The 60,948-nt window shown below is 42.8% G+C and overlaps 5 protein-coding genes and 1 long non-coding RNA gene across 6 annotated transcripts; 2 read left to right on the forward strand and 4 right to left on the reverse strand.

The window, feature by feature from the left end:
- Window positions 1-6,881: 6,881 nt before the first annotated feature.
- On the forward strand, window positions 6,882-8,166 carry LOC306924899. Its single transcript, XR_013790223.1, has 5 exons — window positions 6,882-6,958; window positions 7,053-7,128; window positions 7,223-7,318; window positions 7,406-7,473; window positions 7,635-8,166. It is a non-coding gene; the product is annotated as an uncharacterized lncRNA (long non-coding RNA).
- Window positions 8,167-12,947: 4,781 nt separating this feature from the next.
- On the reverse strand, window positions 12,948-17,768 carry LOC306925089 (protein Wnt-8a-like; the record flags this gene model as incomplete). Its single annotated transcript, XM_079503770.1, has 9 exons — window positions 12,948-13,304; window positions 13,851-13,993; window positions 14,105-14,236; window positions 14,528-14,691; window positions 15,762-16,369; window positions 16,498-16,640; window positions 16,761-16,886; window positions 17,100-17,303; window positions 17,756-17,768. 9 exons carry the CDS (start codon window positions 17,766-17,768, stop codon window positions 12,948-12,950), a joined length of 1,890 nt encoding a protein of 629 aa, XP_079359896.1.
- A 12,533-nt stretch (window positions 17,769-30,301) lies between these two features.
- Window positions 30,302-32,272, reverse strand: LOC306925090 (long-chain-fatty-acid--CoA ligase ACSBG2-like; the record flags this gene model as incomplete). The annotated part of the gene is made up of 1 exon (XM_079503771.1): window positions 30,302-32,272. One exon carries the CDS (start codon window positions 32,270-32,272, stop codon window positions 30,302-30,304), a length of 1,971 nt encoding a protein of 656 aa, XP_079359897.1.
- A 5,941-nt stretch (window positions 32,273-38,213) lies between these two features.
- Window positions 38,214-40,205, reverse strand: LOC306925091 (long-chain-fatty-acid--CoA ligase ACSBG2-like; the record flags this gene model as incomplete). Its single annotated transcript, XM_079503772.1, has 1 exon — window positions 38,214-40,205. One exon carries the CDS (start codon window positions 40,203-40,205, stop codon window positions 38,214-38,216), a length of 1,992 nt encoding a protein of 663 aa, XP_079359898.1.
- A 3,015-nt stretch (window positions 40,206-43,220) lies between these two features.
- On the reverse strand, window positions 43,221-50,626 carry cnih4 (cornichon family member 4). Its single transcript, XM_079504362.1, has 5 exons — window positions 50,495-50,626; window positions 49,821-49,889; window positions 47,455-47,567; window positions 46,434-46,574; window positions 43,221-46,280 (listed from the first exon to the last, which is right to left on the reverse strand). Exons 1-5 carry the CDS (start codon window positions 50,615-50,617, stop codon window positions 46,253-46,255), a joined length of 474 nt encoding a protein of 157 aa, XP_079360488.1. The 5' UTR covers window positions 50,618-50,626; the 3' UTR covers window positions 43,221-46,252.
- Window positions 50,627-58,161: 7,535 nt separating this feature from the next.
- LOC306925092 (sodium-dependent lysophosphatidylcholine symporter 1-B-like) lies at window positions 58,162-59,787 on the forward strand (the record flags this gene model as incomplete). Its single annotated transcript, XM_079503773.1, has 1 exon — window positions 58,162-59,787. One exon carries the CDS (start codon window positions 58,162-58,164, stop codon window positions 59,785-59,787), a length of 1,626 nt encoding a protein of 541 aa, XP_079359899.1.
- Between the last annotated feature and the right edge of the window lie 1,161 nt (window positions 59,788-60,948).

Genomic DNA, 60,948 nt, shown 5'->3' on the forward strand with positions numbered 1-60,948 from the left:
GTCTGTTCCACTGGCACACCTCCCTCCAACCTGGAGTGCCTGGATCTGGGCTTCTCTGACCATCGTGCCATTGTGTTCACAATACCTGCCTCTATACCCAAACAGCACCCTGGACGTACAATAACCTTCCGGAACATCAAGAGAGTGAGTACACCAGCCCTATCTGCCCAGATAGCCACTCATATGGCTACGGCTCCTCCCAACACCATGGTGGATGGCCTGGTAACTCACTTCAACGCTGCCATATCCATCAGCCTTGACTTCCTGGCCCCCCTAATTACCCGGACCGTTTCCTTCAACCGTCCGGCCCCCTGGTACACTCCTGAACTCCGCACCTTGAAGGCCACTGGTCGGCAGCTGGAGAGGCTCTACAAACGAACTGGCCTCACTGTCCATCGTCTGGCCTACAAAGACCATGTAGATGCCTACAAGGATGCCCTCTCTCGGACTAAGACCCAATATTATTCCACTCTTATTGGCTCTCAGCAGAACAACCCTAGAATGTTGTTCTCCACCATCAACCGCCTACTACGTCCCCTCAGTGTCCCGGACTCTTCAGTAAACATGTAAACAATGGAATACAACCACCCTAAGGACTACTATCTGTACCAAGTAGACAGCTAGACTTACTGCACATGTAAACAGAGCTGCTGCCTTTAAACACAACTTACATTTCGAGTTTTTTTTTGTATAATGACTGAGTGATGAGTTAGGTAGAATTCAGGCTCAACTCCGCCCACTAGAGGCGACATTTTCTAGCCTGAGAGTAGGCTAGTAGGATGCTAGGCTACTCGGCTGCCAGTCTGTAGTTCCTAAGATTACTTGTCGGTGACGCTGGTGTGTACAATGTCACCACCTTCCATCTCTCTAGTATCTTTGACTTTTGAATTTTTAGGAAACAAACTTGAAAGAGGATAATTCAAGCGTGCAATGTTGGTGAGTTTAACATTGTTTAATACAAGCAGATCGGAAATTCGATGTGGATCAATGGAGGGTATTGCAACTCTAGATTCATCCCATTTATAATTACTAGTCCTTACCCGTTCTGAATATATGGTAACGGATGGGTTAATAATTATTATTATGTGTTGTCACACACACACACACACACACACACACACACACACACACACACACACACACACACACACACACACACACACACACACACACACACACACACACACACACACACACACACACACACACACACACACACACACACACACACTCCCAGTATTAATCTGTGTCCGTCCCAAAATGCACCCCGCGTTGGCCGCGATGCTTCCCCAAAGAAGAAGTTCTGTCGACTGACGCAAGAGTAGCTAGTAGTATCGTTTTCCCTGTGTGGGTCGTTACGCGGAAAAGTGTGTCCCAGTATTAATCTGTGTCCGTCCCAAAATGCATTTCAGTGGGGACACTGGTGACACGTGATTTGCGGGGAGTTTTTTTTTTTTTAACGCAAATTTAATTTAATGAAGATGATTGTTAGAATGTTTGAGGTTGGAGGACAGGGCTGCGCGGTGCTAGGTTCCCTGAGTCTGTTTGTGCGTTGTGGAGTTGTGAGGAGGCGCTCTAGGCGAGCAGCTGTCTTGCTCTATGCTAGGGAAGTTGACACAGACACACACACACAGCGGTGCTTGAATTTAATAATGATACAAAAAATAAATCTAGTGTTGCAAATTGTGACTAATCGTATGCACCAAAAAGGAAACACTGTCAGCAATTTCATGTATGACATCATTTACTTACTTTTGGTGGAGATTCAGTTCACACAAATGCTGAACAACTACACTTTAGAAACAAGACCAAACTAGAAAAAGTGCTCCTCGGAGCACGTACAGGTCTCCACCAGGTCAGGAACGTTTGTTGTGGCAGTGTATATTGTTTGGTATTGAGTGATCATAGACTTGCAGTAGCTGGAACTTGTTGTAGAGTGTAGACGATTTATTGTGACAGGATCACAACGAAAAAGAAAATGTGTTTCACAAAAGTTGGCCTCCTGCATGGTGGCGCTCTAAAAGGCAGATATGAAAAATGCAGGAAACAGGAATCAGCCAATTATAGCACCACCATAAGGGTGATTTGAACATTTCTGTTGTATTTCTTCCTCTGCATGCCTATAGTGGGAATGTGCATGCAAAATTGTATGGAAATCACGCGCTGTGTTCATGATTTGAGAAATGTTGTTCAAAACGGAGCACTCCTGCAAAATTTGGAAGCGAATCTCAGGATGGAGTATGAAAAATCTGAAGACCTGTTTCCCGGCTATAGACTGACCTATTTGTGTGATGTTTGGACAAAATCTGTAGGTGTATTGTAAAATGAAAAAAAAGGGCTTTAGCAAAAATCGGCATCCTAGTGGCACTATAACAGGCCCATGTGAAAGATTTGGAACAGAGGTTCGGAATTGTCATCCAGGGAGTGTGTTTGCACAGTGAAGTAAATGTACCACAAAGGAGAGAGACTGCTTTTCCTCTCCCTATAGCCCATAATCAGACCTTAAATACTTAGACTAAAAAACACTCAGGACGGAGAATGAAGTCAACAGCAGAGACAGGCAGATGAAAGTTGTTTCGGAGTCCAGGTTTATTGCATAGAGTTCAGAATACAGCATCAGCCATGGGGGCAGGCCCCATGGATCCTCCACCAGCCTCTCGGCGTGGAGACTAACACACTGTTACAAACATTTGCAGTAGACTTTATACAACTGAAAGACAGAGACATCAAAGGGAAAATGCAAAGGTGGTCTCAACCCCCCTGTACCAAATGGTCAAACATGTCTAAATAAGGTAGTGGTCACCAGGAAGGAAGCACAGTGCTGCTATCAGCGAGCTGATCTATTAGCATACAGCCCCCGACCATTTGTTTGGTCAAGCCCTATTCTGAAATTCCTAGCCTCTGTGTCCTGACATGTTTGCCCTATACTAAACAGTTGTTTAAGCTATATTAGTGTGAATTGTGGTTTCCATATACATCAACAGTTTAGGTACTTTCAGACGGGCATCGATAACGCAGACGTTGTCGCCTGGATCCAGGACAGGTCTGCTCCAAGTCTGCTCTTGAGGGGCGTTAACAGTTTGACGCCACATCACGCGGAACCCGCCTTTTAATCAAATATCCTACGCTGCCTGGATTGTTTTATTACCTTTGGAGCATACGCTGAAGTATTTCGGCGTTTGTTCCGTGAAAATCGGGTAAGAAATGGTCCGTCGTCTTGTTATGATGAAACGAGCCAGCGGCCATGACAATGCGAAACGAAACCAGAGTGCAGAGCAAGTTGTAGTCCAAACAAGCCCCCCGTCCACTTGCATTGGGCTCAATTTCCCAGAAGCCCTAGCAGCCCAGCATAAGTATCGATTTCCGGTTTCGTCGTCATAACATGACGCTCTCTCCCCCTGCTCCACGGCAGAGGCGGACTTTTTTTTATTCTTTTTAATGCGATGCGATTTAGGTTCATAAAACAAATAGCGGGTCTGTCGTATTACGCAGCGGCGCAACACTGGATCAAACAATTCCCGGCAGTAGAACAATTTCACGGGACCACGCCCGCGTAAATACGCTTTGTTGTCGGCCCTCGACTTCTCTGAGCGTACAGAAAGACACGCATGTCTCATTGAAAATGCATTGGGCACGTTAATCGCTGCCCGTTTAAAAAGGACCTTTTGGCTGAGATCAAGCCAACGGTGCCAGAGATTAGTGTTCCTGGAATAAAACAACTGTAGTTTCACAACACAACTTTATTGTCGGCACTCCGCCAGACCCAAACTCCACAATGACTCAGTTACATAACATCAGGTAACATCCGGTTTGTATCCACCGGTCTTACCTTAAAGTCACAGTGCATCACATAACACACACACTCACTGGATGTAGTAAGCAGGGAACAACATTAACTTAACAAACTCACTGTCTCTTAAAAAAAAAAATGCATTGCAATAATTCCAAAACAAAATACAGCAAACAAAACAAATACAGCAACGTACAGCTTGAGACAAAGTTTTTTTTCTCTTTCAAAGACAAAGTCCTTCCAAAGTCACAACCCTAAGTATTCTCAGTAAGTTGCCACCGTCCTTCACTAAGGGCCTTCAGTAACTGAAGAGGTGAAGCCCCTTTTTTTGTAAGGCAGTCCGCAAGTTGTTCTTTTGTTTTGTTCCAAAGGATCCGCTCAACCTTTTTGGTGTGGATGAGCTCTTTGATGCTGCTGATTTCCAGACAAAGTCTTTTTTCAGTGACTGACTTTGTGGACTTGAGTGCATCAGCCAGTGAATGATTATCCGTGACACAGGTTATTGGCGCAGCATGAACAATATCACCAGCAGTCAGTTCAGAGAAGAGTGTAGACAGAAAGATAGCATTATCAATCCCGTCTGACATTGCCAGTGTTTCACCTGCAAGAGTGCTACGTACAATTCTCTTAACTCTCCTAGACTGCCATGAAAGGGGTGAAAACTTCCCATTCTCCCCCATCAGCACAATAAAGTGTCCTCCTTGTGTGCCTCCATCAGAAAGATTCCCAAAAGAGGCATCACTGAATGTAACCATTTTCAAAGCACTGTCTCTGCCCAAGTACTGGAAGTTGAGAATTACCTTCTTGGATTTAAGTTTAGACACTACCCTGTTTGCCTCATGAATAGTTTGAACAATTGCACTTTTTATGCTTGATGCCAAGTTGCTCGCATCGAACATGACATCTGGTCTGCTCTGTCTTGCAACCCAGAGGATTTGACCTATTTTTGACCTGAGTTCATCTCTCTCTTTCTCAGAGAGAGGAGAGTCCTGTTCCACAGCCCGTGCAGGATCGATATGTATGGGCTGCAAATGTTGTATGTAGTTCTCCTGGTGTATTTGTACTTTTCTGTTCACAGTGACAAAGTCTATTCCCACATAACAGAAGTTTTCATGTTCCTCTCGTCCGATTTGGAATGCAGATCTGAGCTGCGGTATCACTGTTTTGGAGAAGCTTTGTGTGCCTCCCCATATGAAGTCATCCACATGGCAGGCTAGAACTCCAGACACAGTACAGTCCTTATCTAGCCAGTAGAAAATGGCTGGATCAACTTTGGAAATGTTTCCTCCTGTTGCCAGCACTATTTCCTTCACTCTGTTGTACCAATAGAGAGAAGCATCCGCCAGTCCATAGACACACTTTTTTAGCTTCCATAATGTGCCTTCACTCTCAGCCTCAGGAGGAGGCCTGATGTAAACATCACGCGACAGTGTCATTCCCTGCAAAAATGCAGACTTTATGTCCATTGAATGAGGTGTCCACTGTCTTTGACAAATCACTGCCACAAGCAGTCGGAGGGACTCTGTAGCACATGTGGGGGAGTCCTTTTGCAAATGCGACACTTGTAACTCCTCAAAACCTCTAGCCACGAGGCGTGCTTTTGGTACTGGTCCAGTGAGTGTCTCTTTAAGAGTACACACCCACCTAGTAGAAACACATTTTTGCCCCTCATTTTTAACTTCCTCAAACACATTGTTATCTTTCCAGCTCTTTAACTCAACATGTTTTGCAAAGTCAAATGACACATCCTTTGTTACAAACACATCCTCACATACATTTGTGACATTTGTTAAAGGTAAATCAGTTAATCCATCATCACATACATTTGGCACATCATTTGTTACCACCTCAAAATGATCAATTTTCGACATGTCAGCTGCATCTGTGGTGCCTGCAACATTAGTGGGTTCAATATAAAGAAAATTATACCAGTCTTTGTATTTGCCCATAACTTTTCCTGCACGCCCCAAAACCTTAGCTGTGTATAAAACACCTCTGTCTTTGTATTTTACAATTTGTCCTGTTTTCAGACTCACACCTGTCCTCAGACTGACACCTGCTCTCTGCTCTGTACCATGTGTATCTGTAGTGTCAGCCATGTGTTCTGTCTCATTTTGTATTCCATCTGCCATTTGTGTTGGCTCTGATTGTGGTTCTGTTTGTCTCAGTCCTTGCATGACCTCTAGGTCACTGTCAGCCATGTCCTGTCCTTGCTCCACGGTTGTGTCATTTTCTGAATGAGCTTTCTTCAATCTGAGCCGATGCACTCGAACACATGTTCCTCCATGTCTGACAAAAATCACTGCCCCGTCCTGTCCGATGACAACTCCTGGGCCTTTCCACTCTGGACAATCCACTCTCTTGTAATATACACGATCTCCACTGTCATATTTTTCATCAGTGTTGCGTGTTTGTTTCCGCAGGGCTCTCCGTATTCTTTCTGAACACTCCGCTTCTGTAAAAGCCCTTCTTGCTGCATGCAAAGCAGTGATGTGTCTTGCCACCCATTCACTTTTTGTTGTGCCCTCTAAAGCTGGGGGTTTATCAGTTAGTACAGAGGGCAGATTAGGATTCTGTCCAAACACCAGCTGATGAGGACTGTATCCATGGACATTTTGCATGGTGTTCTTTGCCATTAAAGCCCAGTCCATCGCAGTGCTCCAGTCACAACTGTTGCTGGCCTTTACTTTCTTTATAACCTCAGTAAGTGTCTGATTGTGACGCTCACAAAGTCCATTGCTCCATGGGCTGTAGGCAGCTGTTGTCCTTATTTCTATATTAAAAATTTCTGCCATATCTCTCACCTCATCATTATTGAATTCGCCACCATTATCCGAAAATAATTTCTGGGGGGGGCCATGAACATTTATCCAGTCGTGGACAAAGTGTTTCACAAACTCTGAAGACCTCTTTGTGGTCAGAATGCTGCCTGCACTGAAGCGTGTGAAATGATCAATAATGTGGAGATACCACACACCTGGTTCAAGTTCATGCAAGTGTAATCAGTGTGACTGACACTGCCTGTGTTTCGTTAGCACCACCCCCTCAGCTCAGCATATTACGTAGCTAGTCAGGCATAGGGTGAAGCTGTGTATTGCCCAGGTTGCCCACTTCCGGCGTCTGTTCAAACGGTCTGTCGTCAAGTTTGTGCTCACTTACAGCGTCGAGGTAAGCCGTAGTTTTAATTAATATAGTGCTGTCTAGTTTCTAGGTTGACTTATGTAAACAACCTCTTACTTACGTTTATCTCTTCTCTTGTTAGACGTTGGTGGAGCTCTGACTTAGAGCGGACAGCCGTCATTGTATGCATGTTGGTATACAGGCTGCTAGAAACAAAGGTAGGCTTGCCTCGTACGGCGATAGCACAAACAACCCGTTGAATCTAAGAAATGGTGCGCCAGTTATTTATGTCAATGCTTATCTCGTTGGTAGACGCTGTGAACGAGAGCCCTGCTAGAGTGTGTGTGTGCGTGGTACACACACGAGCTGGAACGAGAGGCTGTTAGTGTGAGTGACATGAGTCTAGAGGTAGGCTTAGCTTCTGTATTGCGACAGCATTACGTCTTTTTATAATGTGTAAAATGTGAGTTCTCATAATGTGTTTATATTACACAGATCATGGTGTGCTGAACGAGCAAACACACTGTTAAACAACCTGGGATGCCCTGACACCTGTTAACAGGGTATGTGCTAACCTGCATACTAAAACAATACTTTGAATGCACTTTATAGTACTAGTGTAATGCTAATGAGGGCTACGCCCAAATTGTATTCTAAGTACTATGGCAAGCACTTTAGACCCAGGATAAATTGTGAGGCTAATTCAATGTTTGCTCTATTACAGGATCGTGTACTGTCGAACCGCTGTTCTTTTTTACCTTTTATTTTGGTTTTAAATTCTATGCTGCTACATTTTTATTGTTTTATACTGTACCTGAAATAGCCCATGTGGCTTTAAACGAGTCCTTAATTGTCGAACGAGTCCTTAATTGTCGTCGTTACCAAACTTGCTTTAATAGGCATCAAAGACAGACATATACTTGGTTAATGGTTATGCTGCAGACTGGCGCTTGATTACTGCCCCTTTTGCTGTGTTTATGGCTTTTAGCCTTTTGATATTGTTTTGCAGTGATCTTTGCTGTGTTTAAAGCGTTTAATGCCTTTTACCTTTGGCTCTGAGTGGCTTCGATTTGCTCATTTGCAGTGTTACCTGTGTGTATGGAACTAATCAAATAAGACATCTCAGTACAGCTATTTACCCAAGTTATGATCTGACTAATTAAGCCTTTTGCAATCTATATTGGTGACATTTGGAAATGTGTTTTGATTAAATGCCAATACTGTGTACTTTTCTAAATAAAGTTCTATGTACATGAGCAACCGACCATCATTATTCACCATTGTTCACTCAACTGAACACTTACCTTTCGGGTCTCCCACCCTGTAATTGGGAGTGGCGTAGTAACTGTGATACTAGGAGTACTGTGTGACTCCATTTGGTTACACAAGTCTACAGCTACAGTCTCGTTGTACTGAGATGCCAGTGGTAGGCCAACAGCAGGCTTTGGCGTAGGTTTGCTGTACCTTTGGCATATTTCACATTCACTTACAATCTTTTGCAGGATGATAACACATTCAGCATCATTGTTGCCTGAGCTTTTTAGAAGCTTCTGTAATCTGTCAGCAGAGGCGTGGCCAAATTGTTTATGCAGTTTCAATAACAGTTTCTGTTTAGTAGTCGTGCTCATATTTTCTGAAATGATCAGTATTTCATCTTCATACTGACTTCCATCCTCATATTGACTTTGTTTTTCTTCAGGAATAAAAGCCTCTGTAGCTGCCAAGACCTGTTCTTCCCTTTTAATGTTCTCACTTTTGTTATCCATTATGTTCACACAATAATGACCAGAGCTTGTGAAGTCAAGTTTGACAGGATTGTTGAACATCACCGCCCTGTCATGTTCCATGTCCAGTACTGTCCCTGCTCTTTTCATTGAAGCTTTGCTTAAAAGCAGTGGAACATCAGCCGGAACTACTTCAGTTTCAATTTGACACTTGGTTTGTCCAATTCTTGCCGGAATTTTCAAACTTCTAGTGGAATAAACCACTTTTCCATCTCCAAACTTAAATGGCCTACGACTGAGCTTTTCATTTATTTTCATATCTCTCAACTCGTTCTGGCTCAGTTTAGACATATAGCCATCTAGCCAGCCCTGCCCACACACTGTGCGTGTGCAAGCAGTGTCTATTATTGCTGAACCAAAACATTCTGTCATGAAGATTTCTGCTGCTGTGGGTGATATTTGCTCTCCATTGTCGGGCTCTTCAGTGAACAGAGTAATATTGCACTCCTCTACTGCACCTGAATTACGTTCAGCTTCCTCTGTTAGTTTGACGTACTCACTTTTATGTGGACAGTCTTTGGCCCAATGAAAGGTTGATTGACAGACGGCACACTTTGATCTACGGCCGTACCTGTCCAAGGGATTTGTGCCAGGCATTATTGTCGTCTTCTGTTGATCCCTTTGAGGCCAAAACTTGCCCTTCTGTCGTCTCTGCTCCGCCGTCGTAACAAACGCAGTATCTTGATTGATTTCCATGCTGTGAGCTGCTGACGTTTTCCCTCCGAATATCCTCTTCAATGCTGACTTCATGGACGCAAACGTTAGATATGTACATGCTGTGAGAGCCAACTGACGGTCTTTCATGTCCAAGCATGCAGTATCCAATAGTTTGAAAGCCAACACTGCGTCGGGAAGTTCCATTTTGTACTTTCGCATACGAGAATAACGTTGCTCAAAATCAATGATATAGTCCGCCATGGACACGCTGCCGTCTCTCTTTACCCGATCAAAGCTCGAGTAAGCTTCATATACTTGATCCTTCTCTTCTTTAAGAAACAAATTGTCAAGCTTTGCAATCAACGTGGCCATACCGTCATCTTTATTCAAGTCATCAACGGGTATTTCCATCGCCGTTTCTCTTGCACATCCAGATAGCGCCAAAACCACCGCAAGGGCTTGTTTCATTTTTGCAAGTTCCGTGACTCTGCTCCATATTTCGATTTCATTCTTCCACGTTTCATATGGCTTCCCTTCGTCGAAGCCTGGTGGGACTCTATAGTTTCCAGCCATCTCTGCTACCAATGTTACTGGAATAAAACAACTGTAGTTTCACAACACAACTTTATTGTCGGCACTCCGCCAGACCCAAACTCCACAATGACTCAGTTACATAACATCAGGTAACATCCGGTTTGTATCCACCGGTCTTACCTTAAAGTCACAGTGCATCACATAACACACACACACTCACTGGATGTAGTAAGCAGGGAACAACATTAACTTAACAATTAGCTCCTCACAGACGTCAGACGGACACATGGACAGACGGACAGAGTACCAAACATACTCTCCCCATGCCTTCCGGCCAGTGTTGATTTCGTCGACGTTGATTTCGTCGAGGAAAACTAAATGAAAAATAAGCTAGGACTAAAACTAAGACTTAATATATTGACAATTTCGTCAACAAATAAAAACTAAAATGTTAGGAAGGGACTAGTGGACAAGAGATCCAGTACAGTCATTTTACACTTGCATTCTGAAAGTAGCAGATATACAAGCGCACGTGTCGTGTTGTTGTACTACCATTATGTTAAACTTGGGCCACAGCCATATGCACTCATGTTTACATAATGTTATCCAGTAACATTCGTTTTTGCATGTCATGGTATGGAGTTGCTTATTTCATTGTTTAAAAAACGTTAGAGTTAAAGATTTAGCTGGGGACCTGGAGCCTGTGAAATCTTTCACAGACTTACAGTGCCACCAACAGGTGGATTTTTGAAAATGACTCAAATCATGAAGGCAGAGTGCAATTTACGTGGAATCTTTCACAGACAGATGGCACTAAAGTTCTTGTTGCTTCGCACTTACATAAAATGTTATTATTTTGTACTTCATGGAAGTACATGAACTACATACAATACAATACAACTTTGATTTATCAAGTGTCAAGTTCTTGTTGCTTCCCACTTACATAAAATTGCCTGCCAGACACCTTTGATGATGGGCCATTCTGTAGAACAGAATCCCATGAATTAAATCAATGAATCAATGATGGCCTGGAATGTAGCCTACAGAATGCAAATGCTCCAACCTCAATACAGGTCCATATAGTCCTATAGATTACAGGAATTTAAAACCTTAGACTACATGACTACATAGCTACATAGTTATGGTTAATGTAGTCATGTGTATGACTAATTGTAAATTAAGTAACCCAGATGTTTATTTCGAAATATCAATATAAATCAATACAAATATAAATCAATGCAGCATAAATATCAGGTTATTTCAATGTATTTCAAGGATTTACTATAGCCCATAGCATTTACAAACAACAAGTTATTACAAGTTCAATCAACTATTAACTATTGAGAGCGTAAGAATCTGGAAGAATCTGGTCTCAGTCCTAAATGGGTTAAAACACTTTTTATTTTCTATTTCAATGTATTTTTTAGATTTACTATATCCCATAGCTGGCCCCTTTTAGACTTATAGCATAATGTACAGATAATAGCCTACAATACATTTAAATGTATTTCAATGTATTTGTAATAGCCTACTCACAGTATTAAGGTGAAACAACAAGTTGTTTACGACCCAGCACACTCAAACAAAAGAGGCTGATGACCCCCCTTGGGCCCCTCCACTCTCACTATAACTAGACACATACCCCCCCCCCCTCTCTGTTTAAAAGTACAGGACAAATCTCAAAGTACATGTACAAATATAGTACAGGTAAAAATCTCTCTCTCTGTTTAAAAGTAGGCTACTATTGTGAATCAGTGGACCATGACAGTTTAAACAACTCTTCTTTACTTTCAAAACTCAGAGTCAATAATAAGGCAAAGCAACATCATCACACATGTTGTATGTCAAGACTGAAGTAGTCAATCCCAGATAATCCCCCCAATCATCACAAACAACACAGGAATATGCAAGAGCGCAGCACAATCAAACAGCTGTCAGTGAGACATAACAGCTACATGTAAAAATCTCTCTCTCTCTTTGTTGGGACGACTTCTCCAGACTTTTGGGGGCGAATTCTCCGGACTTTTCGGGGCGAATTCTCCGCGCGTTGGGGCGACCGCTCTTCCCGTTGAGGCGACCGATCTTCGCCGCTTTGGGCGAGTTGGAAAATGGGCGAGCCGTCTCGTATTCGAGAGGAGGTGGCCTACATGAGTGATGGGTGTCATCCTATAGGCCTACTCCCACTTGTTGATGAGCAACACATAATATTATGGAGAATTATAGCCATATGTTCAACATGGCGCTGACAGTCATGTTTCAGGGCTAATGTAAAACAAAATGAAATAATATATACATAAAAAAGGAAAAGGAACATATTTGCTAAGCAAGTCCTGTAAGCCAGTGATTCTCAATGTCCTGCAGCAAAATTAAATATGAATAGTCAATTTAGTATATAGGCCTAATCAGATATTCGACTGGACTGATATTATTATGACTGTGTCGTTTTGCGTTTTATCTTGAAATACAGCTCAGCAAGCGGCATATATGTGTGTCGCCGCCTCAACACGAAACACTGGTTTGACAGACAGTCATCTTGGTTTCTGCTGCATGTGCTTTGATTTTATTGTAATGCGTGTTTGCGTTGATCTCATGGGCCTGAGCTGGGGGTGTGAACGATGATGGCCCGGATTAACATGCCAAATGCCTCATTTGCGGACGAAACACACACCCAGTTTATATCCTTCAAAGCCTCGCTCGTCGTGGAACGGACCAACGCATGTCATCTTCAAAGTGCCGCAGATCCACTGCGTGGTGTGAATTGCACCATGTTACCCTGCATGTAATCCCTCATTTAAGTGTATTCACCACCTCATTCGTTATTGTGATGCAACTATAGCTAAGACACAGCATATACAATAAGTTGTGAATTTAGGAAATAATCATTTTGTGTATCCACTCATTCTTGTGATGGACTCTAAACCACAGCATAAAATAAATTGTGATTTTTGGAAATAATCGTATATCCAGACAAAGGACGTTATATTGCATTTTATTTAAAAAAAAAAAAGAAATGAAGAAAAAGTGTACAAGAGTACATAAATAGATTAGGTCATACCTTTTTCTTAAACGTCGCCGTCCTCTCCAGTACTCTGGAGACACTCGCGGCCCTCGGTTCCGTGGAGGCCCAGGCTGGCGTTCCGGCTGCAGTAGTCGGGAGAGTCCTCCAGGTAGAGCAGCTCCGCGCGGGCGACGCCGCCGAAGGCGTCCGCGATGGCGCCGCGGCTCATGCTGTCGGCGCTGTTGCCGGAGCGCGTCTGCTTCTTCTTGTCCATCTTCAGCCGGCGCGCCTGCTCGTGCTTGAGCTTCAGGTAGTCGCCGATGTCCCTGAAGTCGGACACCTGCATCCAGCAGGTCTTGACGCTGCAGCTCTCGGACATGCCGTGGCAGCGGCATACGCGCTTCATTGTGGCCTTCACAGCCTAGGTTGGGAAATCAAGCACAATGTTAAGTTAGTCACTGGTGGAAGAACAAAGAAGTACTCGGGTGTTTTACTCAAGTAGGCATATAGGCTATAGGCTAAATGTAGAAAAAACACAAATATTCTGTACTGGCTTGTTCCATATTTTGCTGGACTAAATCAACATGGGCGCATACATAAATGTGAAGTTGAATTGCCTATATTAATGCAATATATGCCTATTGCATTAATATTCCTGACTTATGTTGCAGCTGATAAAGGTGCTGGGCTGATATTGCATATAAGGGTATACTAAAGCATAACCAACAATACACACATGGCTAATAATTGATCACTTCAAGTTTTGTATGGGCATAATAAATCAATACAAAGTATAAAGTATAGCCTAATATTTTATTTACCTCTGAAATAGTGAGGTAGACTATACTGTAGAAGCATAAAATATATATATATAAAAAGGTTAATGTTGGCTATATTAATATAGCATAGGTGGCCATGCACTGTAATTGGACGTGCTGCGTAAAAACGTTCGGTGTAGGCTACTCACCAGCCGTCCGGCCTCGTTATTGTGCAGGTTGATCGCTGCTCGGGAGTCCTGGCCGGTTTCCAAAGCATCCACGTATTGCTTGGATATCGTCTCCCCGAATTCAGCGTTGTCACTGCAGCCGCCCCACAGCCAACCAGTCACCCCTGCAGGCAAAGAATCATCTCACTTAACCTCGGAAACGTATACATACCTAAAGAGGCTATAACATAATAAACACGTTCAATAAATATAGGCATATATATATGTGCGCTCACCGATTGTGCCGTTCTTGGAGACATCACAGGCACAGCCGCAATTGTCCAGGTCCCCCATGCTGCAGTTCCTGGTCAGTGTGTACATGACACCTGCTGCGCTGATGGCGTGCACGAAAGATGTCTCTCTCGTGGCTGAGGGAAAAGAAGCAAGAATCGTTGTATTTTGCTGTTTCTATACCGTTTTGATTGTTCAAGCACTTTCTTTAAAAGAAGTGCAATGAAAATATAGTTGTAGCCTATTCTTATAGCAATTATCTAGCAATTTTACGCGTGCGTAAAAGGAAATAACAAAATAAAACTAAAGGTTGATTTATGTCTGTATATAGTCATACGTTTATTATAACACTGTCAACTGAAATAATAACTCCCATATTGGTATAAATTACACCAAATAATGTGTCTTGTTATTTTTTGGAAACGTACCACTTCCCAGTGCTTTCAGTTGGATCGCGCTCTCCGGACAGTTCCACCGTTCCCAAGCGAACTGGTGTTTGCACTCTTCCATGCCGGCCTGCGCGCCCACCTGGACGCTGCTCGTATAAGTCAAATAGGCCTTGGGTCCCGTCATAAGAAAGTTGTTTGCAGCCCTGAAATGGTGAAAAGACACACACAACAGGCAATTTAAAATTGAGAGAAACAAATAAGGACACATGTATATAGGCCACATAACTGCGAATCCACAGACGAGCTATACAATAAATAAAGACTTACCAAGCGTTTGCCAGACAGCCGACAGTGCTACGAGCAAAAATATAGAAATAGCCATTTTTGAGTCTGCGTTGTTGGCCGCACAGAGGAGCTCTGCTTTATGGTATAGGCCTATGTGGTGTGGTGTGGTTGTATCACAAACCTGCTCCTTTATTTGAACGAGGAACCACGCTTTGTTTCCGTGATCCCATAGCTGATTGGGCGATGGATTTAGGAAACGCCTATTGCGCACTTTTAAGGGCGTTTAAAGACAGTTTATTTTCCACCCGCTGGCTCACATGTGACACCACCACCACACCACGGCCCACGATGAATCACTTCACCCCGGGATTCCCGCAGAGCCTGTGGAACCACAACCACAACCAATATACAAAATGACAGCGTCACATGCAATTTCAAAGAGCTGACGAATCCACATGGCACGTTTACAAATGAGACAGGGCGAGCTGCTACTATTCAAATATTTATTAAGGTTTGTTTTATCATGCAAAAATACATCCGACACAAAACGTCGCACACAACATCGAACGAGACGACAACAAACAAGTGACACACAATACAAGGGAGGGTCAATCCGTGGGAAATGAATATACAGGTTGTCATGCAGTTTGGAGATAGAGGACCCTATTTTGCGTGTCTTAAGTACCAGGTCTTATGACTTAACTTAAGACCTGGAGGCGTGGTCAAAGCTGTTTGGCCACTCAGAATAGCCAAATGGCATTGATCACGCCTCCAGGTCTTAAGTTAAGTAATAAGACCTGGTACTTAAGACACGCATAATAGGGCCCATATAGTCTATCTCTCCAAGTTATATATAAAGTGCATTAAAAGTATTTTGATGAAAGTCTGTCAGTTGCTGCGAGTCCAGGATGAGGCAGACTCGTAATGTATTGATTGCGGAGACATTCACATAATAGTCTTTACAGAGAGCGAGCATGCAGTCACTCACTGCTTGCGCTCGGTGCGCGCACGGTGCCTCCGTTTGGTTTTATTGTGCGACCTTCGTCCGCTCGGCTTCATTTTACGCGCAGCTCCTCTTTCCCGGCGCGCGCAATAATATTTGGCGACGACCTGCGTGCACCTCTCGCACTTGACAGTACAGCACCAGTGGAATTTACACTTGCAGCTGCTGACCACCTCGACGCGCTTCTCCTCCACCTTGAGGCCGCAGTCGTGGCACAGCCGGCGGCAGCTCTGTCGCTCCCACTGGGAGCCGTTGTTCTTGCCTCCTCCTGCTCCCCCGCGGAGACACTCGCGGCCCTCTGTACCGTGGTAGCCCAGGCTCTGGTTCTTGGCGCAGTAGTCGGGGGAGTCCTCCAGGTATATGAGCTCCGTCTTGGGGACGCTGCTGAACGCTTTGGCGCCGCGGTTGTCAGCGCTGTTCCCGGCCCTCATTCGCTTCTTGTCCATGTCCAGCGTCCTCGCCTGGTCGTACTTCACCTTGAGGAAGTTCCCCACGTCCCTGAAGTCCCCCAGCTGCATCCAGCAGGTCTGGAGGCTGCAGCTCCCGGATACTCCGTGGCACTTGCAGGCTTTCCTCATGGTAGATTTGATGGCCTGTCGGGAGACAAACGGGAGATATGTGTCAGGCAACTTCTACACTCTCTAGTGCACTGTACATATTACTTGACATAATGTAGTAAACACATGTTTGATTATTCAAAAGATAATGAAGCACCACATACCAATCTGCCAGCTTCGTTGTTGTGCCGGTTGATGGCTGCACGTGAATCATGTCCATTTTCCAGCGGGTCCACAAACTGTTTGGAGATCTTCTCGCCGAACGCAGCATTGTCACTGCATCCGCCCCATATCCACCCTTTGCCACCTGCAGAATCAAAAGGTCTGAGTTATAATATACATAGGCCTGCTTCTCATGTCATGTTAAGATACAGAATTGTCGCCCCCATACAGTTTTTCTTTCCTTTTGATCTATACGCCAACGTACCATTTTGTCCAATTTTGGAGTCATCGCAGCCACAGTTGTGGAAGTCTCCCATGCTGCAGTTCTTGGTCAGCGTGTACATCACTCCCGCAGCGCTCATAGCGTGGACAAAAGACGTCTCTCTTGTGGCTAAATTGAATTGCAAAGAAAATATGTTATTCATGTGTAATAATATTATTTTGCTATCAAATGTTGTACCATCATTAGGCCTTTGTAATAAGTCCAATCTATGTGCGTAACCATGCGTAATTGCATATAGGCGCCGCGTTATACATACAGCATTGGCACAACTAAAAGTATAGGCTATAATGAATGAAACAAGCGAAATGTGCGTTTCCTCACCACTGTGTGTTGATAACTGGAGCGCACTTTCCGGACAGTTCCACCTGTCCCATGCGAACTGATGTTTACACTCCTGCATGCCGTTCTGCGCGCCCACCTGCACACTGCTGGCATACGTTAGGAAGGCCTTGGGTCCGGTCATGAGGAAGTTATTTACCGACCTGTAGAAAGGAAGAGACATGGTAAGTAAAGTATAGGCTATAGCTTATCACCAGACATCACATTATTTCTTTTTTTAAGATCACGCGTGAGAACAAGTGTCTTACCAAGATGCTGCAACGTGAACTTGACAGAACATGGACATGATCATGATGAAGTGAAGATTTAGTTCCATGGTATAGCTGGCTGTCCTATAGTCCAAATATCCCCTCAAAAAAGCGATGCCTCTTTGTTAATAATATCCAAGGTGTGTGTCTGTGTGTGTGTGTTCCGTGAGATGGAGAGGCTACTGAATGTCTGACTGTGAAGACGGAGGATATTTATACGGTTTTGTTCTCTTTGAGTGACAGGTTGTCTCGTCGCTAACATTTCACTGTGAAAATGCCCCAACGAGGACATTAATGGTCGTCTCCTATTGACGAATAGGAGACGTTGTTGCATAGCTGCACTTCAAAGAGTTGACGCAGACTGTTAAACAGAGCGACTCATTCATTCACCTGCCGTTCCCATGGCCTGCTTATAGACTTTTCCCACAAATTGGGGCATTTCCAAGTTATAGGTTTATGTAATAATAATATTGGCTATTATTGTTGTTGTTACAATGATTATTATTATAATTATAACTATTATTATTCCTATTTTCCCCCTTCAGACTATAATGGCTGAAACACATGGATAGTCAGTGCACACCCACAGGGCCCACAAAACAATGCAAATAATATATATATGTTTTTTTTCCTTTCTATATTTTGTGCCTCTCCTTTACAGATTTAAAAAAAGACCAAATAAAGCACCAGTAAAAAATAAAAATCCTAGAGTAACACGTGTCGCAACGCAATACTTTATAAGAGCGTCAGAAAAAGGAAAAAAAAAATATATATGTGTGTTTTATGGTAAATAAAAATGTCAGGCATGAATGTAAATGTGAAGCTTTGGGGCTGCATGGAAGTGGTTGGAAATTTGTTCTTCAGCAAATGACATCAGTGTTATGAGATAAGGAGATAAGCTACGAGGTGACTGCGAAGCCATAAAGTGGAGATAAGTCATGTAAATACCACCTCACACAGCGGCGACATTGACATGGCCGTGATAATAGGTTAATAGATGTTTCCGAAGGGAACAACTTGGTGCGAAAACTGTCTGGAATTTACAAGAAAATGCAAGAATGCTGCCGAGCAAACACGAAACGCATGTGGTGATGGCGCGGTTCATCTCGGGCTCGGCTATACTGCCTGCTTGAACATCATTCAGTATACATTTGTTTTGTCAATTGTTTAATTGTTAAACGTGCAGGACGCTCCCGCATATACAATCAAATCAAGTTAACCAACAACACCAGGTCCACATTGTGTTATTATTTTATGATAATGTGATTACGATGTTCGACGTCTTGTCACTGTCATAATAATCAACGGCCATTAAACTGCTGGTTTCTATCATTGAATATGTCAATGGATTAAGTGGCTTAAGCCCTCGCCTAATTATTGATTAACACTATGGGATCATCAAATCCCCTGTAATCCACTCAAAATCCTTTAAAACCACTTGTCACCTGTCAATGGGCCATCGGGATGTGGTCCTATATGACAATAGAGGCGACTAATCCCCAATAATTCAACTTGAAGGCTGAAACCCCAAATCGCTTGACATTGGGGGACTTTTGATTGTGGGGGGGGGGGGGTTGATTCTATGATATTTCATAACATAGGCCTGGCAATTTATTTCATTTTTTTAATGTTTTGCATTGGTTTAAAACCTCCATGTCCCATTTGGGGTAGATCTGACAGTTAACAAGAACAGTTAGGACTGGAGTGTATAGCCTATACCAGACACATTGACGAGATTGGTTTATTAGTTATAAACGTGTTTTCACATTTCGTGAAAATGGGCCATTCACGCATTGCTATAGGATCATCAAATCACCCTGTAGCTAATCCACTCAAAATCCCTTAAAACCACTTAGCCTATTGTCACCCGTCAATGAGCCATATGGACCTTATTGCTAATCTATCGTCGAAACTGCCGATTATTATGGATATGATGATGATGATGATCATGTGATCGATCAAGCTCACCTCGAGACTATAGGGGGGGCGGGGGCGTAGGCTATAACCAATTCTATCTTGTTATCACTGATGGCGTATACAAAGATATAGACGATATTAGGCATATAATTATACAGCACTTTATTATGATTCCTTGGTATATTTTCGTATGTTATTAGGCATACCATACGAGTAGGCCTATAGCCTATAGTACACACGATGACCGATGTGTATTCGGTTCAAATATTCGTCTATTTCCCGAGGTCAGTAGTATTGGTCAAGAGACATTCAGAGCAACAATAGCCTTTAGCTTAAAAAACAACACCAAGTCAATTCCGCTATAATTAAAATGTCCTAACGGGCATTTCAGCCACATTAAAGCGCTACACGGTGTATTGATGGGTGATTTACAGCAGTGTAGGGTGAGACAAATCGAGCAATAAAGTCTGTGGAGGTGACGAGGTTGACAGGTCCGAGCCCGGGTGGCAGGATCAGCGTCGCCAGGAAGGGTGGGAGGGACGTATAGAACTGTCAGGCTGGCTGGGCCACTGAAAGTATTAGTAGGCCTAGCCTATTAGCAAGTGTCGAAGTTGGCTATAATCAAAAAGTGTATATTATTATTATTTTTTTTTTTATTTAGTTTTTCACTGGACCATTAACATGTGATGTCCCAGGAATGGGTGGGCCAAAGGAGAAGTGCATGCCCAGCTCCATTTCTTTAAGGAATATTTAAAAAATAATACCCTGCGTTTTTCACAGATTTTTCCCCCCTATGATGGAATATGAATAGGCCTTAACATATGAATGCATTATTGCAGGGGTGTCCAAACTGTTTTCAAAGGGGGCCATATTAGAAAATATTAAAACACGGAAGGGCCAACTACATAATTTAGCTTCGGATTTAACCCATTTTGACCTGAGATCAGATTCTAAAAATGTCTTCTACATCCTGACAGTTTTCTGAAAAAGCTATGTTTCTATGTCAGTCGTAGCTTGTAGATCTGCTATTTTTCAATAGCTAAAGCATAACATAATGCCAACACCAAAAGGGGTTCCCGCCCAGAATGGGTTTTAAACGATTCTATTTAACACCTATTTAATCCATTCATGAAATGTGCCCATAGCGCCCGGACCACTTTTACCGACGGACCGGATGTTGTTGTGAATGTGCTAACATTAACCACGCCACTATAGAGTCGATTGACAACAACGGGAGGTATATAAGAATAAATCTATCGCGACTAGCGACTGGACCGCGGAGGGCCGTCTAACAAAGGATATTTTTTTATAATTAGGCGGGATTATTTAGATCGCGAGTTATTAACATTAAGATTTTCGTTGTCGTCGGCTAAATAGGCAGGGAGCATTTTCGATGACGTGTCACTGTTGTGCAACACCGAGGATTGCACAACAAGCGCATCTAGGCTGTGGAGCGATGCGATCCGTTTTCATATCACTAATTTGACGGAGATTAATCAATATCCGTCTCGGGCACATGACCGTGACCGTGACCTTGAACTTGACGGTGATTTACGTCATGGGCCTTTAAACTGTTAACTATTATCAGCAATATTTAATATCAATGGTCTTTTGTCAGGTGTGTGCTGTGAACAAAAGTGTATCTCAGCCTTTTTTCAGCCTTATGTCACATACTTATGTTACCAAATGTAACCAAGCTAGGAAGATAAAAAAAACGAAATACAAGGAACAAGGAACACTTACAAATTATACTCTGCGAAATGCCCAGGTAAAAAACTTTAATGTAAAAATGTCCCATATTGTTGGGTGGGCCCGTTCACAATGCAATTCAGGTATGAAGTTGCGGACGATATAAAATTCACCCCAGGGCTGCATTTGGCCCGCGGGCCGCACTTTGGACACAGCTGCATATAGCCTGCATTATTGTGTTCATCACCATATGTTAGGTAAAGGTGGGGCTGCTGATTTGAATTGTTTCTTGTTTGTTTATTTGGATCCCCATTAGCTACTACCTTATAGTAGCACTTACTCTTCCTGCATTATTTGTTATGTTAATGTATGTTTAGCATAAAAAATATAAAACTGCCAAGTAACTGCAGTATACATCTGAAAATGTTCTGTGCCGCCATGCAGGGACCTCCGAGAAGAGAAGGAAAATGTGTCATTTTTTGCGATGCAAAAGAAAATAGATATAGACTAGAAAAAGTGCCCTTCTGGGCACAGGTCTCCACCAGGAGGATGTTGTGTGTGTGTGTGTGTGTGTGACGCGACTTGGCCTGTTGTAGCGCCACCATGAGGCTGATTTGAACACTGTCAAGTGGCATTTCTTCCTCAGCCTAGTGGGAATAGGCATGCACAGTTTCACCGCAATCGGACGCTGCGTTGAGGAGTTGTGGCGATTTGTACAAAACGGGCTATGAGAAATCAAACAAACCACATGATCACATGACTATGGAGAGCATGTGTACCAATTTGCGTGAAATTTGGATAAAATCTGAAGGAGTAATATTAGAAAATGTGTTTTACATATATGTCGGCCTCCTGGTGGCGCTATAAAGAGCAGATGTGAAAAATTCCAGGCAAAAGGTTTTTCCTTGGCCTCTAGGGAGTGTGCATACAAGGTTTTACACAGATCGGTGCAGTTATATGTAAAAACACAAATCGGCCAGTTATAGCGCCACCATGAGGCTGAGTTGAAAATATTCAAGTGGCATTTCTTCCTCTGCCTAGTGGTATTGTGCGTGCAAAATTTCACGGAAATCACACGATGTGTTCATGATTTGCAGCATTTTGTTTGAAACAGAGCACTCCTGCGAACTTTGGAAGCCAATCTTAGCCAATCAGGATGGAGTCTGAAAAATCTGAAAGACATGTTTCGTTGAATGGCTCTAGAGAGACTTTGCGTGATGTTTGGACAAAATCTGTAGGTGTACTGTCAAAACATTTGTTTTGCACAAAGCGGCCTCCTGGTGGCGCTATAACAGGCCAATGTGAAAACTTTGGGGCAGAGGTTTATGGCTGCGATCAAGCCAACGGTGCCAGAGATTAGCTGTTCACAGACGGACGGACGGACACACAGGCGGACGGACGGAGTGCAAAACATACTCTCTCCCCATGCCTTCGGCCTGGTGGAGACAAAAAGTGCCCTTCTGGGCACAGGTGTCCACCAGGAGGATAGGAGTGTGTGTGATGTTTGGCAAAATGTTTAGGAGTAATATAAACATGTTTGTTTGGGGTTTTATGTGTGTGTGTGTGTGTGTGTGTGTGTGTGTGTGTGTGTGTGTGTGTGTGTGTGTGTGGCGCATTTCTTTCTCAGCCTAGTGGGAATAGGCATGCACAGTTTCGCTGCGTTGAGGAGTTGTGGCGATTTGTACAAAACGGGTACAAAACGGGCTATGAGAAATCAAACAAACCACATGATCACATGACTATGGAGAGCATGTGTACCAATTTGCGTGAAATTTGGATAAAATCTGAAGGAGTAATATTAGAAAATGTGTTTTACATATGTCGGCCTCCTGGTGGCGCTATAAAGAGCAGATGTGAAAAATTCCAGGCAATGGTTTTTCCTTGGCCTCTAGGGAGTGTGCATACAAGGTTTTACACAGATCGGTGCAGTTATAGGTAAAAACACAAATCGGCCAGTTATAGCGCCACCATGAGGCTGAGTTGAAAATATTCAAGTGGCATTTCTTCCACTGCCTAGTGGTATTGTGCATGCAAAATTTCACGGAAATCACACGATGTGTTCATGATTTGCAGCATTTTGTTTGAAACAGAGCACTCCTGCGAACTTTGGAAGCCAATCTTAGCCAATCATGGAGTCTGAAAAATCTGAAAGACATGTTTTGTTGAATGGCAGCGGTGGCCGAACGGATTGCGGAGCGGTCTTGATACCGGAAGGTCGCCAGTTCGAATCAGCGGTCCGACAAGTTAAAATTACCACCGCTGAAGTGCCCTTGAACAAGGCATTGAACCACTACGATGAAATGTTCTATGAGCAGGGCCTGGCTGGAAACAAGTTCTTGAGCTTAGCCCAGATACCCTGGGTAAATATAGTAATCATTTCATTTCATTTCAATGGCTCTAGAGAGACTGTGTACCAATTTGCGTGATGTTTGGACAAAATCTGTAGGTGTACTGTCAAAACATTTGTTTTGCACAAAGCGGCCTCCTGGTGGCGCTATAACAGGCCAATGTGAAAACTTTGGGGCAGAGGTTCAGCTCTGGCATTCAGGGAGTGTGTGCGCGGAGTATGGCTGCGATCAAGCCAACGGTGCCAGAGATTAGCTGTTCACAGACGGACGGACGGACTTGATTGATTGATTGAAAATTTTATTAACAGTTTGCAGAATTACAGTACATTTCAAGCACAAACTCAATACAAAGGCTGTTAACTGTGAGTGGACGACCCAATTAAGCATTACACTTGTTTACAACAGGGTCCACCATGTTCAAATCATCCAAACATTTAGAGACGTACAAATAGACACTTCTATATAGACAAAGAACAGTACAGGAATTCATCATAATGGAGGTAAAAAGGGAAAAGAAACATATACAGTGAGGGAAAAAAAGGGGGGGGGCGGTGGGGGGGGATTCAGATTTTACGAGGGCCAGTTTCGAATTGCAGCCATCCGTAGGTGCCCTTTGAGAGCGGTTTTGAAGGAGTCAAGGGATTCGCATGTCTTAATGACTGTTGGTAGGGCGTTCCACATTTTGGTGGCATAGGAGCGAAAATAATTTAGTCCCTTGTTTGTGCCGAATCTGGGTTGAACATGATTCGTTGCACTCCCTCTGGTGTTGTGGGTGTGGACTTCGTTAACATTAAGGAAGTATCTACACAGGTACATGGGTATCTTGGTGGAGTATCAGACAGACAGACAGACAGACGGACACACGGACGGACGGACAGAATGCAAAACATACTCTCTCCCCATGCCTTCGGCCTGGTGGAGACAATAAACAACCACACTTTAAAAACAAGACCAAATAAAAAACACTTTATAAACAAGACCAAATAAACAACTACACTTTATAAACAAGACCAAATAAACAACTACACTTTATAAATAAGACCAAATAAACAACTACACTTTATAAACAAGACCAAATAAACAACTACACTTTATAAACAAAACCAAATAAACAACTACACTTAACAACTGACGGGAAATAAGTGACGAAGGACTTACCTGCTAGAGAACAGCATAATTCGACCAACAGGCCATCCATTAGTAGGAACTCTTCATCTCCAACTCTTCTTCTTCAACTTAATTCGTGTCGCCCAACTAACAAAGGCCAAAGCTATATTTTGACATGTTCTGCTAAAGAAAATACCTTTAATGTAACGTTTGTTTGTTTCTCCTCCTCACATCCCTGCGGTGTCCTGTGTTGTTGTTTTCTGCATATTCCGGTGTAGCTACTTTCCCGCGCTAGCCTGGTGGCCCCGCCTCCTTGAAATCACATTACATCAGAGTGTCTCTGACGTAAGGTGTGTGTGCGTGCGCGTGCGCATGTGTGATAACTGCTAAGCATTATGGGCGTAGCAGTCCTACAATACTGCTGCTCAGTGTTGCCATGTCTTTGATTGATTGATTGAAATATTTATTAACAGTTTGCAGAATTACAGTACATTTCAAGCACAAACTCAATACAAAGGCTGTTAACTGTGAGTGGACGACCCAATTAAGCATTACACTTGTTTACAAGAGGGTCCACCATGTTCAATTCATCAAAACATTTAGAGACGTACAAATAGACACTTCTATAGAGCGTCGCAGTCCCGCCCCTTACCATGGACCTAGAAATGATTCTCCGTTCATTTTCCTCATAGACATTTCAGAAAGTATTTATTTAAAGACGTTTACGCCGCGGACAAAGCCAACTCGAGTCGTGACAAATCATGACAACAAACACAATTTTCGGGGCAGAAAAAATAATTAGAAAGAAGAAAAAAACGGCAGGTTACAACACTTTTTTTGTTGTTTTTCTTCTTTGTAATTATTTGTTTGGTCCAAAATATTGTTTGTGTTGTCATGAGTTGTCACGACTCGAGTTGGCTTTGTCCGTGGCGTAACCGTCTTTAAATAAATACTTTTGCAAATGTCTATGGGAAAAATGCATTGGGATTCATTTCCTGGTCCATGGTAGGGGGCGGGACTGCGACGCTCTATATAGACAAAGGGGGATTCAGATTTTACGGGGGCCAGTTTCGAATTGCAGCCATCCGTAGGTGCCCTTTGAGAGCGGTTTTGAAGGAGTCAAGGGATTCGCATGTCTTAATGACTGTTGGTAGGGCGTTCCACATTTTGGTGGCATAGGGAGCGAAAATAATTTAGTCCCTTGTTTGTGCCGAATCTGGGTTGTACATGGTTCGTTGCACTCCCTCTGGTGTTGTGGGTGTGGATTTGTTAACATTAAGGAAGTATCTAGACAGGTACATGGGTATCTTGGTGGTGTATCGAATCTTGTGGACCAGACCCATTGCAAGATGCTGTACTCTGTCGTCGACCCTAAGCCATTCCAGTCGGCTTATTATAAGCGACTTTGGGCTTGTTTTTCCAGTAAAGTTGCTTGTATTGGTGGTTGCGGTTTTGGGGGGTTTTGTTTCTAAAGTGTAGTTTATTTAAATCAATGTTTAAACATGTTCATGTCCGTGGACCCCATCTGAAAATATGTTCTGCCAGGCAGGGACCCCCATAGCAAAATTGTGTTAAATGATTTGTATTTATTCTTTTAATATATATATGTTTACATAGACCTGTTCGCTTGTTTCTCTCACACAATCTGGTAACACTGACTGACACTAAAATAGATAAACACTATATATATATATATATATATATATATATATATATATATACAGACAGACAGCATAGAAAACATTCAGCAAAATAAAAAAACACAAAATGATGTTGAAAAAATGTTGAAAAAATTGTGACCTAAGGAGGCGGTTTGGGACATACCTGGGCAAGCAGTCCTGGAGATAGGTGGGAGCGAGAGACCATTTAAAGCTTTATAAACAAGTAAAATAACTTTAAAAATCAATTCTCAAAACAACAATTAGAGCTTGTAACTAAGATATGTTTCTCCCGACAGTGACAATGTGAAGCTCTCGACCAAGAAACAGGCGGTAGACTGATCGTTTCAGAGTGACCGAGCGTAAACTCAGATCTGTGAGGGAAGAAGCCCTGATAATTTGAGGTTTAAGCCACAGGACAAAGACGGTTGGTTGTTTTGTCTATTTTATCTCGTTCAGGGCGGGAACCCCTTTTGGTGTTTCTAGCATTATGTTATACTTTAGCTGTTGAAAAATAGCAGATCTACAAGCTCATAGCGCGGCACCGAATTTTCTTTTGGGGTGTCAAATCCTAACCTGACTCCGCCAGATGGGGCAGCAGAGAGTACACTGGGTTCAAAAAAGGTTTTTTCACATGGCTCTGCTTGCATTGCATGGACCACTGCTAAGTGCAGTTATAGCAGTGGATATAAGGAATATCCTTCCCTACCTTTTTTTGCAATAAGGCCTGAACCCCACCCCTGATCCCACTCATGACAGAAGCTCCATCATAGCACTGACTGATAATGTCAGCTGCACTATAGCCTGAGTCAGAAAGATGCTCAATAATTTGGGTGGTAATAAATTCAGCATTTAACTGACTGAGGTCAAGCAGACCAATCAGGTGTTCCTCTGGAATGCCTTTACAGACAAATCTAACCACGACTGATAGATTCTCCACATTGCATCTGTCCCTATAGTTCCATCACTTTTAATGCAAAACCCAGCATAATCTGCTTTGTCATAATTATCTTTGATTTTATTTAATACCATTTTAGCCAGTGTGTCAATGATTTCGTTTTGTATGTTGTGAGAGGTGTATTTTGCATTTGGTGGGATGTGTTTGCTTATTTCATAAAATGTGGGGTCCTTTGCCAGTGTGTAGTCAACCATTTTTAAGAATAGTCCTGCAGAGAAATCCTGTCCATCATTTGAGCTTTCCTCACTGCCACGAAGTGGAAGTTCATTTACTGCTAGGCATTGCCCCCCTAGCCCATGCCTATATCCGGCCTTGCGAGTCCACAGGGTTTACCCAGTGGTACACGGACTTTCCACAACCGCAGATACCCCCCATATGCCCATATATGGCCAGGCTCATATATGGACATATAATATACTGATAACGTCAGGGATCTCCATATAGGCCTATGCGCATAAAAGGGACAAGGAAAGACAGAGAGCTCCATATATGGGCATAAAAGGGATAAAGGCAAGCAAAACGGGTGCTATGACAACGGATATAACGGGTATTGCATACTAGGGTGGGGGTATGCTATACTATGCATTCCCGATAATCATTGTTCTCAACTTGCATTGTTCCCAAGTAGGCCGGTGCACAGGTCTAGTGTATTAAATTCATCAAGACATATAAAGACATACAATACTATACGAGATGATCGACAGGCTACTATAAAGAAAAAAGTGTTAAGAGAACTTATGACGTAAATTGTTTGCCAGCCAAGACTATCGACATTCATGTTTTTTTAGGGCACTAAATGACAACATAAGACGTCATGTGGTCAATTATATCTTGTGACTTATTCAGTTTTACGGATTTATACAATAATAACACACTGCATTCTCGTGGAGGACAATGAGGAGTCAGACCACACCACTAAAGCACGAGAAGGAAATTGACTTTTTAGACAGTATGACACTAGTGGAAATGATCGGGGACGGGGACGATGACATGGTACGATGACATGGTACGATGGCAATGCATGGTCTCTTGACTTTAACGAGCCTACTGTACACTTTGATTTACTAACAAAGCAGAGTGAATATCTACAATAACCTGCAAGAGACTTATAACAAGACAGAGTCTAATAACAGCATTTGTTGATCTCGGATTTCATGTGGCCACGGGCCAGTCAGTTGCGGCAAGGCAATTAAGGCAAGGCAGTTTTATCGTACATTTCAATAACACGCAATAACACTATTATACAATGACATTATGGATCCATACAACAAAATAAGTAAAAAAGAAAAAAAAAGACAGTTTCAGTGCAGAAGAGAAAAGCAAGAACTAATTTACATACTAAAACATGTCAAATTATGACTCGGACAGACTCGAGCCCGCACCATTGGAAGCGCTTCACCATCCCGGATCCAACGAGCCGTCAAGCATAATAAAATACATCCCTTCAGCAATGTATGAACACAATATAAAATCAAATAAATAAATATAATTATAGTGAGGCAGGTCACGGTGGTCGCTGACCTTAAGCATTTATGACCCGACATGGAATCGTTGGCAGTGGCACCCACACAAGCATGAGAAGTTGATGTTGTTGTCTGAGCTAAGCTATGTGCAGTCAGCAGCTATAGATCCCCTTGGGGGGACCCCCGCAGAATCCTTTGGACCCCTTGGCATCTAGATGTGTACGAAAGCTAAAAGACACGTGTTGTAGCTTGTATGCTTTCCTTACCATTCTAACTGTGAATGAATCCAGTCTGATGAAGTCATTTATGTTCCTTATGATGGAAATGGTTGACTGTATGGATATAATCACAATCGTCATAACTGTCATTTGTTCATGTTCAATCAGTTCACCATTTGATCCTGTAGCAACACTGCTAGCTAGCAACAACTAGCTGACTTTGCTAATTTGTCCTGTTGCGATAGTATAACATTCAGTTTATCCATGTCCAGAGTCCAGACACTCCTAAGGTTGAATATGCCGACCACTGCAGGATAAATAACCTGAACATTAAACATAAACTTTAACTTGTATCATCGCCTCCAGCAGTAGCCTATATCCCACAGGGAGCCAGCCAGTGTAAAGATGTAGGAACTGGAGTGATATACTCCACTTTCTTGGTATTAGTAAGGATTTGAACAGCAGCGTTCTTAATCAACTGCATTCATCTGATTGACGTTTAGGGAGACCTGTAGACACTGTTACAGTAGTCAAGTCTACTGAAGACATGCATTTTTCTTGATCCTGTTGAGACAAGAAAACCGTCCTATATTTTTTATCAGCTTTTTATCAGATCAATGATCAGACTTTCTAGTTTAGTCACGTAATAGTCTAGTGGCGAGATTTCCTTGATTGGCTGGCCTCTAAGCCAATGGGAGACTAGCCCTACATGGCCAATGGGACAGTAAGCCCCACGGCCAATGGGACAGCCTCTACCCCACCGCACCATGACTAGAGACAGCAACGTGACTAAGCCCCATTAAGGTACAATATGCAAGACAAGCTGATATATAATGACTTGAGTGATTTCTTGTTTGGTGATAGTAGGCTGACTTTGTGATTGTGTTACTTTTAATCTATATCATCCCTGGCTCCAAAAAGTATCCCCCGTTTAATTAAAGAAAATTATGGCGCAATCAATTGTTGATTTGTTCAATGCATTTATTCCGTTTTTATTGGACCATAGTCCAATATGGTAATATGTAGCTCAGTGATTGGACCAAATGGACAAGTCCATTTGTTCCATTTGAGTTAAATTAACACTGTGGATTTTACATTATAGATTGTGGTTCCGGATACAGAAACAACATAAAAAAAACACACAAATGGGGGTCTGTGGCCTAATGCAGATTAAACCAGGGTCCTTGAAATGATGAGAATCACTGCTGCTGTACAATGTGTAGAGTTAGTGTAGAGTATTAAGAATACAGTATAATAGGCCTAAACTAACGCAAAATAATAGCTAAATAACCAAGTGCAGCGAGAGAGACGCTAGAGGTAGGCTGTTTCACTCTCATTACTTCGCTGCTGTTCAAAGCCTGAATACTTATGGTATTCACTCAGGACATTTTTGTTATTGCGATATCCTATTAACGACAAAATTGTTGGATGCCGTCACAGGCCCAATGATATTGAGAGGCTCACGGTAATATAAATAGATATTGCGATATAAATAGATATTGCGATATTGTTAAATCCCTAGCATGCAGATGTACTTGGGAAGCAAGTGGATTGGTAGGAGTTACAGGGGGTGGCTACCTATTTGTAAAAGTTCTCAATCTGATCCTTGTACATCTTCATGACCACCGATCTCTTCAGCTTCATGGTAGGACCAAGCTCTCCCCCGTTGATGGAGAAGTCATGGTCCAGGACGATCCACTTCTGGATGCGATGGGCGTTGGAGGTGGCATTCTCGTTGACCTTGTTGATGCCCTCCTGGATGGCAGCATGGACAGCGCAGTCTCTGCCAGCAGAAATCTCAGACACACGTGTGGATTCACTGCCCAGCTGTTTGCACAGCTCTATGGCCTCGGGTGTCAACTCATCCTCTGGGGTTCCCGTTTCACCCTCTACCTGGCACTTGATGGTGAGCAACATGGAGAGGAACCTTCTGTAGTCTCCGATCAACATGGCATTACTGATGAGTGGTATGGCCTTCTTCACAGCGTCCTCGATGGGAACAGGAGGTATGTTCTCTCCACCTGCTGTAATGATCAGATCTTTGATGCGTCCGGTTATGAAAAGGTATCCATCCTCATCATGTTTGCCAAGGTCACCGGAGTGCAGCCAGCCATCTGCATCAATGGTCTCCTTTGTCATTTCAGGCATGTTTAGGTAGCCCATGAAGATGTGTCGACCCCAGGAGCAGATTTCACCGATGCCCTCCTCATCCGGGTTGTGAATCTTTGTCTTGCACCCGGGTATCACCTTCCCACAGCTGGTGAGTCTGAATGCGTCAGGCTTGGAGATGGAGTGAGGTCCCGTAACCTCGCTCATACCGTACACGTCGTACAGGGGTATGTCCAGGCTGAGGAAGAACTGCTGGGTGTCTCTGGTGATGGGGGCAGCGCCTGTGTAGCACCTGAAGCAGTGGTCCAGGCCGAGTGCCTTGCGCACCTTCTTGAAAACCAGCATCTTGGCAATGCGGTAGCTGAGAGATTCATGACCAACTGCTCCGTTTTGGTCCGTCTTGTTGAGGTTGGTGTACAGCCCCACGTCCTTGGCCCAGGTGGCCACCTTCCTGCGAACGACGGACGACTGGGCACCGGCGGCCTTCAGATTTTCCTGCATCTTCTCCCACACACGTGGTACGCCCATAAAGAATGTTGGACGCACCTCCTTTAGAGTGATAACCAGGGAGCCCTGGAGGGCGTCCGGCTGTGCAAAGTAGGTGGCCCCTCCAACCTTCATGGGAACCCAGATGTCAATCATCTGAGCGGCGATGTGGCTGAGGGGTAGGTAACTGACCACTATCTGCTGGGCCTCTGTGGCGTCTGGCAGATGCACGTGGTATTTCTGGGTCAAAGCTGACCATGTCAGATTGTCATGGCTTAACATGACTCCTTTGGGTTTCCCTGTGGTCCCTGAAGTGTAGATGAGCGTGCAGCACTGATTGGGCTTCTGGCTGGCTATGATGTCATTAAGTGGAGCATCTGGCTCGTCTCGGCCCAGCTCCATAAATTCCGCCCACGTGTAAAGATTTGGTCTCTCCTCTTCTAGAGTATCTTTATACTGTATAATGGCTTTCAAGTGGGGAAGCTGGTCTTGCACCTGGAGGATCTTCTGAAGCTGTTTGTGGTTCTCCACAACAATCACATTGGCCTTGCAGTTATCTGCTACATACTGGCATGCTTCAGGAGAATTGGTGGTGTAGATGCCTACAGAGAACCCGCCTGCCAAGATGGCAGCAATGTCTGAAATGACCCACTCGGGGGAGTTGAAGCCCAGGATGCCTACACCATGATAACGCTCCAGGCCAAGCTTGAGGAAGCTCTTGGCTGCCGTCCGACAGTCACAGTAGTAGTCTCTGTAGTTGAGAACCTTCTGCTGCTCACCGTCCTTCCAGCCCAGAGCGGTGACGTTGCCAAATCGCTCCACAGCTGAGGTGAGCATCTGGTGGACAGTTAGTGGGGGTTCAGCAGCCATGCCAGACCCCGCCATTCTCAATGTCACTTCCTCATTGACCTTGGATGTCCAAAGGCGAGGTTTCTTTGCAATAGGTATTGACATGTAAGTTGTGTTCTGGACCTTCCGCGTAGGTAAGGATGGTAGGGCCACTGGGGTCATACCGTCACACATTTAAATGAGAGCTTCCACTTCTTGGTACTATTTGGCTATTTTCTGCTTTCAGATCTCTGTTCTCTTACTGCATTATATTCACTCTTTCCAATCGTGCTTATCACACCTATTATTGCTATTGTGAGCGGAATGTGAAAGTCTCCAAAGTCATCCCTTATATAGCAGTGGTCAGAACACAAAACAATACGTAACATGCTGATTTTGACCGAAAACAGGCACTGCATTCCCTCAGGTTGTCGGCGACAGGTTTGAAGTCGGGGGGGTTCTCGATATATGTTTATTGTTAAATTATTACGGATCCCCATTAGTCTTTACAGCAGTGAAGGCTACTCTTCGTGTTGTCCAAACATTCAACATACAAAACAAAACAACAGAATAAAATAAAAAGTATAATTGAAGATTTTGGGCTTCACATAACTCCACTAACAGTATGAATGATTACGTAAGCATATTACTCTCAACACCAAGAAATGATATGCATCCATGTCCAAACAATAAATAAAAAAATCATACTGTATGTGAATTACAGACAGATAGAGAGAGATTTCGTGCAGTTATTGTAAGATTGTCAAATGTAAACACAAATGCTGCACTTATTCAGCATGTCATTTTTATGGTTTAAAAAAAAAGAAATACCGGTATAGGTCAAATAGGTCAAAAACATCAAAATGATTTTAAGTTGTTTAAAAGACTCGGTTATTAACAGGGACTCCAACAGGGACTCAGTCATTAAAGGGGAATACCACTCATTTTCAACATTTTACTATGTGATTAATATACCTTTGAGCTGTATACTTAAAAATAATAATAAAAAGTCCCCCCCATTCTGTGTTTCCTAGAACTGGAGGTCTGAAAAAAATCATTAACATGGTGAATCACATCTCCTCCAGTTCTAGGAAACACAGAATGGGGGGATTTTTTTAAATTATTTCCACTCAACAGTTCAAAGGTATATTAATTACATAGTAAAATGTTGAAAATGTATGGTATTCCCCTTTAACCGTGATTAACAGTATTATGAAGGTCATATCTTATCACAAAATAAGGATAGAAGGGCGAGTCCTGAGTTGGTGTCAGCCCTCAAATTGCATTGTGTTAAACCTTACTTTGATCTTTCTTAAATGCATGTTTTTTGGGAACATGGTGAATCACATCTTGATGAACTGGAGGTCTGAAAAAAATCTTTTTTCAGACCTCCAGTTCTAGGAAACACAGAATGGGGGGACTTTTTATTATTTCCACACAACAGCTCAAAGGTATATTAATAACATAGTAAAATGTTGAAAATGAGTGGTATTCCCCTTTAACAGTATCATGAAGGTCATATCTTATCACAAAATAAGGATGGTGTGAAGGGCGAGTCCTGAGTTGGTGTCAGCCCTCATATTGCATTGTGTTAAACCTTACTTTGATCTTTCCTAAATGCATGTTATTTGGGCCATGATTTTGATTGATAACAGTTTGACAAAAGTACAGAGGTACTGAAAAGGTTAATATGGAGAGAGGGAGTGTGCACTCTGCGCGCAACAACACACTAGGCCTATATAACGAGCAAGATTATAAAACAGGCAGACTGTAACCTGCAAGTGACAGACAGATGTGAAGCAAGACAGGTCTGACCCCATGTGTAAGAATAAAAACTAAAATAAATAAATAAATATTTTATTTCTTTCATAAATAGAGAATCTTTCACTTTTTTGAACTGCTCCTGTCGCAAGTTAATGATGTCATATGCTCATATGGTCTAGCTAGACTCTAGCCCCTATGGAATGTATGGAATAAATATGCTAATAAAAACCACACCTGTGTGAACTGAGTGGTGCAACTCCCCTCTCCCCCTGCCTCTCTCTCTCTCTCTGTCTCTCCTCTCTCTGTAATTAGCAGACAACGGTGCAACACTATCTCTCTCTGTTTCTGGCACAACAGCGCCACTTTTGCCCCTACTGGTACTCATAGTCACATACCGGTAGGTGAAGATGGTACTCATAGTCACATAGGTGAAGATGGACATTGCTGTTCCTTGGAGTGGTTGCACCACTCAAAAACAACTTAATACTTCCTAAGGTTAATATGAGCATCAAAGCAATATTTTAAATAGTTTTAACTTTTTACTAGTATGCACATTCCATAGGGCTGGACCACACATGGACATATGACATCATCAACTTGCGACAGGATCGAGCAGTTCCTATTGAGTGAAAGATTATCCTTTTTACGAGAGAAATAACATATTTAAGGTGTTATTATTTTGTAATGTTATTATAGAGGGCAAGTGATGGATAAATTGATGTGTTTACACACCATATCAAGTTGGTCATACCACCATATCATGTTTGTCCGTTTAGACTCCATCCTGTTCCCCATTTAAGGTGTCATATCACATTGTCCCTATCATTTTAACTCTGACCTAGCCCCTAGCTGCTTGTTGTTTTGTGCCCTATGTTTGTGACTACAGTATGTTTGTCCACGGTTTGTGACTTTGTTGTGCCTAACAAATATTACATGGCTCCAGAATCATTCATGGTATCTTACTCTCGCCACACTGGTCTATACAGCATCTTCTCTCCAGTTAGGCCGTGATATTGTCAGTCTGTCAGACAGTGTTTTGGAATAAAGTGCTTACTGCAGCTTCTTTATCAAGCCGTTGGAATGCACAACAGAGTGATATGAGCTACCCTCATCTCTTTGTTGGGCCAATCCGAGGTGGCCAATGTTCGCCTCAACGTGGGTCCCCGCCAGCTGACCGCCAACGTGTGGACAACACTCCTCCAATCACGATAGATAAACAACATTGCGTAATTTTGACTATAAACTGTGTATTCACGGGTAGCAACCTTATCCAGGACCTAGGACGGACTTTGAATTATGGACTTAATGCTACTGTAAAGCCTGGATCTTTGTAATATCTGTTCCAATTGAAAGATAATTTTTATATAAACTCCCCTCTTCTTTAAATTAAGTTTCCTCTTTCTTGCGTCTTCCAATTACTAATTTGTGGGTCTCTTTCCATTGTTGGGTCTTGCTACTATGGTTTAAAAAGGATCTTTTAAGAGTTCAATCCATTTCCTGGATGGTATTAAAAGGGACATTTCTATCATTTTAAAGGTAAAATCTATTAATGCATATGTAAACATGTTTTGTAACAGAGGGAGAGAGAGATGGAGAGAGGAAAATGGATCTTCAATCTCAGTGGTGCTTGTCCAATTTGACACATGCAATAAAGATCTAAGGATAATCTCTGAGTTTGAATATAAACACTTGGGTCCTCATTCACAACGGCGTTTACGCTCATAAAGTGACGTTACGTGAGCGGAGCGTGAGCGGACAGGCATTTACGTGGATTCCCACATTACGTGGGAATTCATGAACTTGAACGTGAACTTGACGGTGACGTGGGTTGGTCGGAAATTCCGCTGAAAGCTGCGCCACCTCTCATGGTCGTGTACGGCTTGCGTAGATTTATTAAGAAGGCTTTAGTCTTCATGCTGAATCAATTAAAAGTCCCCAAATCTCAGATAAAATATGTAGGCATGTGTCCCCAACATTGGTCGCACATAAAAAAAATATAGCCTATATAAAAGCCAAGTATCACTTGTATGCCTAAATGCATGCATTCTAGAGGCAGGTTAGCCTAGAGTGCCATACAGAAACTGCCCCTGCAAGCCCGACACCTTTTTTATTTATTTATTAGGATATTTCTAGCATGCGCGATTGCGCTGCTCACTTGACAGCTTTCTACTCGCAGTGCAACGCGCTGTGAGCTTGTAGATCGGCTCTCGCAGTCTCGCAGACTCGCGCTGCATGTTAAAAAACAAACTCACAATTATAATAAGAACATACACTTATCTGCATTCTGCACTGTACGAATCCAACGTTGTTTAGTGTAGTAATGTCTGCAGTATAGGCCTATTTAAATTGTTTCGTTATGGAGCTCCTTTGAGTCAGTCTGACTGTCGGTGCGTGTGTGTGTGTGTGTGAGGGGGGATTAGCCCTATATAAAAAAAATAGAAGACCACATTAGCCTATTTGAATGAATGGCATCAGCGTGTTTGAAAGTCGGCCAGTCATATCATAGTTTTAAGCCAGCTCACCTCCACTCGCGCTTGTTCACAAACATGACGGACAGACAGACAAGAAAGGCTGTTGATGATGATTTGTATTACCACTGTAACTCGCTGATCAGCATGTTGACAGAGACTCAGCCAATTAAAGTTTCACGTAGGCCTAAATGCATTTGCTGCAAGCACCTATCTGCCTCCATTTGCGTCGTGGTATTAATTTATAATATGTATATTGATCACATGCGGACGCCACACAGAATAGCCAACTCTTACCTGCAGCTGAGGAAACATACAACGCAGTTGGGTCGGATGAAATATAGCCTTAAGTCCAAATCCCACAAGAAAAAAAAGAAAGAAAATATGTCCTGTGTCCATGCATGTCCTGGATATATTTGCTTTCCAAATCCGACAGTGCAGGGCAGGGAATCAATCACCGCAGTAGACTAATCAATAGGGCCTTTTATCATTGCCGAGTTTTAATATAGCATTTGGTTGTGTGGTGAACAATACAAATTAACTTCTTTCTCATTATGTGAAAGTAACTGTAACATCAGTTAACTTATTAACGTTCTGACATTTAACAAGGAGTGAAGCAATGCGTGCCAAGTTGGCAAGTTTCGTTTATAATTATATACAAAACTTGCGCTGTTTGCTTGAAGATCTGTCCATGCAGAGACCCGCCTGTCAAAATTAACTGCTCTACAAGCTCATCGCGGCTGTTGTATATAATTTAAAGCCCGGTGCAGGCTATGATGACGTATTTCGATATTTCCTGTTGCCTTATATGGTGTGGGATGGGCGTTCTAACCAGGCGACACCAGGCGAATCGCTTGGGAAAAATGCGGAAAGGCTACACTCTGCGATCCGCACAAATGAAGTGATTACACCAGCTTCCCTGAATACGACGGGAGCAAATCGCAGCGTGATCGGACAGAGAAATACGATGATATTTAGTATCTGTTTACGCATACGTTACACTGCGGTGTATTTCTCCTTTGTGAATGAGGACCTTGAACCCCAGCTTCTATATTCTGGGGGGAACATAATTTAGAGTATATATAAGGAACATAAGCTATTGCAACGCAACGCACTGTGAGATTGGCAATTCTTGGCAGACATTTGTAGGTATAGATTGTGTAGAAAAGCAAAATACAGAGAAAACGTTTTAGTCTAGAGAGTTTAAGAGGGTCTACGGAGGCAGGATAGTTGTAGTAGGCTACCTGAGGTAAACTAGTAATGACAGCTAGCTGTAGCTAACGTTCTGTGTATGTATAGTTGGGAAAATCTATGATCATATTTATTTAGGCACAATTTCAGCCCAAAATCAATTAAAATTAATAATTCTAAAAAATATGACATTAACCGAAGAATAAAAAAGGGAATGGACAAAAAAAATAGAGGTAATTCTTTGGCGTTTAATTAACCCTGAAAAAATACAGACCCATTTTGTTGACAGCTGACCTCTCCTACCTGTGGAGCCATGCCATAAGAATATAAATAAAATGTAAGCTGCCAGCTACAAACAGTAGTGTGCATGATGGTATGACAAGGGTTATTATAGAGATTAGAATGCAAATGCATGTTGTATGTATTTCCACTGGTATATATCTGTCTCTGCTTTTAATTCCCGATTTCCACACTCTTCACTGATGTTACAAAAGTAAAATGTCTATCCAAGTTGAATTGTGCTTTACCAAGGGGCATTTTGGACATTTAGCTAACATGGGGAATGGCACCTACTTAAATCATGTACTTGCACACAGCTCTATTTGGGAGGCAGGTGGTTGTTTGGGAGTACTGGGATGGCCAACCTATTTGTAGAAGTTCTCAATCTGGTTCTTGTACATCTTCTGCACCACTGATCTCTTCAGCTTCATGGTAGGACCAAGCTCTCCCCCGGTGATGGAGAAGTCATGGTCCAGGACGATCCACTTCTGGATGCGCTGGGCGTTGGAAGTGGCATTCTTGTTGACCTGGTTGATTCCCTCCTGGATGGCAGCATGGACAGCATCGTCTTGCCCGCTGGCGATCTCAGAGACACGCATGGATTTGCTGCCCAGCTTCCTGCACATCTCCACAGCTTCAGGTGTCAACTCATCCTTTGGGGTTTCCGTCTCACCGTTCATCTGGCACTTGATAGTGAGCAGCATGGACAAGAACTTCCTGTTGTCCCCGATCAGCATGGCGTGGCTGATGAACGGTGTGGCCTTCTTCACAGCGTCCTCGATGGGAACAGGAGGGATGTTTTCTCCACCTGCTGTGATGATCATTTCTTTAATTCGTCCGGTAATGAAGAGGTAACCATCTTCATCTTGTCGGCCCAGGTCCCCAGAGTGCAGCCATCCGTCTTCATCAATGGCCTCCTTCGTCATTTCAGGCATGTTGAGGTAGCCCATGAAGACATGTCTACCCCAGAAACAGATCTCGCCAATGCCCTCCTCATCTGGTTCATGAATCTTCGTCTTGCACCCTAACAAAACCTTCCCACTGCTGGTGAGTCTGAACGTGTCGGCCCTGGACATGGTATGAGGTCCAACACACTCGCTCATACCGTACATGTCGTGCACAGGGATGTCCAGGCTGAGGAAGAACTCCTGGGTGTCTTTGGAGATGGGGGCAGCAGCCGTGTAGCACTTGTTGCAGCAGTCCAGACCCAGCGCCTTGCGCACCTTGTTGAACACCAACATTTTGGCAATGTGGTAGGTGAGCGGCGCATGACTATCATCTCCATTTTCTATCTTGCTGAGGTTGGTGTGTAGCCCCACATTCTTGGCCCAGGTGGCTACCTTCCTGCGAACGGCGGACGACTGGGCACCGGTAGATTTAATCCTCTCCTCCATCTTCTCCCAGACACGGGGAACACCCAAGAAGAATGTGGGATGCACCTCCTTCAGAGTGTCGACTAGGGAGCCCTGGAGTGCATTGGGTTGTGCAAAGTATGTGACCCCTCCAACCCTCATCGGAAGCCAGATGTCAACCATCTGAGCGGCGATGTGGCTGAGGGGTAGGTAACTGATCACACGCTCCTGAGCCTCAGTGGCATCTGTCAAGCATGCCTGTACATGACGGCAATGGGCGAAGGATGCCCATGTCAGATTGTCGTGGCTTAGCATGACTCCTTTGGGTTGCCCTGTGGTCCCTGAAGTGTAGATGAGTGTACAGCACTGATTGGGCTTTTGGCTCGCAATAGTGTCATCTAGTGGAGCATCTGGCTCATCGCGTCCTAGCTCCATAAATTCCGCCCATGTGTAAAGATTTGGTCTCTTCTCTTTGAGAGTGCCTTTGTACTGGATGATGGCTTTCAAGCAGAGCAGCTGGTCTTGGAACTGGAGGATTTTCTGAAGTTGTTCGTGGTTCTCCACAACAATCACATTGGCCTTGCAGTTATCCACTACGTACTGGCACGCCTCAGGAGAATTCGTGGTGTAGATGCCCACAGCAAAACCTCCTGCCAAGATAGCAGCAACATGAGAGATTACCCACTCGGGCGAGTTGAAGCCCAGGATGCACACACCATGGTACCGCTGAAGACCTAGCTTTAGGAAGCTTTTGGCTGCTGTACGACAGGCCAGGTAGTATTCTGTGTAGTTGAGAACCTTCTGCTGCTCACCGTCCTTCCAGCTCAGAGCGGTGAAGTTGCCGAAGCGCTCCACTGCCGAGATCAAGATCTGGTGGATCATTATTGGAGGGTCATCGTTCACGCCAGACTCAATTCTTAGTGTCACTTCCTCATTGCCTTTGGATGTCCACAGACGAGGCTCATCTACTGTTGATGAAGAAGGCACGGAGGCTGTGCTCCACATGGCACTACTGGAATTTCTCAACAGGCACGTTCAAAGAAGAGCTCCTGGGATATCAAGCGCTCACTATTTTCAGGCTATCTGTGCACTTCTTTTTTTATCGTCGTCTGGTTTTGTTTCGTTCTATTCGTCTTATTACATATGTTCTTTTCCTCCCCTCCAGTTTCCTTTGACCAGAACAATATTTAAATGTTGCCAAAGTCGACATTTTATTAGCATGAATCTGACATCATACGAAGTACACACCTTGCTCTCACCGATTTGTGCAGGCAGATTTGACATCTACACAATACAAACCATTACTTGCAAATGACGCCCTTCATGCACGTAGTCACACCGCCACACCCCTAATTCTCAAGCTGTCAAATTAGCCCTAGGGGGCCCTGGCTACTACTGACCTTACCACCGTTCCTGAGATACCATTTACAAGACGTTTAAGGTCGTCCATTCCTCCAATCCCTGTGGATAGAGTTCCATCCTTATTGTTGTCACGGAAACGGTCGATGGCGTGACGGTACACGACGTCACGTCACCCTAAAGTATGGCACACAGAATCATTAAGAGATGATCAAGAATATAATAATGCTACAGATAAATATATCATACAGTAAGTATCCTATATAATGAGTAAGTATTTGGAATTATAAGGAGGTACCTAGCTAAAACACTGGGCTCAAGTTACTAACCATTCACAACTCCCTCCCCCCCCCCCCCCCCCAACACCTAAGGCAAGACACAGATCCTCTAAACTATAAGAACTCCTCAAACGGAGCCTCTTATACAGCCCACTGACAGCCCCCTGTGAGTACAGGAAATCTCAGTTACACTTATGTACTGTATTTATACAAAGGTTTTGGGCATTTATAGTATATAGGATTCCCCTGTATAACCCACCCAGCAACACACATCTTTGTTATTGTAGCTGTACAGGTTCAAGTAAGTCCACGCATCATACAGATGTCTGATATTGGTTTTATTTTCCATGCGACTTTCAACTCCTCCAGTGACCAAGACACCGTGAAAACTATAATGAAGAAACAATAACATTTTGTTCAGTTTCGAGTCCATACATGTGCATTCAAATGATCAAACGAATCCCACAGTTATACATTACAGCAACATTAAACAATCCACAACAACACAACACAACAAAATCACAAAGAATATGTACCGTGTGCGCCTTTGAACCATGTGCAGATTAATTAATATCGTCTCTCTCTCTGACGTTCCCAAAACAATGCAACTTCTTTCCAGGAACTCAGTTCAACCTCTGACCCTTACTGATAGGTGACGTCACGTGAGTGACGTGACACTCTAATCATGTGATCCCCTTTTGCATAGGGTGCATTTTTACCTTGCGCTATAACCTTTTAACATATTTATTGTCGTTTTGAATTCTATTTATTCATAATGAAATCAACCTTTTTGTCCAAGTATGATCATAAATGTTGCACACAAAATAACATTTAATATTACTTATATTTATAACTGAAAACACTGTCTCTCGTTCTGGGACAGTTACAGTTATTGTAAATCGCTTTGGATTTGGTGGTTTTTATATAGTTTTGTGTAATGTACCTGCTTTGTGTTCTTTCAGGATATCAAGGAACAAATGGAAAAAGCTGAAAGGGCGGAGGCACGTTGGCTGAAAGATCAACAGGAGGCTGTCAGGAGACAGAGGCAGCAGAACATGGGATGGCATTAACATGCCCTGCATGGTATTGGAGGTGTTCTTGGAGGTTTATTCGGTGGGAAATTGTTCTAGTGACATCAATACTGAACTGCAATTCATTCAATGTTTTGTTTGATTTGATGCGAGAGAACCATTTTAAGAATTTGCAATATTCTTTCTGTGCCCCAGGACAATTCAGTTTTATTAAATTAAAATTGGTATTAAAGATTGTATGAGATCATACACCCAAATTACATTAATATATAAATTAAATATACACATGACCATAATAGATAGATAAGATAGACAATAAATAGATCTTTATTGTCATTGCTTACACGAAACAATGAAATTCAGTTCAGAGCTTCACCACTGGCCTACCAATAAACAAATAAATAAATAATATACCCAAAGTGCAATGTAATAATAGAGTTCAGCAATGCAAAGTTCAATGCTAAGTCCAAGTCCGGTACATTACACTTATAATACAGAGGGGGGTCGGGTGAGGGGCAGGTTGTTCATTCAGAAGCCTGACAGACTGTGGGTAAAGGCTGTTGTTCAGTCTGCTGGTTCTGGCCCGGATAGATCGGTATCTCCTACCAGAGGGCAGACGTTGGAAGAGATGGTGTGCTGGGTGGAACTGGTCCTGTAGGATGTTATTTGCACAGCGTAGGCAGCGGGAGGTGAAGACTGTGGAGATCTCTGGGAGACTGTTCCAATGATCCTCCCTGCAGCCTTGAGCACTCTGTGGAAGGCCTCCTTATCTGCCCCAGCTGGTAAACCACACCGCACACAGTATGGCCGTATTAGCTATAGTGACATGACTATATATGGGCGTATCAGATTTTCTTATGCCTGAGTCAGTGTCACAGATACATTGAAACGTTGTCAATGTTTGCTGCTTTGGCCTGGTGTCGGTGAGACAATAATGTTTACTATTTGACTTACGGTAAGTGAGAAGTCCATTCCCCGGAATGAACAGCTGGTGAAAAGTCAGCTAATTATAAAAATAAACTCTGATTATGATTGCCATTTTCTAAAGTTATAATCAATTTCACAAGCTTGTGATTGATTACACATTCAAGATCTAGCAACTGGTCACTTTAAAACAAAGTTTCTGGTGACTGATATTGTCCTATGTTTTTTCAATTACTTTTTTCATTAATCTAAAATGAGAAGAATAAGGATCCATTAAAGAAAATCATGCTAAAATGAATATCAATTCTCTAAATACTGAATCGAGCAACTTAAAAACTGCCCGGGGTGTTCACAAAATACGATAAAATGACCAAAGGTTTTTTTGAAAGTGAAATATCCCTTTAGAAAGAAAAAAAGAGAAATGCAAAGTATTTTTTTATTTGTTTATTTAAGAAACTCCACATTTCCCAACACCCCCAAAACAAACTCATGTCAGAAACGTATGTTAATGTGAACATGAATGTCAACATCAAAACCCCCAGTTTGCACAGAACTACAGTAGAATATGAACCAATGCAATGGTCATAGAACCTCTGCTACGTAGACGAGGCTTTCATCATACAAACTGAGACAGGTTTACAGGTTCATATACTGTGCCGTGGTGGCTGGACTGTAAAAATAAGAAGCACAAGGACCCAATTAACTGCATGCGATCCCCTGAGAGCCCTTATACCAATCTAAATGATCACCTTCAAAACAAACACAGGACCCGACATTATGAAATAAACCTTCTGATACAAAAGCATTTCAGTAAATGTAAGTCAACTCAAATCTGCACCAAAGGGTTGGGTCAATTCACAATATATGACAGTACTGCAATTTTATTTTCAACTATTTGTAAAAACAAATATGAATAATAAACAGGCACACAATCCATACGCTGTGACCAGCTTGCATTAGAGACTATTGGACATGCACAGACCGACCGACCAGCCGGCATTAGCTACATGGTTGCAGCTACAAAAATAAATATAGTTTTGAATTTTGCAGATTTATTTCTTGAATTGGGAAACTGAATTAGAAGCAAGTCAGTCTATTTAAAAAAAATATGGGGCTTCTAGTGGCTTCTAGTGCCTCTAGAAGGTAGAGCGGCCACTTGGGAATCGGAAGATTCCCATGTCCCCCTGGGATAGTGTCAAAGTGTCCTTGAGCAAGATACTGAACCCCAACTCGCTCCTGATGAGCAGGTTGGGGCCTTGCATGGTTTCCTCCATCATCTGTGTGTTAATGTGCGGGTGAATATAAAGATAAATGCAGCATTTACTAATTATTTAGAAGGTAAAAAAAAACATTACATTAACATCAAAGGCGGCAATTCTTGTTGGAGCAGCAACATGATTGGTTTCCAAAGCAGTAGGCTTAGCTTTGTTAGCAGCTGTTCTCACCACCATTCAAGCAATTAAATGATCTTGCAATAAGTCCCCAGATGATCGGTAGGTGGAGAATGGAGATCTCCAATGGAAGCACCAGACTAAAAGTGAATTGACCTCAACCTTGCTGCAGTGGACACATCAATTATAGTGGCATTTTCCAAAATACTGCTAAATATGTAGTGAGAGAAGTGAACACTACATTACGATTTATTCTAAACATGCTTGACAAAACAGCAATTGAATGTCGGATAAATTGTGATGTTAGGCTCATAGCAGGAAAGGTATTTACCATAAATAGGCATATACTGTAGAATCAGTGCGATTGTCGTTCCCTCGGCCCAGAAAAGCAGTGCTTTGCTAGCAAAGCTGACCACAGACATGCAAACACATTTATTCAAAGTATTCACATGATCCGTTTTGCCCGATGACATGACATGTCACGATATGAAATGCCACAGCTCATTTGCCATGATAGTCATTTAAAGGCCCCATGAATTCAAAAGTTTAAGTTCATCATATAGTATAATATGTCTTGGCTGTTTGTAACATATCCGTATCTATCTCAACAATGAAAATGTTTTCAAGGTAGTTGTTGTTAATGGTATTTGACTATTTGTATTTGTCTCCCCCATTTCTAACAATTCTGCCATTGGACCCTCATCACAATTTGGACAAGTAAACATAGCCAGATAATATAGTTAATTGTGGATGTGTTTTCTTTTTAGGAGAACCAGCATGAAACGTATCTGTACACGAACGCCGAACGGGCCATGCGGTCACGCACATTAACCGTTTCCGTCCGTAGGACGGCGCCACACGTCCTAGGGGTCCCAATCGACGCGTACATACGACGTCCTCAGACGTCCTCGCGCATCCTCAATGATACCGGGCGAGATAAGAATATTCTGAATTTTTTCCTTTTTTTTATTTGTCAGTTCGCCTTTCGGCTACCGTATGCTCTAGACTCTAGACTCTTACCATTGACTTAGCTGTTAGCGCGGCAGAAATAATGACTCGTCTCTCCTAATCCAGGGCGCTCTCCGTAGTTTTGAACGGATCGATATACTAGCGCTTCATTTCTGCTCCTCATCCGTCTCTCCCGCAAAATATGAACGCTTTTTGGATCATATATCGTATAAATTAAAACGATAGCAATGTAAGCTAGCAATGTAAAGAGAACTTTTTTGAGCGGATTGTTTCCGGGTCGTGGGTTTCCGAGTAAAAGCGGCCATGTCTTTCCGGCACCCCAGAGCTCCTATTTTGAAGGACTTCCGGCACTGATTGTGTTAACACCTAAATAAAACCCATCCACAATTAATGTTCTTACCTTCAGCTGCATTGTTTACTGGTCAAAGTAGCTGCTGTGAGAAGGTTCTGTTGCAAAACAGTGCACAGGATGCAAGAACCATCTAGCAGTTTTTGGGTCATTAATGAGTTCATGGTTGTTGATGGATTCTGCTAACTGTCTCAAGGTGGCCTTTAATGATAATCATCTGATATTTGATTACAATTACCTTGCCAAAAAGATGTCTATGGTCAAATAGTATGAACAGACCCCCCACCTTCCCTCCCCCAACACACACACACACACACACACACACACACACACACACACACACACACACACACACACACACACACACACACACACACACACACACACACACACACACACACACACACACACACTCTCTTCTAGGCAGTTGTGGAATCACGGAAGTTACAATTATACAATTTCTCTGGTCGGGGTCAATACAAGGGGCTGAGCAATGATTTGAGATCCAGCAGTGGAGTGTGACACCGCTCTGGCTTAGACCCAGGTATTATGTGCATACGTTTTTTTTGAAGAATAGGACTACACCCACTATTCAGTAGGAATGAAACATAAGCTAACTTGTCTCTTCCCTGTAGTACTATTCAATGACACTTTATGCACACAAGACCGGGACCATAAGGTCCAATAGAGCATGTACAGTACCCAAGGGTTTGGAATTTGGCAGCTTGGGTTAAAACTCTTCTTGCGTCAGTCAGTCATTGATCAATGCCAGGATCATGCTGGACGAGAGAGAGAAAGAGAAACAGAAAGGTCAGCAGACAGACAATAAGAAATGTAAGAGTCTGGCAATTATGAGCTGCTGTGTAAGAAAAAGGGGGAAAAAAGATTAATCAATTGATTTTACTTGGTGATAATAACGCTATCTTTCTTACCTGTACAAATAAATGAAGAAGCAGAGCAGATGGAAGCCAAGTTTAATCATGGATTCCTTCATATGTGATTTCAGCTGGCCCCTGTTATGGATCTCAGTAGGGTCAAATACCCCCATGTTGCCCAAGGGTACTTTCACATACCTGAAGGATAAGCAATGATCAGAAGAAATCAAATCCAACACACAATGTAGTTAATACTAGTTATGTAATAATGTAGTTATTCTAATCCTTTCAATTGTAGACATAAAGGGAAAAGGCAAATTTCCAACACTGTCAGTACTTTTAAGTGGTAAGGACATTTTAACTGATAGGTCACACGTTCACAATGTGTGCAAGTTAAGCACTTAAAACCCTACAGTGATGTAATGTAAATAGGTTTTCAATGTAATGGGTCCCGGGACCAGGCGTGTTCTTTTGGATGGGTCCCAGGGACATTTTATGAGTCCCCCTTCAGGGGTGCATACTTAGTTTAGACTAGTCATTGGTTAGACATGGGTTAAGGTTAGGTTTAGGTGTGCTGCCCCGTGGGAGGTTATACTTCAACAATGTTAGAGAGAGTACAGTCCTGAGTACAGTATTGCATCCCAGGACCCCTGGAGGGTGATATGATTGGGTCCTTTCTCAATTTAGTGAGTCTAAGGATGCAGGATGCAGGCTATTTGCATCACTTCCCTATATACTTAGGGACATAGGGTTCTATACATGATATCCTCACTTCTTCCTGATAGCCAATCTACAAGATCACAATACGTTGCGTTGCATGCTCGCCTATTTACCACTGAAACCCCAGCATCCGTATTGCAGGGAAAGCTTAAGCTCATCAATTCGCTATTTTCAGCTAAAGCTTTCCCCTCAATAACAGTTCAGTCAGACAACTCTTAGAATTAATTTAGAATATATATTTATTGAGCATAGATACATGAAGCATAGTTTGGCAACAGGGCCCTGTCTCCATTCATTCCCTGTAGTATGAACATTTTAGTTAAGTTATAAGCCAAATAGCCAAGATAACCTCCATCACCTGTAAACATTCCAGGCTGCTACAGGCATGTTGAGTAGGAAGATGAACCAGTGGAATGCGACCAGCATCAGCACAGTCGACAGGCTTTGGCCAATCAACTCTGGGATGACCCACTGGAAAGACAATGGAATCGCATGTAATAAAGCAAAAATAAAACCACTTTTTTAGGACCTAAAAAGTCCTAATCTGTGATTTGTGAAACATAAAAGGAAGACCCCCCTAAACTATGTAAAATGATGACCTATGTTGCTGCTGTTCTACATACAGCCAACCAGGTGAATACATCGCAGATAGAGGTTTTTAACCTTTTGCATCTATGAAATATCTGGGGCCATTCATGTTCTATGGAAGATGCTTCTAAATCAGTGGTTCCCAAATGTTTTTTTCAGGGGAGCCATTTTTTTTTGATGAAAAACCAGACGGCCCAATTCCCAATATTGTCTTTACTTGCGTAAGCACAGAAAATAATTTAATTTACACTTGTATGTGGTTGCATAAGAAGCAAATGCTTTACTTACAAATGGACAGTCCAGAACCAGGCCTGGACTGGCCACTTGACACTCTGGGCCGACCAATGAATAAATAAAAATTAAATGCAAAGAAAATAGTTTGGCAACACAATTGAAATCTCCCGTGACCCCATCTGTTCGAGTTTGGAAGCATTTGTTTTCAATAACGCAACGTCCTGCTGCTTCCTGCATTATGTGTGATTTTTACTAAGTGACTTTATTGACAGAAAATAGCTCATAACATGTCTACGGTGGATTTTCATGAAAAGAAAATTGACAGATACAAAGAGTAAAATCCAAGGTTTCTGTAAGGATACAGTATAGTAGCTGCAATTTGCAAAACTAGATTGTTTTTTAATATGTTGAATCTAGAGTTGCAACACCAAGGCAACCATAGACAGACCATACATCTAAACAGAGTGGGGGGGTTGCCCGCTTTCAGTTGCCACGCTTTCAGTTCACAACGAACACATTCAATTGTTTCAGCATCTTGTTTCAACATTTCAGCATGATCAATGATCAACAGTAAAGTATTAAACTGTTTCAGCCATAAGCGGTGGATTTTACCTTTAGGTAGGTTCGAATTGCGTGGGGTTCCCCCAGATGGTCTAAAAATGTCATGATTTGACCAATTTATTACCAATCTTATTACCAACCATTGCTCACGAAAGCAATTATAGCCACTGCATCTTACCTTTTAATTAAAGTAAAAGTAGTCTGAAGAAAAGGAACAGTTCTGTTTCCCGGACATTGTTTTGGGATATTTTGGTTGAGATGGGTCTTTTTGTCAAGTCTCAAGTCAGTGTGGAGAGTACCCGGCGGTGTACCCCTCCCCTCCCTCCGGGCTCATGGCTCTTTACAGACGGGCTGACGGGACACAGACAGCAGCCTCTCCGCTGACCGTGTCAGTGTGAATAAACCGCACGTGCGGTTACTTGGCCACCTTATAAGCGTTTGAATACCTGTTCTGTGAACAGGGAACAGGCACCCCCCCGTAAGGTGTGTGCCTACGTGACAGCCTCTGTGAACAGGGAACAGGCACCCCCGTAAGGTGTGTGCCTACGTGACAGCCTCTGTGAACAGGCACCCCCCGTAAGGTGTGTGCCTACGTGACAGCCTCTGTGAACAGGCACCCCCTGTAAGGTGTGTGCCTACGTGACAGCCTCTGTGAACAGGCACCCCCTGTAAGGTGTGTGCCTACGTGACAGCCTCTGTGAACAGGCACCCCCTGTAAGGTGTGTGCCTACGTGACAGCCTCTGTGAACAGGCACCCCCGTAAGGTGTGTGCCTACGTGACAGCCTCTGTGAACAGGCACCCCCGTAAGGTGTGTGCCTACGTGACAGCCTCTGTGAACAGGCACCCCCCGTAAGGTGTGTGCCTACGTGACAGCCTCTGTGAACAGGCACCCCCCGTAAGGTGTGTGCCTACGTGACAGCCTCTGTGGACAGGCACCCCCCGTAAGGTGTGTGCCTACGTGACAGCCTCTGTGAACAGGCCCCGTAAGGTGTGTGCCTACGTGACAGCCTCTGTGAACAGGCACCCCCGTAAGGTGTGTGCCTACGTGACAAAATGTCACGTAGGCAGTGGGTGCTTCAGCCCTCAAGCACCCCCGGAGTCGACGTGCCTGCTTGCACATGCAGACTTCATTTTAAAATGACTGGCTATACAGGTTTTGTAGCAATTGTAGAAATATTGGACCTTAATTGTGTTAATGCAATGTTAATTTTGCCAGTAAGATTTAGTCTTAGTCTTTTGAATAACACACCATTTAGTCTTAGTCCTATTTAGTCTTCTGACCTTAGTCGACTTATTGGTCAACAAAATTAACACCGATTGTTATTGAGACTTGAACTTACTTTGTTGAGTTTGGAGCAACAGGCTCTGGCGTTGATGTAGTCACATTCTAGATCCGACAGAGTGATGATCTGGCAACAGCTGTCAAGGCTTTACAAACATACAAGAGAACCATACAACTCAGCTGAACAAAAATGCTGTCGAGCAGAAACCTCGTATCCCCAAATGTAAACTTTATTTTTTTACCCAATAAATTAATTATGCCCGACAGGTAGTAAAATAGCACCACGCAAGTAGGCGAATTCCCACTATTTTTAAATCATTGTATTAATAATAATAAAAAACGGAACTGTTTTGGACTTACAAGGTTTCCACCCATAAGAGAAATGTGTCGGATCATATAATAAAAAAATAATTTGATTTATTTATTTATATATCATTTATTATTATTATGATCTTATCTTTTACAGGCTGTACTGTCTCCAACTCTCCATAATGAATACGCGACAAAACTGTTCAGTTATGGTAACATAATAATACATATTTCACTTGGTTTATATCATATGAACCAGTGACTGACACTTGTAGCATAGGTGGCTAACCGGGCTAGCAGCTGGTGTGGTGTACTGGTTGGTTGGATTTAATCAAGTCTACTTTACTGTGACAGCTTCGGTTTGCCTTTGCTATTAAACACAAGTTCGACATGCACGAAGGACCCCCGCTGGGTAAAGGATACGAAGTAAACAGACAGAAAAATCAGCGCACAGCAGTCCACAAGTGACAGAATAAACACCGCCGCCTCCATCTTTGTTGTTTGCCTCCCTTCCGTGATTTCATTTACCCATAGCAAGGAGTGCATCACAGACACGGGTGGGTTTCTTGGTCTCCGCCACCTAGCGGATTGGAGTGTAGGCTAGCCATTCAATACAGCAGTGGTTTTCATATCACCACTCTTTCATATCACCATTAATTCTTCTGTATTTAGCCTTGCTGACCCAAAACTAAAGCATTTTGTTTTTCCATGCTGTATTTATGTTTGTACCATAGGAGAGTTTAACAGGTGAAATAATTAATTTACATTCTGTAATTGTGTATACTTGTAAATTAAGTAATGAAGATGTTTAACAATATTTAACTCTTGAGAGCGTAAAATGAAAACAATTTGGCTAGGCTACCAACTCCATCATTTAGCTGGGGACCACCTGGAACCCCCTCAAGGACCACTGGTGGTCCCCGGACCACTGGTTGAAAACCACTGCAATAGAGTCATTCTCAAACCTTTACATTTCACGTAACGTAACTCTTATATCTTTAGACAACAAACGGTACCCCATTTTATATACATTTAATTTAAATTACATTCTAATCAGATTTCTGAACACTTGTACACTGAAGCTAATTCATACTTTGTCATACAACGGGGAGATCTACAACAAGCATCATCAGTATTGATGCCCACATACTTTTCTTTTGGTTAAATATTTACTTAAATTATTATACCATTATGTTCTACCAATTCTAACAATCTGCTAGTCTGTGGATTTGTGATAATTGGCATGAAGATATCACCACCTCCCTTTGGAGAACTGTCAATGCATGTTTATCCACTTCTGCCAAGTCAAGAAAAGGTCAATCTTCCTCCTTCCTTTTTGTTGTCTCCACCAGGCCGAAGGCATGGGGAGAGAGTATGTTTTGCACTCCGTCCGTGTGTCCGTCCGTGTGTGTGTCCGTGTGTCCGTCCGTCTGTTACCAGCTAATCTCCGGCACCGTTAACCCAGTCGATGCCAAATTTTGCACTCACACTCCCTGGATGCCAACGATGAACCTCTGCTCCAAATCTTCCACAACGGCCTGTTATAGCGCCACCAGGAGGCCAGATTCTGTCCAAAAATCCCGCAAATCATTACACACTATCTCTATAGTCATGTGTTAAAGCCGGATCTGTCCGATATTTTATATTCCATCCTAATTGGCTAACATTGGCTTTCAAAGTTGGCGGGATTGGCCCGTTTTGAACAAAAAGCCTCAAATCATGAACGCAGCGTGCAATTACGTGAAATCATTCTTTCACAGACTTTCCTACTAGGCTGAGGAATATATTCCACCCTTTTCACATTGGCCTATTATAGTGCCACCAGGAGGCCACAACCTGACCTGCCCTGGTGGAGACCTGTGCTCTGAGGGGCACTTTATCTAGTTTGTTTTGTTTTGTCAAGGCAGAATAATTCCTGGCATTACAGTTGAGCGTTGTTGAATGAATCTGATTGTGTGAGGGTGAACTTTATAGAAACAAAGAGTAAAAAGTGCAGTAAAGGCCATAGATATCTTAAGTACATCTGAAACTGAGATAGGCTTCTGTAACTGTAAGCCGATTAGACAAAGACAGATAATTATGACTATCACAGTTTAGAAATCTCAATGGCACAATGCCACACCTCAATTTGTGCTTGATATAGCCTACTGTATGTGAGAATGTTATCGTGTCTACATGTTTAACCCATTCAGGCCTGACGTCGAAATAAAAAAAATCGTTCGCGTTGAAAGAATATATATTCAAAGATTTGTGCCGCATTTTTACGATTTTTCAAAAATAGCAGACCTACAAGTTCATAGCGCGCCACTCGGTGGCGCGCTATGAGCTTGTAGATCTGCTATTTTTCAATAGCTAAAGTATAACATAATGCTTAGTTAAAACACCAAAAGGGGTTCCCGTTCAGAATGGGTTTAAAGCTATAATATGACACACATGCGTCCTCAGGTCTAAATGGGTTCATGCAAGCACAATTGTTCCATGTCACAACTGATAGAGGTACAAATTAAACCATGAAATGATGCGGTTGCAAGCTTTTCAGTCTATTATAAAAGATGGCAGGGGGGGGGGGGGGGGGGGGACCTCCTCCTGCTTTAAGCGAATTTCTCACTCCATCTTTGAGTTGCAGAGAGCAAGGATCAGAAAGTCAAATTGGAACTGAAATTGATAATTAAGAAGATGGTGTTGCTGGCATACATGGTCATTTTGACATTGTGTCTGGCTTCTGAGGGTGCCAGAGGGCAAAATGACAGAGAAGCTGAACAGGCGTTGCGCTTTGCTTTGGACTCCTACAACAACAGACATTCCAGAGAGCCATTCATCTACACCTCGGTCTCCTTTGAATACAAAGTCATTCAGGTAAGCACGTGAGAATTCACTTATTGAAATGAGGGAGCTATGAGAATGATTTCCCCTGCCCTTTTTTTCTTTAATCACATAACCACACGAAAGTCAGCGTCCCTATTATGTGGCGAACATTTGGCGAAAATAGCTGATCTACACGCAGATCACACCATGCTATGTTCAACAAAATATATATATATGGTTTAGGAGTGATTATAGGCCCTTAGCCCAAAATACTAACAAACAGAGATTTTTTTTTTCTGACATTCTTTTATTTTAATTCGGGACATTTGCCCAAAATAGGGACACCAGTCAGTGTGAAATTGATTATACATTTGAAGGATTATTGTTTGTCTTTGTATCCCTTTTCAAATAGATCGTGTTTGGGAGGGAATTCATAATAGATGCAGTGCTTGAACTAACCAATTGCAAGAATTCAAGGTCACATCAACACTGTGTGCCAGTCAAAGGAAAGGTAAAGCAAACAACATGGCCCTGACATTACACATGCCTGTAGTAGACCAATGAGTTTTATCATTATAAAATGCTTTGAATGGATTTTAACTCTTATTTCAGAGGGTGAGATGTCGCTTTGTGGTCATGGAAGTGCAAAACACACAAAGAAAGATCCTGGTCCAGAGTATTTGCAAATAGTCTTACTTTCTGGCTATTTAAAGAAATGTATTTATAAAGAAATGTAATGAACCCTGAATAAAACGTAACTGCATTCATTGTGGCAGAGTGGTTTGTTGTCTTCTATAGGAGGGGAGGAGTCAGCCCAGTATAATATATCAGATTGTAAAAGAGACTTTAGTCTCAGTGTGGTTTTTACTGGTTAAATAAATGTGACTTATTGATTGGCTGACACTATCATGATTTTCAATATTCTCTCTATGTATTATCGGTAGTTGTTGTATCACTATATGGCTATTGTTCCATTAGCAGCCATGGAACATGAATTACAACATCAAAGCTGTAATATCATGTTTTACGGCTGCTATAGTGTCATATGCTGTTAGATTAGATGACCTCGTGGACTGTATGTAAAATGTAAAATGTCAACTGATTCAGTGACCTGCAGAGCCTCCGGCAGGCTGTTCCAAAGGCCAGACAGGAGAGCATTACTATAGTCATCAAGCCTAATGGTAATAAATCAGTGCATTATTGTCTCCACCAGGCCGAAAGCATGGGGAGAGAGTATGTTTTGCACTCCGTCCATCCGTGTGTGCTTGTGTCCGTCCGTCCGACCGTCTGTGTACAGCTAACACCGTTAACCCGGTAGATGCCAAATTTTGCACACACACTCCCTGGATGCCAATGATGAACCTCTGCCCTAAATTTAAAAAAAATAAAGTTATAGCTCCACCAGGAGGCGAACTTTTGAAAAACATTTTTTTTTATATTACTCCTCCAGATTCTGTCCAAAAACCCCGCAAATCGTTACACACTATCTCTATAGTCATGTGTTCAAGACGGATCTGTCCGATATTTCAGATTCCATCCTAATTGGCTAACATTGGCTTTCAAAGTTTGCAGGATTGACCCGTTTTGAACAAAAAGCCTCAAATCATGAACAGAGCGTGCAATTTACGTGAAATCTTTCACAGACTTTCCTACTAGGCTGAGGAATATATCCCACCATTTTCACATTGGCCTGTTATAGCGCCACCAACAGGTGGATTTTTGCAAAACACATTTTTGGAACAAAATGCCTCAAATCATCCAATTGCCATCCAAGGCGTAAGAAGAAATGGCACCCTTTTCACATTGGCCTATTATAGCGCCACCAGGAGGCCACAACCTGGCCTGCCCTGGTGGAGACCTATATCTGCCTGAGAGAGAAAATGATGAACTCTGGAGATATTTCTCAAGTGATAGAAGTACTTGTACTAGTACAAGTACTTTGGTGACATTTCTAATATGGGCCTCCATATTTGTCTCCACCAGGCCGAAGGCATGGGGAGAGAGTAGGCCCTCATTTATCAATCGAGTGGAAATTCTGCCCCAAATTCGAGTGTAGGATTCGTAGTACACCCACGTCGGGTCGGCATTTACAAAGTGATCGCAGACAGCTGTTCCTTCCTAATTTCATTCCTAGCAGTGATAAATGTGACGGCTGAAATCAATCTGGCACGCCCTATAAAATCTAGCCGCGCCCTCGGTTTTGCGACATGAACAACTGCAATACGACCTGGAAACCATGGTTACAGGGGAAAAAAAGTTTCTGCTGCCCCTCCCATACACACACACACACACACACACACACACAGACGCACGCACGCACACGCAACTTGTTGTATCTTAAATAAATAAACCTGCATGAATTAAATAAAGCTGTAGGACTACCCTGTCTGTTTCTCCTCTCGCTTCGCTTCCCTTGCTGCACGCCTCACCCCCCGCACGCACGCACATATCGCAATTTGCAAGCAACTGTCACTGTGTTGTTAGTTGTATATTAAATTATTAAAGTCTTTATTCATTTAATATACAACAAGATATATTAGTGAACGAAAACCTGAACCTGGGAACCATGAATTATATAACAAATAGGCGCGCACGCGCTGCTGTTTTGCAAGGTGCATCTCCTGTCCTGTCTGTCTCTCTCTATCACTGTGGTCCGTCCGTGACACCGTGACCAATTGACCATGCACGTCCGACAGTCTATTTAAATTGCCTCGCTGTCAACTGTCAATTATATGAATATTGCAGCCAAAACCGTATAGCCTCATGTGGCACTGGACAGTGGTGTTGGTATGGTGGGCTGCAGGCTGGCTTAGGCTATACTATCTCCGATGCGTTCCCACTTGCGCTGGCACGGCACATTTGGCATTCGAGCGACGCGTCGGGTTTATTAAACGAGGAGGAGATTGCACATACTGTAACTCCAGAAAGACATCGGCCTGCTGTAGATTCGGCTACAGTAGGCTACCCAAGTTGGGACTCTCCGCAGCTTCAGCGCTGCACTATACTCTCCATGGAAATATTTCAGCACAGACAGCCCAAATCCTCGCATGTATGCACTCATCATGCAAAACACTGTTTAAATGGCTTACGCATCTAACTTGCAACATTGTTTTTAAATGCGCGATTTTAATTGCTTGCTTGTAAAGTTGGAAATCTCCTACTAATTTCATATGACACAAAGACACATCGTTGATGTATTCCTTTACTTTTTTTTCCTTTTTTACATTTAGCCCATATACATACAGTTTTATATAAACATTTTAGGAGTGAATACATATGTTTCGATGCCTGTGACAGCCTCTCAGCTGGTCAAACAATGCTGCTCCGCTGTTCTACGACAGAAAAACAGGTGAGGACAAAGCGTACGACAGCTCCCGACCAGACGTGGTTTTTGTCTTGGCTCAAGTTCAAAATCAAACGTTGGCGCAAATGGTAAATGCACGGTTGATAAATGAGGGCCTATGTTTTGCACTCCGTCCGTGTGTGTGTGTGTGTGTGTCCGTGTGTGTGTGTGTGTCCTTCCGTCCGTCTGTTACCAGCTAATCTCCGGCACCGTTAACCCGGTCGATGCCAAACTTTGCACACACACTCCCTGGATGCCAACGATGAACCTCTGCCCCACATTTTCCAGAACGGCCTGTTATAGCGCCACCATGAGGCAACTTTTCACATTTTTTACCTAAAACTGCACCGATCTGCGTGAAACGTTGCATGCACCATTGACCTGCATTTTCCGCATCTGCCTTTTATAGCGCCACCAGGAGGCCGACTTTTGTAAAACACATTTTTTGATATTACTCCTCCAGATTCTGTCCAAAAATCTCACACATTGTTACACACTATCTCTATGGTCATGTGCTCAAGTCGGATCTGTCCGATATTTCATATTCCATCCTAATTGGCTATAATTAGCTTTCACAGTTTGCAAGATTGCCCCGTTTTGAACAAAAGCCTCAAATCATGAACGCAGCATGCAATTTACGTGAAATCTTTCACACATTTTCTTACGCTGAGGAATATATCCCACCCTTTTCACATTGGCCTGTTATAGCGCCACCAACAGGTTGATTTTTGCAAAACACATTTTTGGAACAAAATGCCTCAAAAACATGTTTATATTAATCCTAAACATTTTGCCAAACATCTCACACAGTCCTATCCTCCTGGTGGAGACCTGTGCCCAGAAGGGAACTTTTTCTAGTTTGCTGTCAATTTCTCTCTGAGATCCTTATTCCCAATATATAATGTTTATGTTTTTTCTTTGTTTAATTGAAGGAAGTTGTAAGGAAGTATGTAAAAGGAGGAAGGAAGAGCATGCAAACATCTCAGGAGCTAATTTTTGTGTGTACATTTCTCTGTTGAATTGTATTATATGTAATGTCTTTTATAATCGTCTCTGACTGTCGGGTGGAAACCTCATTATTAGTTAAAATTAAATAACGAGTGATTATATTTTAGTACCAGAATAGGAGACAATAAAATCCCATGTCTGCTTCTCAGAACATTTTACAAGTAAGATACATAGTACAAACAAGAAATAACAATGAAAGTCACCGACTCACCGGCCCATCCCTTTGAACTATGTCATATAAAGGGTCTGACAGAAAACGGATCAATCCTGGCTTGCCACAGCTAATTGTGCTGGTCAGCACAAGCAGTAAATATCTGACCTCAGGAAGCAATATGATGCCATCTCTCACAAACTAACTTTGGGAAAATAATTGAGTTCACTTAAACGCGCCTCCTATATTCTCAAAATGATTGACAAGACAAAGGAAATAATATGCTTTTGGGCTTTTTTGTGTCATCCTTTTTGACCATGACCTGTGTGAGCAATTGCATGCTGTACAACAAACAAACACATAAATAAATAAATAAACAAACAACAACTATGCGCTCCCTGCTAAACAGGCACCCGATCAATCTGTAGGACACTGTTTCCAAAATAATGGGACGGGACCCATAATTCAATAATTAGTCATAATTAAGGAGTGAAGTCTCTAACGATAGCATATGTCTTTTTGCGGTTTAGGTCAACAAAGAAGGGAGCGTTTGGGAAACACTAGGCAACAGTTTGCATTGTATGTGACGTCAGACCAATGCTCAATCCACCCTATAAGGTGTTAGAAGGGTTGGGTGAAATTCCTTCAGATGTCAAGCTGCAACTTGAGAAAAAGGCAGAGACACACACACAGGGACAGAACAGAGGACAGAGAAGGACTGACTGGCTAGACTACAGAATAACTGTCTCCATCCAACAGCAGCTCCGGCATAAATAAGTTATTATGGCCAAGAAAGAGGTGTCCAAAATGAGTTCATTTCATAAACAGGTGGTCAGCTCAGATGGCAGTGTCAGCTCAGGTGATGGCACTGAGGTTGATGGGAAGCATGAGCCAAGGAACAGTTTGTCAATATGCAATAAACTGTGCTTTGCCATTGGTTCAGTGCCCTTCAAGATCACAGACACTGCCCTGGGTTTCTTCCTGCAGATCTTTCTACTGGACGTGGCTGAGCTGAACCCCCTCCACGCTTCCATAGTCGTGTTTGTAGGCCGAGCGTGGGACGCAATAACAGATCCCACCGTGGGCTTTCTCGTGTCCCGCAGCCCAAGGACGCGGTTCGGGCACATGCTGCCCTGGATTGTGCTGTCTACGCCGTTCGCTGTGCTGGCATATTTCCTCTTATGGTACGTTCCCCCTTTTGCGGATCACGGCAAAGTCATCTGGTATGTGGTGTTCTACTGCCTCTTTGAGACACTACAGACTTGCTTTCATGTGCCTTACTCTACCCTGACCATGTTCGTCAGCTCAGAGCAGAAGGAGAGAGACTCGTGCAGCTGTTACAGGATGACTGTGGAGGTACTGGCCATGTTGATCGGAACGGCTGTCCAGGGACAGATAGTGGGTATGGCCAGTGCACCGTGCATCCCTGTATCCAGTGATGCCATAGAGCAACTCAACAATTCTACCTCTATACTTGCCGCCAATGCTACTGGTTCTGCCGTCTACGTTGAGGACACAAAGATTGCCTACATGATGGCCTCGTGTACCATGAGCGCCATCTACATTTTCGGTGCCATAGTTCTCTTCTTTGGAGTGAAAGAGAGAAGTGAGTCGTGTCGTGGCCAGTCCGAGGCCATATCTTTCTTCCAAGTAATAAGGAGGGTTATGGGGTATGGACCCTTTGTCTTACTAAACATGGGCGTCCTCTTAACAGCAGTGGCTTTCTATCTCCTGGAGGGAAACTTTGCAGTGTTCTGCTCCTACACACTGGGCTTCAGAAATGACTTCCAGACGATTCTACTGGTCACCATGATCTCCGCCGTCTTGAGCGTCCCCTTCTGGCATTGGTTCCTGACTAGGTTCGGGAAGAAGACTGCTTTTTATGCTGGAAACTCTTGTGCTGTGCCCTTCCTGATTCTGTTAGTGTGCGTGAAGAGCAACCTGACCCTCACGTACATCATCTCCTTTGGTGCTGGAGTGAGCATAGGCGCAGCCATACTGTTGCCGTGGTCGATGCTTCCCGACGTGATCGATGATTTTGAGGTGCACAACCCTGACTCCATCGGACACGAGGCCATCTTCTACTCACTGTACGTCTTCCTCTGGAAGTTTTGCTCTGGACTTTCTGTGGGCATTTCCACACTGAGCTTATATTTTGCAGGCTACATTACTCGAGGCTGCACACAACCAGATGAGGTTCATTTAACACTGCAACTGCTGATCTCTGCTGTGCCCATCGCCTTCATTGTGGTTGGCTTGGTTATATTCTACTACTATCCAGTCAACGAGGAAAGGAGGCAAATTAACCGCAAACGGCTCCAGGAACTGCGGGACAGCAAACCAACTACGAAATGGACTCAAGTGATTCAAGAGGATTCTGCAAAGGCAGAGCTCTCCAACATGGTCTAGAGAGATAGAACAATGGGGTTCCAAGGACCCCCATGTAAATTAGTTAATAGTATCAAATATTTAAAAACAATCATGAACATTTTTGAAAAAGTTTAGAATACTTCTGAAACATTTTAACAACACATTGAATGCCTCCTTTGGTTCTCCTGCTTAAAGCAAACATTAAAAGTCTATAGAGAATTGGCTGCCAAACGTTGGCAGGGCTTTAGCTCCCCTCAAAAATACAAGGGAGTTAGACAATGGGCTATATCTTGCGCCACCCCTTATTTTCCATTTTTTACTATTTTAAAAAACCTTTTAAAATCAAATAGCTGATCTACAAGCTCACAACGTGTAGATGTAGAACGGCTAGTTGAACTATTTTAAAATGATTTTCAAAATAGTAAAAAATGGCAAATACGTTTAGGGATAAGGGTGGCGCAAGATGTACTCAAATATTTTCACAAATACCGTTTTTTTAAATTAACAGTCATGAACTGGAAGACATTGCATTTTTATTAATTGAGACTTCAGAGTGAAGTGTCCAGTCCAGTTACAGTGGCAGCGGTGGCCGAACGGTTTGCGGAGCCGGAAGGTCGCCAGTTCGTATCCAGACGTTAAAATTACCACCGCTGAAGTGCCCTTGAGCAAGGCATTGAACCACTACCATGAAATGTTCTATGAGCAGGGCCTGGCTGTAAACAAGTATCTGATGCTTAGTCCAGTTACCCTGGGTAAATATAGTAACTTTGCTTTGTTTTGTGCTAATGCGAATCCCTTGACTCCTTCAAAACCGCTCTCAAAGGGCACCTACGGACGGCTGCAATTCGAAACTGGCCCCCAGAACAAGGTGGACCCTTTTGTTGTGTTTGGATCATGGAGTGTATTGGATCGTCCACTCACAGTTAACAGTTTTTGTATTGAGTTGTGCTTGAAATGTACTGTAATTCTGTAAACTGTAAATAAATACTTCAATCAATCAATCCAAAAACAACCAGGACCAAATGGGCTCTTACAGCTGTGTAAATCTGACCTGACCCTTACGGGTTGGTTCCATTTGTACACTCCCGAGAGTAAAATGAGGATTTTACATAATATATAGGTATAAAGGCTATTATGCAATAAGTGACATCGGTACATACATAATTAAGGAGACTGACATGACTCATAATTCATTTTTAT

This window comes from Electrona antarctica (genome assembly GCF_951216825.1).
Source record: "Electrona antarctica genome assembly, chromosome: 6".
NCBI lineage: Eukaryota > Metazoa > Chordata > Actinopteri > Myctophiformes > Myctophidae > Electrona > Electrona antarctica.

Excerpts from the sequence above, each read along its gene's own strand:
- cnih4 (XM_079504362.1), bottom strand. The coding sequence starts at position 50,617 with ATGCACTCCTTGCTATGGGTAAATGAAATCACGGAAGGGAGGCAAACA. Across the intron at positions 47,568-49,820 it reads GTTGCTCCAAACTCAACAAA|TGGGTCATCCCAGAGTTGAT; the intron begins GTAAGTTCAAGT and ends TTGTCTTTCCAG. Across the intron at positions 46,575-47,454 it reads GCAGCCTGGAATGTTTACAG|GTATGTGAAAGTACCCTTGG; the intron begins GTGATGGAGGTT and ends CTTATCCTTCAG.